Raw genomic sequence first — 69,604 nt, forward strand, 5'->3', positions numbered from 1 at the left:
GTCATTTCCATAGCAGCTGCCCGGGCCGCGCGCAGACATCAGGAGAGCGAGCTTTCCCACAGGTGGCCCAACAGACGGCTGGACTGCCATGGCCCCTTCTTAAGCGACACGAAGGCACGGAAGAGCCTCTTCCACCAGGTCCCACAGCCCGCGCCGGGACGGGCCAGCAAGCACCGAAAGCTGATGCGCGGGACTCGCAGGCACACAGCAGAGCAGCAGAAAAGGCCAAACCCCACTACCCCATTGTAAGTTCAAAACCGCTTGGAAATCACTACTCACCAGCTAGGGGTGGCACTTCTAAAGCTCAACAGGGCTCCCCGGCATTCCTTAGCAAATGGACCAAGGTGAAATTTAATTATTGTCCCTGTTAGAACTGGAAAATCCCCGTGCCGTTTTGAGGCAAAGGCGAATTCAAATGCCATGTGTCTGCAGTCTGGGCTCCTGCCTCCTATCCCGGCAGGCTGGGTCCCTGCAGAGGCTGAGCACCAAGGCAAAAAAAGACTATACCCACAAAGGGCGCCGCTCAGCTTTCAAAATGCTTCTGTTATTTAGATTTAATAGCAGCTTCCTAAAAAGCCACAGATCCTAGGGCATAGCAGAAATGTAAATGCCAACTGATTGTTATTCTTGCAGAAACTTAGAATTCAAAAGTTTAATCATCCTCATTAGCATAATTTGGGCAACCTCAGCCCATAACCTTACCCCCAGGGTTGATTATTTATGGCACCCTGAACAGAAGTTGAAAATTAACTTTGATTTCATGTTACCGGTTCCATCCTCAATATAATTCATAATGCAGATACATTCGTCAAAGATAAATCACTGCTCAGAATGGAAAAACCAAGAAGGAAATAGAAAGAGAATCTCTAATCTTTTGTTTCTGTAGCTGTTCTCACGCTCCCTCCTCCCTTCAAGTCTGTGCTTGCCTGAGGAATGGCTTGCAGGGGATGGAAAGAAACCCAGGAATCAGACCTGGGCCAAGAGGGGGCGGGCTACCCGGGGGTGTGGCTCCAATGAGAGGCGTGGCTCCCTGGGAGGAGGCGGGGCTCCTGGGAGAGGAGGGGCTACCTCAGTTTACAGTTGGTTTCTACCTGCATCACCTCATTCAATCCTGAAGGAATACATAGATCAGTGGGAAACTGAAGCCTAGGGAATCAGAACACGTTCCAAGTTCCATGCTTGTGAAAGGCAGTGACTCTGGGTTCTGGGGGCACCGGGTTCCATTCACAATGTGTGTGTGTGTGTGTGTGTGTGTGTGTGTGTAGCTTGAACTCAGAGTCTCATGCTTTTGCTTAGTGCTCAAGGCTTACACTCCACAAACCATGCCTTTATTCTGTTGTTTTGGTTTTTTTTGCTGGCTAATTGGAGCCAAGAGCCTCTTCAATTTGTCTGCCTGGGAGGCTGCCCTTGTTTCGAACTGAGTTCCTCAGATCTCAGCCTCCCAAGTAGCTAGGATTGCAGGTGTGAGGCACTGCTTCCCCACACACAGTGGTTTTAATTGGTGGCAGGTAGAAAACACATCCCATCTCACAGCCCAGGGCCGCAGGGATGAAAGCAGCAAACCAGACTCACACAGGGGAGGGGACGCCTCTTCCCTGCCTGTCGTCTGTCTGCACCGCTGGAGCCACCTGGACAGGAAAGTTGAGTCGCAACAGGTTTACCCTCCAGTAACTTCCCTCCCCATGAGCACCTTCAGGCTGGTAATGCCAGACGTCCTTTTTCCATGCCAGGCAGAGCTGATGCTTTTCACCATGAGCATCTGAGCGGTGTGCCAACTGCTAGAGCTTGCTCAGTGGCTGGCAGGAAAGTGACCACACTCCCGGTGCCATTTGGCTCTTTGGCTTCGGCACTGAATATTTAAAAAAAAAACAAAACACCAAAGTGGTTGAGAAGAGGTCAAAGCCGTTAGCAAATGAAGAAGTTTGGGTTCTCCTTGGTCTCTGTGGTGTGTCGTGTGTGTGCGTGTGCGCGAGTGGGTGCACGCACACACACACACACACGTCCTCACACTTCGTCACTTATTTTTCACAGTTCTGAAATTCAGATGGAATTGGGCCAGAAGGCTCATTGGGAAACAAGAAGCATCCTGAGCCTTGCCTAAAATCCCAGCCAATCCAAGACTGGGTCACCACGATACCAGAACAAAGAATTGATTCATTCAGTGAGAACAATCCATCGGTTCATCCAATGCAAACAACCACCTGATCCCACCAGTGGGGAGGGGGGCAGTCATTAGGGTCTTTGTTGACCAAACACTCAACAAGTTGGCCCAACGAAAGCTTGTGTGGCTACAGAGCTCACAGCTCGGGACTCAATTTCCCCCGGCCTGGCTCTGCTGAAAGAAGGGGTATAGCATTTCAACTCGCCCCGCTCCCATGTCTGGATAGGTGTTGGGAGTAAAAATGATAGATGTGATGGGGAGGGAGGGGGGTGACTACCGGCCATGAGCAACACTGTTAGGCATTTTCTTTAAAATGAACTTTAAAATTACTCTTGAGGTAGTGTGAGCCTGGGCATTTCTATACCTTGCCCTTGGTCACATAGCTCCTATATATGACCTTTCTAGATTGTTCCAGGCTCAGGCCCTAGTCTACTCAGATTCACTCCCTGACCAGTCCGGTTTCTCTTGCTCCTTCCTGGATTCTCGTGTTGAAAACAACCATCCCAGGAGCCCAGAGTCGATGTTCAATAAAGAACGATGGGAGGAATGAATCAGCCCCCGCTTGCTGGGTCCTGAAACTAAGCCACCCCCAGAGCCGAAGCCCCAGCACAGACACTAGCCAAGGATGGGTATCAGGGTGTGGTGCTCCCAGAGGACAAGGCTAAGGTGTGCCCACACTGGGCTCTTGGCACACGCAGAAGTGCAGGGACCTCCCCTTGCTCCAGCCAGGTCAGGCTTCCTACCAGCCATTGGCCACCATGGTGGCGTCTGCACTGGGAGCAGCCGGCCTCTGGCGTAAAGCATCCCTGCTTCCCATTGCCAAACAGCTGTTGGACTGGGCGGCTATGGCTTGGTGTCTTGCCGATCCAGCCAGACGAGTTCCTATCTGAACTTGGGCTCAGCTAGTGTCTGGGTGGAACCGAACAGAAGCAATGCTCACAGATGATGGCACCTTCTGGTTCCCAACTCTCAACCCTACGGGCCCGGAGAGAGGGACGGCCCGGTGGTGGGAGGGAACACAGAGAGGAAAGCCCACCCCCTGCATTCAGGAGCTCAGGTGTGTTCAGACACACCTGCACCCTGCACCCAACTCCCCCAGCCGGACTGTGGCTCTACCGCTAATGAACACGTGCCCACGTACCCAACAGCAAACCCTGCTGGGCAGTGCAGGAGACGGAGAGCCAGCAGGGCCAAAGCACAGCAAGCGTCCGCTCCCGGCCTGCAGAGCCTGTGCGCCGCAAGGCGCTGTCCCAGCGTGTGTGGCTCACATCAAGCGAGAAAGCGGCTCCACCTTCCCCCTGACCGTGGCCAGGAATTTACCAGAAACACGTGGGGCTGGACGGTTTGGGCTTTGGAAAACGCTTCCATTTGACCTTCTGACTGTGAGATAAGGAATATTGCTCTCAGTTCCTGTTACAGATAAAGAGATGGAGGGCTGGGCCAGAGGCCACGGGTCCTTGGAATCCATCTTCCCTCTCCTACTTACCCAAGTTCGGGGTCCCTAGAGAGCCGGAGAAGAAAAACGGGGACGCTGCTGGGCTCCAGGGGCTCATGCTTATCATGCTAGGTCCTCAGGAGACTGAGATCTGAGGATCACAGTTCAAAGCTAGCCTGGGCAAGAAAATCTGTAACATTTGAATCTCCAATTAACTACCAAAGAGCCAGATGTGAAGTTCACGAGGCAGAGAACTAACCTTGAGCTTGAAAAGCTAAGGGACGGCGTCCAGGTCCTGAGTTCAAGCCCCAGTCCTGGACAAAAAAATAATAATGTTGTTATCATACCTCATTGGCAGCAAAATTACTTGCTTTGTGAAAGATTATCCGTCACTCAGCCCGCTCTGGGAGGGCTGTGGGGTTCACTTCGCACATCAACCTGAAGGGACCATGAGGTACTCAGATATTTGGTCAAATCTGGGGGGTGGTGTGTGTGTGTGTGTGTGTGTGTGTGTGTGTGTCCCTCTGAGATTAGCTTTTGAATCTACAGACCCAGGGAAGTAGATGCCCCTCCCATGTGGTGGGCCTCATCTGAATAGTAGAAAGCTTGCACCGAAAGCGAAGGCTGGCCCTGAGAGTTCCTCTGACTGGCAGCCTTTGAGCTGACACCTCCTAATTTTCCTGACTTGCACAAAACCTTGGCTCTTCCCAGGTCTCCAGCCTGTCAGGCTTGAGCCAGGAACTGCACCATCAGCTCTGCTGGGTCCCCGGCTCGCTGACTGCGGATCTGGGAACTTGTCATCCTGTGGAAGCTAATGACTCTTTCTGTGCACATACATGTGCACGTGGTCTGTGGGATCATTTTCCTGCACAGCCCTAGCTCACACAGGCCCCGGGGGCAGGCTGCTCATGGCAGGCGGGCAGGAGGGCACGTGGGTCCCTGGCCCCCACTGCCATAGCGAAAGGAAGTCATTTCTGCTCTCCCACAAAGACTCCTCTTTGGGAACTGCCCCATCTTTCAACAAACGCTGCTTCAAAAACACGCGTTGACACCAGGCTTGTGCGGGCAAGAGCTTTAGAGCGCAGGTCTCTCTGTGACCAACACAGACAACCGCCCAGTCCTCACAGAGATCCAGGGGTCCTATAGCACAGGATCAGGAAAGTCCTCCATAAGGGGCCGAGATGGCGTCTAGATTTGAGCTGGGGAGGGAGGGAGTCCGGCAGGGATTGGGAGAAGGTCACTTCAGAGCGAGGAATCAGCCACGCCGCTGGCCTGGAGGTCTTGCGATGTTACCCAGAGGCCGCCTCAATGCTAGGATGGCAGGTGTGCCACCAGGCCCAGCTGGAAGAATTATTAAAGGCATCACACAAGTCTAGAGCCAAAGCTGAGGACAGAAAGGGAGAGGCTAATGGCCTCACCTGCGTGCACAATCAGAGGTGTGTGCTGGCAAGCAATTAACAACCAGTTCTCCGGGAAAATTGTGTGTGTGTGTGATTTTATTAATATAAAAGATATATGGCTATATTTTACAGGCAATAATAAAATATAGAATAGCTTTATTGGAAAGTCTATACAAATAATGGGTTCTCACAGAATGTTCTCCATACGTTTGGAGGAGCTCTCGTATTGGCAGGCAGCAGTGGTGACCCACTGACAAATGAGTGTGGTTCCCATGCAAACACTGGTTGATATTGTCATTTATATTCCTGGGGCAGGGGAGGGGACCAGAAAGTGAAATCATGAAAGCGTTCATTGGAATGTCTTTTCTTTCACCAGCACCAGATAAGAGCTTTCACTTGCTGTAAGCATTCTTCTTAGATGTGAGGGTACCATTGACAATGTCAAAGATGCAGGCCCAGCACATGTTTAAGGTTATTATTCAGCTTTTTCTTCTATCATTTGTGAAAGTCTAGACAGGTAACCATGAAGTCTTGCTTCTCAGCATTTATTAGTGTGGTGTGAATATCCCCAGCCTGGTCAATTTCCAGCCACCGTGCCTGCCATTGTCAGATGTAGAATGAGGTCCTGACATGTAATCGTTTCTCCTTACAGAGAATCTTCACCAGACACAAGGAGATGCAAATTACCCCATAAGCATAGACCTTAGTAAAAACAGCGTCAAATAATTAGGAAGTAATGAGTTTTGAGTATTTATTACCTTTGTGCTTAATATCGCTTGTTTAATTGTAGCTTATATAATTTGATTTTTAGTAATAGTTGTGTTTATCAGCCAGCTTGGAAAAATTATTACAAGTCTCTCTCTCTCTCTGCGTGTGCGCGCGCGTGTGTGTGTGTGTGTGTGTGTGCGTGTGTGTGCACTGAGACTTGAACTCAGGGCCTGAGTGCTATCCCTGAGCTTTTATGCTTAAAGGGTGGCCCTCTACCACTCGAGCCACAGCTCTGCTTCTGGCTTTTAGCTGGTTAACTGGAAGTAGAGTCTCAGGGGGCTGGCTTCAAACCAGTATTCTCAGATCTCAGATCTCCCAAGTAGCCAGGCTTACCCAGCATCAAGCTTGACTCTTGTGAACAGCCAGCTCCGAACACCTACCTGCTGGATCATAGTCCCAGAATTCCCTCTGCCTCCTCCTAGGGGTGGGATGAGCTGCCCCAGGCGATGCCGCGGGGCATCATTCCAGAGCAAAGGCCCGGGTGCTGGGGAGCTGGGGGAAGCCCGAGGGCACAGGGAGAGAGGAAGAGGCCCCACCCAGGCCCCCACCCAGGCCCCCAGCCCGCCCCACCTCTCCTTCCAGATCCTCACACATCCTCATGGAGAGACAGCCCTGCCCAAGTTGCATAGCTGTGGCTGATTAATGAATTAGCTGCAAATCACACGCCAATCAACGTAAATAACAAGTTTGTCCACAGCACAGGAAAGCTGCCAGGGCCGGCCCCGGTGCCAGCCCCGGTGCCAGCTGCCTCAGCCGGGCTCCTCACAGGAAGTCAGGGGACTCTCTGGGCCCTGCTGGCCTGTGAGCGAGGGCATCACGGGTCCAGAACTCACTGGCAGGCAGAGGGAAGGGTTGAGAGGCGGGGACCGCCCCCACAGACCACAGCTGCTCTACCTGTGGGGTCCCTGCTGTCCACGGGGCACCCCCTCCCCCCTCTAAGCCTCAGAGTCTGCAGCGGCTCCCTGCGTTCCTTCTCTACTCACCAGCTTTCCAAACCCACAGCCATGGTGGCTCCAGGCCCCCTGGGCCCCGCACTCAGGAAGAAGCAGTGCACAGCCTGGACGGCCAGGGCGGTGGTGGGTGAGAGGGGCGGTGGTGGGTGGGAGGGGCGGTCCCAGGAGCCCTCGGGGTCCTTCCTACCTCTCCTGAGCAGGCCCCCACCCCGCCTTGGCTAGGAGTGTTCAGATGCCGCCCTGTTCCCCTTGGCGGCTCCCGCCCCTTCCCCACCCCCCGCCGGCCCTGCCGCACCAGGGCGCCACCCGCCTCTCCGAAGCTAAGGTCAGCTCACAGTGCCGCCTCTGTGGCCCCCGCCACTGTCCCTGCGGGTCAGGTGACCCTTGGGGCTCCGGAGTCCCCCCCCCCCCCCCCCCGCTGGGTGCTGTCACTGAGCCCAGGTCCTGTGCTTTGCTTTAGACCATTTAGATTGATCCTGTGCGCTGGCGAGCTCAGGGCTGCCTGCCGGCCATCAAGAGCGCTTGTGCCATTCCCTCACACCCCGTCACCTTCCTGCCTCCTCGCCACCACAGCCCAGGCCCCGGTTTCCTCTAGAAGGTTCCATGAACAGCGGAGGAGCTGCTATGGAGCCAGCAGTGGCAGAACCCCAGGCTCTCCCCCTCCCTGGTTCTTGTGGATGCCAGGTTGAGGAAGGTAAGTGAAGAGCCGGACTAAAGCCATTTTGAAGTCAGGCCCCACGTTACCACGCGAACCCCACTTTACCACATGAACCCCACTTTACCACGCGAACCTAAGATAAGCAGGCCCTGTGAGCAGACCCAGGACAGGCTTATTAGGGCCCAGCCGGTCAAGAACTCTAACCGCCTGGGAATGCTTAACTCTAACCGCCCCCAGAATGCCTCGAGCCCTGAGCCAATCAGATTTGTACCCGTGTTCTAATCTTGCTTGCTTGAACACCCGATGGCTGTAACTTTGTTTTTTGTCTTGCTTGAACACCTGATGGCCATAACTTTGTTTTTTGCCTTTATAAGCTCTGCGCACTCGCAGCTCGGGGCTCCTCCTAACCACCGCTCGCTTGAATAAAGCCTTGCTTTTGCATTTCGGAACGTCTGAGTCTCGGTGGCCTTCTTGGTGGTCTTCTCGCAACTTGGCATAACATAAGGAGGGGGGGTAAGGCCCAGTCCTGGCCTGGACTTGTCACACCCCAGGTGAGGCCACCATTGTCTCCCCCAGAAGATGGCTCGGCAATGTCTGTCTTGCTTAGGGGCCGCGTCTACAGGGGCTCAGCCATGGCCGGCAGTGTCCGTGGAGGAATCCAGGCTTTCCGGGCCTCAGGGCGGGGAGGACGGCGTGGACGGCACCTGTGGAGCAGCGGCCCGCTCTCGTAGGCCGTGCATGTGCTCACAGTACCCCCAGGGCCCCTACAAATGGGGACACTCAGGCCTTCAGCTGACAAAGGATCCATTTGAATCCCACGGCCAACCAAGGTCAATTCTTGCCCATCAGTTCGCATTCTTTTTTGGAAACAAGTCCTGGGGCTTGAACTCAGGGCCTGGTCACTGACCTTGCACTTTTTGTGCTAAAGGCTAGTGCTCTACCACTTGAGCCACAGCTCTACTTTTGCCTTTTTGCTAGCTGATTGGAAATAAGAGTCTTACGGACTTTCTTGCTCAGGCTGGCTTTGAACCTGGATTCAGATCTCAACCTCCTGAGTAGTGAGGAATGGGGGCATTCTTGCTACCCGCGTGCTACCCAGTGAGCGCACGAGCTTGCCACCCTGGGGTGCCTGAGAGGAGATGAAGCCAGGGACTCCACGACTATCCTAGCAGACCCGGCCCGCGGCCTCCAGGCCCGCACCTGGGCACAAGCATTCCACCCTGGGGGACACTGACCGGCCATTTCTGTCCATCTGTGCAGGGCCTGTGATCGTCTCTGTGCAGAGGCGGCTGGAGAAGGCAGAGAACACTGCCCCTCCCCCGAGCTGCAGAGTCAGGGGCCCGCCCAGTGTGGAGACACCAGGCACCCCGCCCGCCCCGCCCGAGGCCCGCCCCTGCACAGTGGACTCTGGCTCAGCCTCTGCCCTGCCCTTTCTGGGGTGCACAGACAGCAGGAGGGAGGACACAGGAGGACCCCTCCCCCAGCAGGTCCCATCCATCCATCCTCCACCTGGAACGGCACCCTCAGGGGCCTCCACTCCAGACTCCAGACCCACGGCAATTCCCAGCCTCCGCCTCCACCTCCCCCCCTCCCCCCCTCAGGCGCAAGTGTCTGATGGCCTGGCCTCTTTCTCTTTTGAATAGCTTTATTGATTTACAACCCGCACACCGTGCAATTTGTCCACTTCGAGTGTACAATTCCATGGTTTTAGAATATTGCAAATAGGTGGAGCCACTGCCACCGTCAATTTAGGGGTAGATGTGTGCATCATCATAGCATTCCATAGATACTATGTGGAAAATGAACTGTGCAACGCGTGGGCAGGGACGGGAGGGGGAAACTAGGGGGAAGCGAAGGAAGAAGGGGTGGCATTGTCCGAAAGAGAGACGGCCGCGTTCCCTGAAGGGTAAAACCCTTCTGTACAACACCTTAATAATGACAATGGCTCCTGCCTCAATTAGCCAGCAGAAATTCAGAGGTGGATCAAGTGGTAGAGTTTTTAAGCAATGAAGGAAGGAAGGAAGGAAGGAAGGAAGGAAGGAAGGAAGGAAGGAAGGAAGGTAGGAAGGAAGGAAGGCAGGCAGACAAGTTGAGTGTTGGATTGGTCATCCATCTTTGCCTCTGTTTCCGGCCATTTGTGTGTCTTCCTTGGGGAAGTGTACATCCAGACCCTCTCCCCACTTATAGTTGGCCCCTCGTGTTTTTATTGTTGAGTTGTCACAGTTCTTTATATATGGTAGGCACAAGTCCCTCTGCCAGACTTGACTGCCTCGCTGAGCCCAGTGGCTGATTCAAGCCCTTCTTGGACACAGTTCGGGGACTTGGGGCTCCCCCATCCGTGGGGAGGAGGTCCTCACACCTGTGAACGGCACACACGGGCTGGTGTGCACCCTCCGAGGGGCGCGGGCCTTGGGGGTTACAACCTTGCCCCAAAGCAAGTGAGGAGCCTCGTTTTGCAGACGAGGGAACGGGCTCAGAGAACTTGCTGAGCTCATGACCAAGTTGGGAGCAGAGTTGGGACTTGAACCCGCGCGTCACGTTGCTTTGGGTGGCATCCTGCTCGCTGACCGAGATGCCGCCGCCACGCGGCTCTCCGGCTGGATTCTTCTAGTGACCACAAAGCGCTCTCTGCCACTGAGCAAAGCTTGCCCAGCCCCGCCGCACCCCTGCCATCGCCCCGGCTCTGCCTCCACGGAACCCCTGCAATCCCGGGAACTGCCCCCACCTCAAGCCCCGGGAGGATTCTGGAAGCAGAATCAGGCCGCAGCGGCCAGGCATGGAGGTCAGCACGGTGGCCCCGGTGACCCCTGGGGAAATAGTTCCATGGCGCCCGCAGCTGCCCCTCATGCTGAGGCGGGCTCGGGCCCCAGGGGAGAGCCGGAGTGGCGGGCAGGGGGGCAGGGGGGCCGAGCCCACGAGGGGCTCCCTCGCTCACGGCCGCCGTCCAGCAAATCCCACGCTCGGTTACCTCTGTGAGCGACATTGCTTCCCCACCGACCTGTTGTGGCCTTGAGGTTCACCTGACCCGCGGCCTGACGCTCCAGTGCACGGCTGTGACCAAATGAATGAATGAATGAATGAATGATCGCTGCAGTGAGAGATCTGTCACCTCTCAGGAAAGGAGGTAGGCTTTGTGCTAAAGGTGTCCGATGGACGGGGAGCGCGCCCCAGCCTAGGCTGGCCTGCCCGATGGGGCAGCCAGCTGAGCCCCCAGGACAGCGGAGTAACAAGCCTTAATTAGTACAAGAGTAAATTACATCAGACCACGAGAGCCCCGGCTTCTCCCATGCGCGGCACAGGGAAAGCGGAAGCCCAGCATTTTCAATTTAAGGTTTAGTTAGATAATGCCTATTGGTGCCAGTAGATTACAGGGTGGATATTAAATCCTGCAGGATTTGGAATGGGAGCGCACAAGTGGAATCCATAAGTAGGGGAAGCAGTGGAGGAGCTGGCCGGCTGTCCTCGGGGAAGGGGAGCCTTTGTGACCAGGCAGCTGGCTTTGAGAACGGGGTCCCGAAGTGCCCGCCGGCATCTGGAGAGAGCACAGTGAGCCAGGCGCCGGAGGCTCACGCCTTCATCCTAGCTACTTGGGAGGCTGAGATCTGAGGATCGCGGTTCAAAGCCAGGCTGGGCAGGATAACCCATGAGACACTTATCTCCATTTGAACAGCAAAAAGCCAGAAGTGGAGCTGTGGCTCAAGTGGTAGAACGCTAGCTTTGAGCAAAAAAAGCGCAGGGGGAGTGCATGGGCCCTGAGTTCAAGCCCTAGTACTGGCACAGTACAGGGGTGTGGGGGAGGGGTCGCTGTCAAGGGGCTGGAGTAGCGGTGCCCACCAACGCCCTGAGAAGTTCTTAAGATTCCATCTCGACCAATAAAAAGCGGCCTGCCATCCTAGCTGTGTGCAAAATGTGTGTCAGCTTGGGCAAAAAGTGAGACCCCACTCAAACACTAATGAAAGCAAAAAGCAGGACTGGAGGCATGGTTCAAATGCCGAAGCCCCTACCTAGCAGGCCCAAATTAGGGTTCACATTAACTTTCTGTTAGGAGCAGAAAGCCACAACGACGTAAGCCACTCACCTGTCCCTTGGCTACACTCGGTGGAGCCCGCAGAGAGCACGGCAGGAGGAGGAGGCCCCGGCCCTTCCCCAACGTCCTCTCAGCAGCCGGGGGGGGCCCTGCTCAGAGGGGAGCAGGGAGCTGCATGCAGCCCCCCCTCCAGATGAGTGCACAGTGGGCACCGAGGATCTCAGGGGCGCAGGTTCTGAGACCCCACAATTCCAAAACCGGCAGATGCTCGTGTCTCCTAGCTGTGATCGCCTCTCACCCACCCCCTTCGTGTCCAGAGGAATCAAAGCACCGAATGCAATGCCGACGCTACGGAAATACTTCCTATGCTGGACAGTTTAGGGGATCGTGATGAGAAAAATGAAGTCTGCACGTGTTCAGAACAGAGGTAAGGTTTCCTTCCAATCTGTTCCATCTACCGCTGGTTAGGTCTGTGGAGGCGTGGCCAAGGCTCACGGTTGTCTTGATTGGCATCTAAGATGACCTCTAGGATTCCTGGACCAGCAGGCTGGGGGCAGCCAACACCTCCAGTATCAGGAGGGGATTGGCAAAGGCCAGGCCCACAAGGAGCACGAGCCTTCCTTAGGAATCTTATCTGGGGCCCAGCGGACGTCGTGGGTGAGCCCAGCGTGAGGACCCGGCTCAGCACAGGCGGATGGAGAAGCTCATTAGTCGACGCAGGATGCAATGTGTAACGCAGGATGCAATGTGTAAATTAATTACCCCGGCCACCCGTGCATGTAGCGGCCCGCCCTGCGAAGAAGGAGAGGCTTGGCCTCCACCGCTGCGCATTGGATTGCCTGCCAGACGCAGCCCAGGGGACCTGTGGCGGCGCGCCCACCGGGAAGGGAGGGCCCGGGACCCCGGCCTCCAGGGGACCTGCACGCTCTCCCCTGCAGGACGGGCTGGGGTCGCCAGCCACCACCCAAAAAGCAGGAGTCGGGAAAGAAAAGAGGGGAGGGGATGGGAGGGGAGGGAGGGGAAAGAAGGCAGAGGGAGGGAAAGGCCAGCCCTGGTCTTAGTTCTTTGAGAAATTACAATGTGTCGATGTCTCCGCTTACTTCTATTCATTTAATCCCTACAGAAACCTCATGGGTCACATGATTGCCCCATTTGTCAGATGAGGAAATGGAGGATCCGGAAGAAACAGTTCTTGTTCTAGTGACTCAGCTTTCCCCGAATGGATGGACGTGGGGATTCAGGACGGCATGCAGGTGCAGGCAGTTGGGAGATCACTGCGATCCCGTCTCCAGCCCAGGTGGGCCCCACCCATCTCCTCAGCCCCCAGCGCCCTGCCCCCGCCCCTTCCTGCTCTTTGTCCCGCCTCCCTATCCTCCTTGGCTGTCCACATGCACAGGAGGGGCCTCCACGATGTGGGAACCTCCATCCTCCCTCTGATCCTGATCCCGGCCTCGTCTTGCTCAGGGAGGGTGGATTTGCTCCTTGCCCTTTTGCACAAGCAGCCCAAGCCCAGAGGCTTACACAGCTGGGATCCAATCCTGTGTCCAGCCACCTCCAGAGGCTGGTCTCTGCTAGCCCATGCATGGGACTGAGCCCCACGTCGGGCCCTCTGGTCCCCAAAGAGCTCACCCAGCCCTGGGCCGTGCACTCAGCTTAGCAGGCCCATAGCAGCCCTTCTTCCCTTCTCTCCTTGCTCTGCCTCCACTAGATGGATTTCCTGAAGGGAGGCAGCTGCACCTCCTACGTGGCTGCGGCCTAGGTCTGTGGCCTCCACAGGTGTTCAAGGAGGAGGCCACACCCCCTCCTGTCCTGGACAACAATACCAAACCCACGGATGCTCCATCGGCTTGTAGAGAATGCTATCCATGTGCATATAACCTACGCACATCCCCCTGCATGGTTTAAATTGCCTCTCCAATTACTTACGTCTGATACAATGTAAATGCTATGTAAATCAGTGTTACATTGTATTGTTTGGGGAATAATGACAAGAAAAAAAAGCTCTACGTGTTCTGTCTAGATGCATCTAGATGCATTTCTTTCTTTTTCTTTTTTCTTTTCTTTTTTTTTTTTTTTTTACTCTTCCTTTTCAATCTGCCTTTGGCCGAATCCAAAGATTCGGAAGCGTGGCTAAGGAGTGTGGGCAGGACTGACTTTCTTTGTGATGGATTGGACATCTCCTCCCAGGAGCTCCTCGTTTCTGCCCGGTCTCGCCTAGGCCTGAGCAAGGGACCCAAGTTGGATTTGGGGACATCTGGTCAACCTTAAAGCAGCAAAGACCCATCACTCCACCAGGGCCATCAGCATCCTGAGTACGGGCTCCCCAGGGCTCGGCCTTCTACTGCCTGGTCAGCCAATCGTCAGTGAGCTTTGCACCCATCAATCTGCTCCTGATCCAATGACTGGCTCGGCCTCGGACAGAACAAGGCAGAGGAGAGGACAAAGGCCAATCACAGGCCAGCAAGGGAACAAACTAGACTCTCCATTGGGTTGTTTGGTTGGTTGGTTGTTTTTGGCCGGTCCTGGGGCTTGAACTCAGAACCTGAGCACCGTCCTTGAGCTTTTGTGCTCAGGGCTAGTGGTCTACCACTTGAGCCCAGCTCCACTTCCAGCTTTTTTGACAATTAATTAGGGAGAAGCGTCTTCATGAACTTTCCTGCCCAAGCTGGCTTCTAATAGTGATCCTCAGATCTCAGCCTCCTGAATAGCTAGGATTACAGGCGTGAGGCACCCGGACCCAGAAGTTATTAACTTCTTAATAACGGTGAGCTCAGCCAAAGGCCTCCCCCTCCCCCCACATAACACACTGGTGAGCCTTGGGGACCCAGGAGCCATTCTCCTACCCTGCGAAGAGGCTCCCGGCCCACCCACCTCTGGAGGAACCGCCCCCCCCCCCCGCACCACTACCACTGCTGTCTTCTTCTCTCCCTTTGGCCCATCCTTGGCAAGGAGATGGATTCCGAAACAGAAGTTGGCACATCCTCTAAGCAATTAGCGTTTATCTCTCTCGTTTATGTGGCTGAACAACAGCTCATTTTCCAACTTAAAAGTCAATACTCAGGAAGACGGAAACTGCCTGGGTCACTCTGGGGAGGTGATTTGAGGGTCTGGTGGGAAAACAAGGATTGAGCTAGCTTGGGGCTTCAGAAACTTCATGTGCCCTTCTGGAAACCTCTTCAGTACCCAAGGGGACTGCCCTGTCCAACCTCTTGTCTCCAGCCCAGCTCCTCGGAGACTGCTAGAATGAGTAGGAAGCCCCCCCCCAACTCTTGTTTAGACTGGGGGTGGGTATGCTGGCCTGTGACTGTGCACTAGCTGATGTGGAAGGAGAAAACAGGGCTCACTTTAGTGGAGGGGCTGGAGAGGGAGGCTCAGTGCTCATTAACCACAGTGAGCTGCTGCCCCCTGCTGGTTTGCCTTAGAACTGTGTGCGCCATGGCGCCGATTCCCAGCTGGGTCACATGAGAAATTTCCCTGGCCCCTTGCACGCTCCCTGCCTTTGCCAGGTGCAGAAGGTTGGAAAGCACAGGACAATCAAGCCTCACCCCGGGTCCAGATGCCGTCATTATTACTGCTGTTGCTTTGTTGTTGGTATTTCAACGACGATCGTGATACAATCTCTCAATTACTCAGTGCTTTGTATGTAGGTATTTGCACCACACAAATACCTGCATAGCAAAGTATTTGTTTTTGTTGCGCACAATAATCCTTCTGGGTTTCCTCCAGCGGATGCTCAGGCAGGCTGGGAAGCGCGCCCAAGGTCTACGCAGCTGGCGAGCGGCGCAGCCAGGATCCCAACCCTGGCAGTCTGGCAGCAGGCGAGGTACCACCCCCGCTCTGAGGCCCCATCCCAGGTGAGGGGCCCTCCCGCTCCCCGCCCCTGGACATCCTCCAGCCCCCCTTCCGGCCCCTCCTTTGACATCACCTCTCCTCTCATCATTGCTTCCTGGCCTCCACGGCTTGCCCTTGTTTTAAGACAACAACATGAAGTTTCCCCCTTATGTCAGGGGTCCAGAAGGCCCAGAGCAGAGCCCCCAAAGCTTCTGGGGGCCCCAGCCTTTGTTCCTTCTGGGCAGGAAGGCTTTTCCTCCATTAGGGCTCCCCCATACATGTGCGTGCTCTTAGAAGACCGGCGGGCCGGTCCGGCAGGCAGGCCCCACCGCAGCCATGAGCGGCACTGTAGGGCTTTGGGTCACAGATTCCTGCACCCCTTGGCGGCTCTGGGGAAGGTTGGTCACCGGACCTACTCGCTCATGGAGGCCTTCAGAATAGTCAACATATTCCCCACCCTTCGTGTTCAGTGTTAACCAGGGCCTCCCTCAGAAAGTTCTAGTCTCTAGGCCTCAGAGACTCGGCCTGGCATGGGCAGGGGATGGAGACCCCAGGTACAATGAAAGATGGCTGGACACTGGCCTGAGGAAAGGTGTCTACATGTGTGCCAGCCCCAGGTTCTCAGGAGCACACACGCACATGCACGCGTGTGCACACGCACGCACACACACACACACACACACACACGAGAGTGAGGGATGAGAGGTTTATTCAGGAGGGGAAGCCCAAGCTGAAAGTCCCCATCCCCACCCCTGCTCAGCCCCGTCAGCCTCACCCCACTGTGCTGGCCCTGCTTGGGTCTCTCCAGGCCCAGGGTGCCTTCATAAGTGACATGGAGGGTGGGCAGAGGGCAGAGGGCAGAGGGCAGAATCCCCACCCAGGCAGCGCGTGATACCCCACCACCTGCCTCCTCGCTCTCCATCATCAGCGAAAACCAAGCTCCACAGTGAAGGGAACCCTGCAAGCCCGTGCTATCTCCTTCAGGATCTGGTAGCCATTTTTATGCGGATGTGGCTTAACCCTGGCAGGTGGACGAGAGAAATCCCTGGGCTGAGATGGTCCTGCCAGGCAGGAGTGCCCGCCCTCCAGGGACCATAGCCTCAATGTGGGTGGGCGAGCCCAGGGCAGGATGGGACCAAGCCACGGGGGTGAGGGGAGGCTTCCATCTGTGGAGGCGGCGGCTCTGTTCCTGCGAGGCTGGCTGCGGTACAGAGGCCCCGCCGAGCCCCACAGCACCAGGCTGCTGGGGAAAAGGTGGGCCTGTAGGGTTGGGGGCTAGGAAGCCGGCCTTGGCCAGATACCTACTGACTCCTCCAGACACAGGGCACTGGCAGTGAGGCAGGCTGGTGCCCTGTCAGCCAGTGGCCCAGCCCGAGGCGGAGGGGGGCGGTTAGCAGGGAGAAGCCACCTGTCCCTCACCCCTGTGGTAGGTGAACCTCTGAGCATAGGAATCACGGCGACCACTGTAAGTCACCAAGCAGGAAAGGGGCCTGGCTGGTGGGGCGGCAGGAAGAGTCCAGGATGCCCGGAGAGGGCTGGCAGAGGCTGCAGGGGGCAGGGCAGAGCTCGATGCTTCCCTGCTCCCCAGCTAGAATACAGTAGCTTAGCAGGCAGAAGCAGTAGGGAGGGCAGGGGTGACGGTGACGAGCTGCGTCTCTCCTGCCAAGTTCATGGGGCCTCGTTGGACCCGATCCCGCTGCCCTTGTTGACGTAGAATGGCCGGTAGTGAGACTGCGGAGAAAATAGGACAGGTTAGAGAGCCAGCAAGCCCACCTCCCCAGACATGGCCCTCAGCTCCCTCAGAAGCAGTGGGGGGGGGGGCTAGACCCACCCCCCACCCCCACCCAGGGCCCTTGTGGCTTGACTGGAAGGCTCTGTCCATCCACCCCGAGAGCAGAGTGGATCCCTCAGGTTCTCCCGTTTGGGTTCATCCTGCCCCTGGATTAATGCGCTCGAGCCTCCGCCTCCCGCAAGGCCCCGCCAGCACGCAGGCCGCCGCCACGTTTCCCTGCGCTGTCTGCTCTACGGAGCTCTACAGCCCTGCGCCCAGCGCCTCCTGTGGGCCGACGCACTTTGCTCTTACCACCACCCATCGAGCAAGTTGCTGTTGCTGCATCCTTCCTATCACCCAGCAAACGAAGGCCAGGCAGCCCGCCCCAGGGCCCCAGCGGTCAGCTCGAGAGTCCGGCCTCCCACCTCAATCTTGGCATCATTTCATGTGTCTCGAGGGCTTCACTGACTCAGGTTCTCCCAGACAGAGGGGCGCAGTGTGGCCCGACACGGGCCCAGGATCCCACAGCCCCCTCCATTCACTCATCCTGCCCCGCCACTGGCATTGGGGAGCACCTGCCTCTTGGGACACTGCCCTGGGTGCTTCTGGACGCTCAGGGGCCCCCTTTCCTCATATCTGGGCCCAGAGATGCCCCCCCAAGCCCTAGGATGAAATAGAAGAACAAAATGAAGCTGCTACTTTGCCCCCTGCAAACATCATGGGCCCCTAGAGGGTCCCAGACAGTGGCCCTGTAGGTGATCTGAGTCGGAGGCTCAGCCTGATCCCCAAGCAGAGATGTCACCTCCTCTCACACACACCCCAGAGCGGCCAAAGCCCTCCCCGGCCCTGTCCCAGCAGGGCTGTATCTCTGGGGCAGCCACGGCCGGCAGCTGGTTCACCGCAGGACTCCTGCCTGGGTGATGGGCTTAGCCTAGCCCTGGGCTAAACCAGTTACCACAGGAAGAAACTGAGACCCTGGGTGGAGAAAGACACAGAGCTCCCCAACCCTCACCGCCAGCCCGGATCCCAGTGGGGTCCCCAAAACCAAGAGCGGAGCTGGAAGAGGCCCGAGCCTTCCTGTCGGGAAGGCCGGGTGGACGGGGTAAAGGGACTTGGGACAGGCCTGGAATGGCGGGTGGGTGAGGCCACAGGCCCATGACCTCCAGGCAGCAGGCCCACCACCCTCAGGTCCTCTCCGGCTCAAGGTGGAAAGTCATAAAGACACCAGGTGTCAGCACTCACGCTCATAATCCTAGCTACCCAGGAGGCTGCAATCTGGAGAATCTCGGTTCAAAGACAGCCCAAGCTGCATCTCAAAAAATAACCACCACCACCAACAACAACAGCAACAACGAGCCAGGCTGGAGGCATGATAGAGTTCCAGACAAGCAAGAACGGGGCCCGAGTTCGAACCCCAGGACCTCAAGAAAAACAATGAAATAAAAGAAAGTTCCAAGGGCCATGCAATCACGTAAGCCATCTACTTCATTCTACAGGTAGGGAAAGTGAAGCACGGAGGACAAACACACAGCCCCTGCCAGCATCCTCCCCTGCAGCCCCCAGGGGGTTCAGAGCCTGCTCCGTGGGGACCCAGGCCTAGGGGCACACGGCAGGGCAGAGAAGGGCTGAGTCTGCAGTAAAAACCTCCCTTTCCCTCCCGCGGCCCCTCCTGCAGTCCTGCGGATACGGTGCCCCTGGGCCAGGCTCCAAATTACACACAGTCAGTTAGCTCTCCTTGCCCTCAAATTAAAGATTGTTTCCAATTAAACCAACCCCAGCCTCTTTGTGGCCCAGAGCAAACGACCTCGTGCTCTAACCTCCAAGTGCAAAGACTGTGGGAGACGAGGGCTGGGGCCTCTGCGGTACCTGGCAGGGCCCCTGGATGTGGCCTAGGCCTGCGGAGAGAAGCACTGCAGGTGGTAGCGGTCCAGCAGGTGACCGTCCCGATCACCGCCCTCTCAGGCAGAGGTTAGAGTCCTCAGGTCTAAAGGATCACGGGGATCGCTTCATCTAAGCACTCACTTTTATTTGGGGGGGAGGGGCGGGGGGATGGTATAGGAATTTGAACTCAGGGCCTTGCACTTGCTCAGCTGGTGCTCTGCCACTTGAGCCACATCTCCAGCCTAGCGTTTCGCTGGTTATGTTGGAGTCTAGTGAAACTTTTCTGCCTGTACTGGCCTCACACTGAGATCCTCTAGATCTCAGCCCCCGGAGTAGCTAGGATTACAGACACGAGCCACCCACACCCGGCTCAACACCACATCCTACAAATGAAGACGCAGAGTCCCAGAGACGGTGTGTGCCTCCTTCAGGATGCTACAGCCAGCAGCTGACCTGGGCCCCGTGGGACTCTATTTGATACGGATTTCTAATGTTCCGGCCTCCCGGCCCCCATACTATTCCGCAAGTCTTTGCTCTCAGAGCCAGAAAGCTGCCCTGGGGAGGGGGAGGGGGAGGGGGATCCATCTCCAGGATGTCCAACTCCTGGACTGCGAATCCCATGATCCCGGAGGACGTGAAGATCAAGCCACCAACCACAGGCACCAACAGCCACGTGCACAGTGATTGCACAAGCTGCTCACGAGTGTGGGCCCACCCAGCTTCCCTGCCCGCGAGCCCTGGCTCTCTCCTGCCTTCGCCGCACGGAGCTGTTCCAGCCCCGGCTGTCTACCCTTCTCCCTCCCACCGGCCCCAGCACAGGAGGAAGGGCGGGGTGCTCTCTCCCCGCCGCCCTCCTGGAGCGGGGTCACTCACCAACAGGGTCTGCTTGCCAGATTTCCAAGTCTGGGGCTGGGCCTTGGGGGTCTGGCTCCGCATGAGGGAGGGGTAGCCTGGGGAGACAAAGGCTGGTCAGAGGGAGCCGGGGCTGGTGGTCAGGGACCCCCCCCCCGAGTCCAGAGCAGCACAGCTGCCTACCCCAAAGACCCCCCCCCCAAGCGCCATCTAGCCCCGAACCAAGTGCAGCCACCTGAAGAGGCATGCGAGCATCCGGGGCCACAACTGGCAGCTGGAAGCCAAGGGGGGAAGCAGCGAGGCAGGCCAGAGGAGGGGGAGCGCCCCACCACTGTGATGTGCGCATAGCCACACTTGCCCCGTGGACTCCCCCCCACACCCCGTGGACTCCCCCTCTCTTCCAGAACCCAAAAGGGTGACTTGCACGCACTTCCTGGCAGGATTCCTCCCAGCAGGAGGTATCCTGAGTCTGCTCCTCACTTCGGAGCCCAGCTTTGTGCCCACTGTGCCCGGCCGGGGTGGGTTGCACCCCGCCTGGCTCGGCCTCCGGTTGCTCAGCAGTTTGCCTCAGCTGCACAGCAGGTAAGGGGCTGGCAGAATTTGCCAGATGCCAAAGCTCCTACTCTTGCCTGGCACCCTGGCCCATGCCTGTAACCCTAGCTACTCAGGAAGCTAAGATCTGAAGACTGACCGAGGTTCCAAGCCAAGCCAGGCAGCCAAGTCCAAGTTCTTATCTCTGATCAATCACCAAAAAGCCAGAAATGGAGCTGTGGCTCAAGTGGTAGAACACTAGCCTTGAGAGAAAAGGCTAAGGGACAGCGCCCTGGCCCTGAGTTCAAGCCCTAGTACCAGCACACTCACAGGCGTGCAAGTGTGTGCATGCATGCACATACACACAGGAATACTCTTGTCCCCCTTCCTCACTAAAGAAATGGGGGCCCAGAGAGGAGCAGCGATGAGCAAGCCGGAGCCCTGAGCAGGGGGCCCGGCTGGGCTTGGAAAGCACCAGGTCCCCAGCCCTCCTTCAGCACACAAGGATCTATCTGTAGGGAGCCGTGGTTCACAGACCAGCAAAAGCCACACCGCGCCAGCCGTCCGCCCTCAGACACGGGCGGTGGAGGCTGGGACCCACGAGCCACGGCCTGGGGGCCGAGAAGCCCGAGAAGTAACCAGGGTCCGTCCTTGGCTGCTGTCCCGTCCAGCAAGGCTGCGGCCTAGCCGGGCACGCCCTGTCCTTCCCTGCTCTACACAAGGACGAGGGGCGCCCGGGCCACCTGCAGCACTTCCCACGGGGGCCGAGCAAGGCGGCAGGTGGGGAGACAGACCCAGGGCTCTTCCCTGCATCCGGGGGTGCGGAGCAGCCTGGGGGAAGGGTCCCACAAGCCCTGGCTGGACAGGGAGCAACCTCCACAGGTTTTCCAGAAAGAAAATCCCAGGCCAGCCGTGAGAGGCGGGGACGGGGACGGAGTGGTGGAGAAGCCCGGCCGCGGGCAGCAGGCAGAAGTCCAGAGAGAGTGCGTCGGGGTGGCAGGGCAGGGGGCTCTGGGAAGGAGGGGCCGGGGCACCCTGGAAGTGGCAGAGAGCCCCCACACGGGGTGTCTGCCCTGCTGTGGGAGACGAGAGGGGAGGAGCGGGGGATGGGAGGTACCGGGATTATTTTTAAACAGCCCACTGCGGTCCAGTGGCTTGGAAAACTCAGCAGTGGCCTGTCCCAAGGTGGTGAACTGATAGGGGGTTTGCCCAGTGCCTGCCGGGAGAGAGAGAGGCATTAGCAGCCCACACCGTCCAGGGGGCCCTGCGCTCTGGCTTCCGTGCTCTGGGACCCGCTCAGCCTCTGGAGCTGCCCAGGAAGCCCAGCATGCTCCCCGCCTGGGGGAACACGGGAGGGGTGGGGGGGGCTCAGCCCTGCAGAGCAGCCTCGGCCAGAGCCCTGCCCAAAGCCACCTGCGTGCTGCCACCGCGTTCCGGGCTCTTCCTCCAGGCACCGTGTTTGAGCAGCGCCCCCTCCTCCCCCCACCCCCAGTCTAGGCAGGCCACTGAGGAGCGGTGCCAGAATTGACTAGGGACCAGGGATGGAATCTTCTGGAAGCCAGATAGGCCAAGACACGTCCTGGAGATTCCCACTCTTGACCCGGGGAGCAGAGCTTTCCCCGATATTCTGCAGGACAAAACCCCCTCCCTCCCTCTAGCTCCCCTTCCTTCCCTGGCCAGCCACGCAGGAGTCCTGCGCCAGGGACGGGGCAGGATGACCCAGGAAGGCCCGCTCGGTGTAAGGCCACTCCAAGGTCAGTGCTGGGGTCCATCTGCACCCCCCCCCGCAGCCTCTCCTCCCTGAGCACCCGCCTCCCATCCCTCCTTTCAGATCAGATATTCTGGAGGCCAGAGGGAGACAGGGTCCCCCTACCCCGGTTCACCCAAGCTGCTTCTAGAATCTCCTGGGAGCCATATGAGGGCCAGGTCCCCTCAGGGTGGCTCCAACCCCAGGGGACAGCAGGCACCGACCACCTGGCCTCATTCTGAGTTCTGGGAACCCCAGTGGGTCGAGGGGGGCAGGTGTAGGAAAAGGACGCTCAGCTTGTCTGGTCCTAGCTCCCCAAAGGGGCTTCCACAACGTGACTCCGAGGGGTACGAATGGCCTCCACTGAAGGAAGTTGTCAGGAGAGCAAAGTTAAACCAATCGGACGATGTAAAAGCCTGGTGGGTGGGGTTGGGGGGGTGCCTTTGAGCCCTGTTTTTAGAGCACATGTTAAGGGACCAGTAGGTGGTCCCAGGGGCTCTGAGAAATGCCACGGCCCAGGCCCCCACCCCTGCCTTTGGCCAGCCCAAGCTCTCATCTCCCGGAAGGGAGGCACAGAGACCAAAGCAGGGGCCCGTGGGAGAGCTCACCTTTCAGGGAGAAGGAGGAGCTGCCTTGAACAGTGGGGTGGTCATCGGAGCTCTGGATGCTAGACGAGTACTCCCAGACTCGGGAGGTGTAGTTACCTGGCAGAGCAACGGGAGGGCATCAGACCTCCAGGGGGAGATGGGAGAGGAGAAGAGAGGAAAGGAGAGGAGGGGAAAGAGGGGGGGGGAGGAGAGGGGAGGGGAGGGGAGGGGAGGGGAAGGGAGGGGAGGGGAAGGAAGGGGAGGGGAGGGGAGGGGAGGCAGACTGCAGGACCATCACACAGCCCATCCTGAAGCTCTCTCTGACCTCCTGTGATCTCTCTAGCCAAGAACATGCTTCTCTTTAGTCCATGGCTCACGCCTATCATCCTAGATTCAGGAGGCTGCGATGCAGAGAATCACAACGCGGAACCAGGCCAGGCAGAAAAGCCCACAGGACTCCATCTCCAAAATGACCAGCAAAAAGCCAAGCTGGAGGAGTGTGGCTCAAATGGTAAAAAAATCCAAGCCAGGCCAACACGCAGCCCTGAATGAGTTCAAACCCCAGCACTGACCAAACCAACCCATCAACCAAAGGTACAAGCACAGTCGTGCACCTGTGCCGCCTGCAGATCCCTGTCCCCGGAGTCGAGAGCCAAACCCTCAGTGCGGCCCACAGTCTCGCAGGAGGGTCCCCCGCCTTCCCACCCGCTCCCCTGCATTCCACCTCACTTCTCTCTCCTCTGGGGCTTTGGACCCAGAGTAACCTACGCCTGGGACCCCCTCCCCTCCCCCCACTTCCATTGGCAATTGGGTGGGGAGTCTGCTTGTCAGCGTCCAGGGCCCCTCCCCTAGGCAGTGTGTGCCCAGCCCCCGCACCCCTGTACCCCGAGGCCTGTGTTACAATCGCATATGCATATTCGGTTCTGGCTCCCTTTGTGTGGGTGAGGGATGCTCCCACGTGCAAGGTGGAGGAGCTGGTGGAGGGAGGAGGGTGGGGAGGGGCGCAGGACATGGGGAGGACCTCGAAGCCAGAGTCTCAGAGCCCCCACCCCCTGCCTGGGAATGGGACACCCCCCCCCCAAGCCCTTCCTGGCAGCCTGGAGCTGCAAGGGCCGCCCAACTCAATATCCACCCAGAGTAGCCAGGGATTGCCCCGGGAAGGTGGGAAGAGGGGGGCTCGGTGGCTAGGAAGAGCTGGGGTTGGCCATCAACCCCCAGTACAGGCTCCATCCCAGAGGATCTCGAGGAGGACGGTGAGCGTCTCTCCCTAGGCCCCATGCCCTCCTTCCTCCACCAATGGAGTCCTTCACTGCTGGGCCTGGGCAGGATGCGCCTGCTCCGGCCTTCCTTTCCTTTCCTAGCTAAGCTAGGACACCAGGAAGCACCTATGGCTTTTCGGCAGAGAGGCACGCAGGTCGGTAGTTGCTGGGAGGAATCCCCCAGAGCTAACCCCAGACACCATGAGCTAAGTGGCCCCCTTCCTGCCCCCGAGCCCCACACTGATCTCCTGCTGGGGTGTCCAGTGTCCCCTCCAACTGTGCCAGCCCACCCCCACCCCCCTCCTGCCCCCCCCCCCGACATGGAGCCCCTCCCCACCTTTGGTGCCGTACAGGTTGTTGAAATTCTTCTGGTTGGTCTCCTTGGAGAGGCGGCCGGGAGAGGACGGCTGGTAGGATGAGCGGGCCCCACCTATGGGGAGAGCAGGAGAGGCATCATGCACAAGCGGACCCCACGGCGGGGACCCACGGCCTCCGACTCCGAGGAGCTGAGGACCCAAGAGCCCCCAGGGCGACTGAGCTGTAGTGCTGATCAGGTCGAAGGTGGTCTGGGGTGGAAAGTGCTCCGTTGTCCTCTGTTCCCAGAGCACCGGGCCTCACCTCGCCTGACAGTCCTGGATGACTAAGATGGACGATTGCTCTACTTAGGATGTTCCGGGGGTCCCCAGGAGGCTGACAAGCCAACACTTTCCTCCTCAGCCACCCCCCATGGGAATGACTTGAGACTAGAAACGGGGTGCTTAGGAAGAAGAGAGAGAGGCCATGGTGGGGGCAGAGGCATTGCATTGGACGGCAGCACATGGCTGCCGAGAGCCTCCGGTTCTCCCTCCACCGGACCCCGCGCGGCCCGCGAGGAAGGGCGTGAGATGGACAGCCCGCCTCATGCGCTCAGAAGCAAGCTCCCAGGCTCAGGGCCCGGCGGCCTCTCGTGGGTGGCTCAGTTTCCCTGACCTCGACGCTTCTCACCAGCCCCTCCCTGCCTCTCCCCTACCCCGAGCCTGGGAGGAGAAGAGGACCTGTGCCCCCTCCCCCCACCGCATGGCTCTCAGAGACACTGGGGGAACCTGTTTCTTCCACCTACAAATGTCACTGGATGACTCACAGGCAGAGCTAGAGGCTGTGGTGGGGGGGGGGCACTGAAGCTAAAGGGGTGAGGACCACCCCACAGGGCCCGCAGACCCTAGGGCTCCCAGGCAGTCTCCCTCCCCCCCACCTCCCGGCAGCCGACAGTGGGGCCACGCTGGCTCTCCATCTCTCCCACGGAAGCCACTTGCAACTGCCAGCCCAGCCTCTCTTGGGGGTTAAGGAAGCCAAAGGAACCCAGCTGGGGTACACACTGACTAGAAGGTTCTGGAAAGAGAAGACTGATGAGTCTAGTTGTAACAACACCCAGGGCAAGGAGCCACCAAGGAGGGGCTGTCTGATGAAGGGAACTGGCGGCACCAGGAATGTCAGAGAAATGGGGGGGTGGGGGTGGCTGGGATCCCCGCCTTAGACTGCCTGGTAGGGTGCAGGGGTTCCTCTCAAGTGAACTCACCCTCCAGATTCCCAGCCCTCCCACTGTGGGTGCATCCGGCTCTTGTGGTGACAGCTGGGGGCCTCTGCCCCGGCCCTAACTCTGGCCCTGCCCTTCCTGGTCCCCCCCACCCCCCACCCCCCCACTCTGCACCACAGGCACACGCACACTCCCTCTACCCTTGGCCCATGGCTCGCCTTTGCACTGTGGTTCGTGGCTGGCCCTCGGAATTCGCAGTAGCACGACCAGAGCAGGGCAGCCCCGGCCTAGACCCCAGCCCAGGCACAGCTATGGTGACACCCAAGTCCCCCGAGGCATGGGTGGCATTCTAGGCCACTTCTCCAGGGGACTGCAGAGCCACCAGCTTGGCGACGGGCCCGTACGAGCAGGCTCAGCACACAGCGGCTGAACTACAAGTCCAACGGGGCCCAAGGGGCCGTGCCAGCCACAGGCCAGCCTGTCCCAGGCCGCAGGAGCTGACTCAGGAGAGGACGGGGGGGGGGGGGGGGGGGAGGGGAGTGGCTCAAGGGGCAGAGCGCTTTCCCAAGAAGCATGAGGCCCCGAATTCACCCCAGTATGCTGGGACCTGAGAAGGAGAACTGAGGAGCTGGGTAGCAAGTCAGAAAACCCAGAGGCGGCATAGAGGGGCCCTGGAGGTGGCGGCCTAAGCATCAGGACTCCTCAGGACCCAAGTGAGGGCTCCACACAGCCCTGCACCGGCAGAGAGGAGGCCCTGAGACCTCCTGAAGGATGGGGGGGCTAGAGGAGGGGCTCCCATGCCTGAGAAGAGAGGGCTCAGAGGATCGGAGACATGCTGGGTACACCAGCACACCTGTCACCCGGACAGTGAGCGGAGACACACTGGTAACCATGCGGGGACCGAGGGACATGCCCAGATGCTCCCGGGCACGGCAGAGGCGGGCCGGCCGCCCCACCCAGGAGGAAGGAGCCGGGCTGAGTCAGCGCGTGGGGCCGGGGCTGCCCTCACCCTTGGGCGTGAGGTACATGGAGTATCTCTTCATGGTGTCTGGCGGGCTCCACTCGCTCCCGTAGCTGCTGTAATTGTTCATGTAGCGGTGGTCGCCACCTGGGAAGGACAGGGGCCAGGTCAGCGGAGGGGACGGCGGGGAGGACGAGCTGGCCCACTGCGGCCCGGCCCTGGGCCCCACCTAGGGAGAGCCAGCGGTCCAGGCGATCCGGGGTCTGAATGATGGGCCACGGCCACCCACCCTCTCCCGTGAGCCACACCGCCAGCCACCGGGCAGCACCGCCAGACACGGGACAGGGCATCAGCAAAGGAGGCTCTCCCCCCAGGGCTCCCCACAGGACAGGGCAGGGCCCAGCCCTCCCCCGGCTGCCGCCTCGGCACCGCCTGGCACCGGCCACAGCTGCGTGGAGGCTGTGACCTAGAACCGGGGCTGTGGGCAGCCCAGAGACTGCGTGGAGCCTCCCTCCCCAGCTGGGCATCCCGCGATAGCGCCCTCACGAGACAGGCAGCTGGTCCCTGACGGGGCTCCTCTACCCCCTCGGCCCCCGTGGGGACGGGAGAGGGACGCTGCCTTTGGGCATTGGTGGCTGCATGGGAAAGACATTTTGCTGAGCCTGGGCCGTGGGTGGAGCTTTGGAGAAAGTGCTCGGCCTTCAGGCCCTCAAAGGACTTGATGGGCAAGGACTTAATGGGGCCGTTTCTCAGGTTCCGAGGCTTTCTGGAAGATGACTCAGGTGACCCCGGCAGGGGCAGCCTGGCTCAGAGGAGGGGCTGGTTTCAGCAGAGCTGGTGAGTCAGAGACATTCTGCCTCTCATCATCGCCAGCCCAGTCCAGCAGGCCACGCCCAGCTCAGTCCCCCGAGGTACGGGCGGCATTCTAGGTCACGGCTGGAGACTGGCCCACACAAGCAGGCTCAGCACACAGCTGTGGAGCTAGGAGTCCAACGGGGCCACAGTCCCCGATTCCCAGTCCGGGCACCCTCAAGGAGAGGGTCCGTGCCTGCCACAGGCCAGCCTGTCCCCAGCAGCAGTTGACTCGGGAGAGGACTGGGGGGTGGCTCAAGGGGCAGAGCGCTCGCCCAAGAAGCGTGAGGCCCCAGATTCAATCCCCAGCACCACCGAGAGACAGAGACAGAGAGAGACTCAGCCCGGGAGAGAAGTGCTGGTGACCTGCCCACACGAGGGCACCTACCGTTCTCCATGTGGTTCCTCTCAATGAAGTTCCGGCTCAAGTCAGCCTTGCACATCTTCTCAACATGGCGCATGCACACATTGAGCAGGTCATCCTTGAAGTTGCCAAGCGACTGCCCCAGGCCCTCCCCCTCCAGCAGGACATGATAGGTGGGCAGGGGTGGGGGAAGAGAGTAATTGCTCATCAATGCACCAAACTCCTACCAAGGAAGAAAAGAAGCCGTTAACCTCCTGAGTCTCTAGGAGCCGTGGGGCCATTTGTGTGGAAGTGGGTGCCCACAGTCCACCGGGAAGACTGTGCTGTGAGCCAGGAGAGCTGGGTTCTAGGCTTGCTCTTCCTTACTGCGTGAAAGGCCCAATTAAAGCCCAGTGCATGTTACTATCTGATCTGTGGCTCCATGGTTCCCAGCCTCTGAAGTGGGAAGGTTTGTGCAAATGACACAGGCTAGGAAGAATCTGGGATGAAGCTATAAAGAGACGCAGGACTTCCTGGGGCATCTAGGTACTCCCACCTTTGCACGTCTCAATCAGTCCAGACTCTGCACTTCTGTGCCCTTCGACTCCCTTCCACCTCACAGAAGATGCCTCCTCCTCCTCCTCCTCCTCCTCCTCCTCGTGGCCTGGAAGACCCCACAGAAATTCCCTCTCCTCCATAACGCCGTCCTTCACTTGTTCTAGCCCGCTTGCCCTTCTCCGAGTTTCCGCAGGCATTTATCTCCTGAGCCACATGCTTTATCATTTAATTACACACTTTTCTATACTGTTCTTTAATTGTACACGTCTTATCTTCCTAGCTGGATTGCAGCTGCTTGGGGGCAGAAACCATGTCTTAGACTTCTCTATTTACCACAGCACCTAATAGAGTACTGGGCACCCAGGAGTACCCAAAACATTCTACTGGACAGAAAGATGGATGGTTGAGTAGACAAACAGACGAGATCAAAGATAATAAACAAGCAGCACTCAGTCATTACCCAGGAGCAGACAATACTAAATCAATCACCGAGCTCTTTCCAACCGGAGCCTGGGGCCCTACTGGTATATAGCAATCAAAGTTAGTGCAAGGTGGTATTCGTGTGCCTCCATCTTCAGTGGGGGAGTAGATTGGGTGGAAGAATTAAATGGTTGGATGGATGGATGGATGGACGGACGGACAGATGGACGGATGGGGGGTCTGAGAGAGTGGATGGGCAGGGAGGACTAATGGTGGTATGCCGTTACCTGCAGAAAGAGCACAGAGTCACTGATGCTGTGCAGTTGCTCTCGGGTCTGCTTGTCCTCATGCAGCACCTTGGCCCTCTCGTCCAGGGCATCCACGATCACCTTCACCTGGTCCACAGCATCCTGCTCCCGCTGCTCCAGAGCAGCCCTCACTTCTTCCTTTTGCTTCTCTAAGTCTCGCACCAGGTCCCGGAAGTTCTGCTCCAAGATGGCCTTCTCATTGGTGGTGAAGCTCTAGGGGAGGGACAAAGAAGGGCTTCACTAAGGAGTGGAGGGGGCCCTCCCTCGCGAAGCCCATCTCTGGGTTCCTCACACAGGACGAGGGCCTTTCCGCTGTCCTTGCTTGGCCACCCCGCTTGGCCATGAAACTCATTCAAGGGCTTCACGGCAGGCTGCCCCCTGCTGATAGGTGGACAGTGGAACTTGCAGCCACCCTTCCTCGGCCACTGTGGACCCACCATTCCACGCCTGAGCCACTCCCTGTGGGCCCAGACAATCTCTCATGAGCCAGGCCAGGTTCGCCAAAGCCCTAGCCAGAACCACGCATCATTCAGAAAGGGAACTGGCTGGCATTCACGTGACCGGGGCCAGCAGCCAGTAACTTCAGCATGCGGTTTGCAATTACCCAAACCACAGCAGACAGACATCTAGCCACCCTGGCACAAGCAGGGGCGAAATGGCAAGTGTCTGCTGGTTTGGTAGTCGAAGAGCCGGCATTTCTTGATCTTTATTTTGTTACCAAGTGAGCTGTGGGTGACAGGAAAGAGCCCACCGATATGTCTGGTCAGGATGGAGAAGGGGAGAAGGTAAGAACCTCAAAGGAGGTGAGAAGAGTGGGGTCAGCAGGGGCCCAGGCCCGCCTCCTGCCAGCAGGAGCCCCGGGCTCACCTTGATGCGGTCTTTCTCCTTCTGCCACTTCTCTGCTTCATCCTCGACCTCGATGATCTTGAGCTGCAGCTGCTCCTTCTGCAGTGACAGCTCCGTCTGCAGGAGTGGGGAGAGGGAGACGTCAGGGAGGGAGGACGGGGACCAGAACCAGACCCCCAGGCCTCCAGGCCATGGGTCCATGGAAGACGCAGATTCGTGGTAGGCTCAGTACTCATCCATCTGCTAACAGTGATCTCTACGCTGGTCACGAGGTCAAACCCCGCCCCCTGCACTGCCCAGCCATGAGGGCGTCCTGGCGACATCTTTGTAGGAGCTGGACCTCCCTAGGCAGGAGGGGAGGCTTGCCGGTGGGATTCCTGCTCCTCTCAATGGCCATGAGGCCATGGGGGGGGGAGGCCTCAGCCCAGCCCAGCCCAGGGAGTGTCCCATAGCAGCCACAGGAAGCAGCGTTTCTGCGGCATGACGTGGGGCTTGTGTTGAAAGCCGGGGCCAAGATTGCCGCTGGCACGGGCTCCGTCTGGACAGGCACAGCTATAAACCTGTTTATGGGAAAGGAAACAGCACCCGCAGCTTCGGCAAGGCAGGGGCTCTCACCCGGGGTGTCTGGGAGGGAGAGGACCGGAGGGTAAGGGCCCTACGCTCCTGTTCAGGGGCCACGCATGCTGGAGGGGTCTGGGTTGGGCTCTTTCTGGATTGTGCCAGAACACTGGGTCCCGGCACCCAAACCTTCTGTGAGGGGAGAGGCCCCTCTTGGGAACGCTTCCGTCACCCAGGCCAAGGCAAGGGAGCGGCATTGTATGTTTCCTCTCATAGGTGGAAGCTAGATCTAAACTATCCTCAGACATAGTAAGCGACACGGGTCTCTAGGCCTCCACACGCAGTGAGCCGAAGGGGGCTGCTCTTCCGAGAGGAACACCAAGGCAGAATGCCTGTTCCTCTGAGCACACCAAATGAAATGTATCAGAATGAACTCCAAGAAATGGAAACCAAAGGTGGTTGTTGTTTTTCTTTCAGCGGTTTTTTGTTTTTGTTTTACTTTTATCTTGTTTGTTCATTTATATATCTCCTTGGGAGGGCAAGTGGAGGCGCAGAAATGGAGAGACAGGGTGAACAAATGCAGACACTATATTGAAAATGAACTATGCAAGATGTCAGTGGGAGATGGGAGGGGAAAACTGGGAGAGATTGAGGGAAGGGGTAACACTGTCCAGAAAGAAATGTACTCTTTACCTGCTTATGTAACTATGCCCCTTCTGTATATCACCTTTATAATAACAATAATTTTTTTTAAAGAGAGAGAGGTATAAAGCTAAGGTCAACGCCATTCAGTCAAGTCAAGGGCACGCCTTCAGTTTAGCCGGGCTCCTCTCTAGAACACCCAGGGCCCTCCCAGCTTAGAAGGCGAGCACCTGGCAAGTAGTAACAGCACTGCGTCCGAGAAAGTCTTGGTTTGCTCAGAGACACCCCCCAAACGCTGGGTTTGGAATGCAGATCCCAGCCCTTCTTCTAGCTGTCTCCTTGAGGCATCCACAAGTAGAGTTGGAGGACACACAAGCCTCCAGAACCGTGGGCTCCATCGCCCAGGAGTCCTGAGCTGCCCTGCCTGTCACCGCTCCGCACTCCCCTAAGCACCCCACGAAGGTGCAGAGGGGTGCCTGGCGTTTCCAGGGCCATGGAGCTGACAGTGGCTAGAGCAGCTGGGTGGCTTTGGAGTTGCTGTCCAGAGGATGGGGGAGGAAGGCACAGAGTTCCCCATGCAGGGAGCACGCTCCTGGGACCCGCCCCTAGGCAAAGCAGGAGGGCTAAGGGTGGGCTTAAACCCCTGTGAGTGGGAGGTTTGACTAGAGAAGGAGAAGTCCAAAGGGGTGGCCTGCATTATCCCAAGGGTCACCTGTCGGGAGGTGTATGGTCAGCTACAGTTAAGAGAAGGCCTCGCCCAGGGAGCATAGATTCCCTGGGTCAAGAGGGAAGGGGAAGGGCTGGGGATATAGCCTAGTGGCAAGAGTGCCTGCCTCAGATACAAGAGGTCCTAGGTTTGATTCCACAGCACCACATATGCAGAAAACGGCCAGAAGCGGCGCTGTGGCTCAAGTGGCAGAGTGCTAGCCTTGAGCGGGAAGAAGCCAGGGACAGTGCTCAGGCCCTGAGTCCAAGCCCCAGGACTGGCCAAAAAAAAAAAAAAAAAAGAGGGAAGGGGAAGGTACTGAGTACTTGGTCGGAATCCACTGGTGCTTAGACCGAGAAGCACCTAGGCCCAGGGGAGAGTCGTCCCCCTGCAGTCCATCCTGCGTGTGAGTGATTGGGGGGGTGGGGGGGCGGCCTGAGTCTGCAGACGTGTGAGCCAGCAGCCTGGCGGAAGTGGGGCAGAGGCGGCCGGCCGGTCCGCGCAGGGCAGGGGCCGGAGTGGAGACGGGCTGTCTGCGGCAGTGGGCGGGAGAGTGGGGCAGGGAGGCACAGAACTGGCCCTCCTTTTCTCTGGGGCATGAAAGAAGTTGGACCTGGTCTGGGAGGGACCTGCTACCCACAGTGGGCAGGATCAGACTCGCAGGACGTCGTGGGCTCCCTGCGACACGGCTAGCATGGCCCCTTGTCCCCAGGAGGAGTCTTCCCCATGGGAAGGAGGGCTGGGCTCAGGCCTTTAGGGAGGCGCCTTGAGCCAGTTTAGTTCTGGGTGGACTTTCCTGGGCCGGAAATAACAGAACCTGGGAAGATTCTAAAGACACCGAGTCCTCAGTGGGAGGACTCAGGAAGAGGGAAGTTGCAGAGTGTCTACCACAGGCCAGAGATCTTCAGGCAGCAAATGCTCCTGGGAAGGAAGGCCTGGGTGCTAGTCCCGCCTTCCGGGTGCAGAGAACCTCGGCAGAAAGATCCTGAGACTTCCTGAGACCTCATGATTAGAAAGAAAGCAGCAAGGCCCAATACAACCACAAGACTCCCTCTTCTGGAGAGAACTAGCTCTCTTCAGAGCAGCTCCAGGGGCAATGGCTCCAGGCACTCCTGTAGCACACTGACCTTTCCCTTCACCCCTAATCTAACCTAGGCTCCTTCCTTTCAGATGAGCAATCTGCAGATTCTCTCCCTTCTACTGCTCCCTGGAGGCCCCAGCTTTCTCTTTCTCTCTCCTCCCTTGGAATGTGGTTGGAGCCCTTTATGTCTAACAGGCCTCAGCTTCCCACTGCCCCACCCCTTTCCATCCCTCCCTCCTGGTTCCCTTCGCCTTGCCCCGGCCTGCCTCTAAATGCTCCCTTTGTTCCTTCTCCCACACTGTCTGGTCGTCTCCTCTCTGATGCCTGGGACAGCCCTCAGTGGGCCATGCAGCTGTGAAATCCTTCCTCCAGTCGGTGAGCACAGGTCCCTGGGAGCTGGGGGATGGCACAGCCCTGTAGTCTCAGCCTGGACAGGGATTTCCAGGGTAGCCCTGCCTGTGGACTCACCTAGGCACATGGACCTGGTGCGTCCCCCCATCCCTAGGGAAAGGTGTGTCAGCTGACCGCCATCATCCCCTGGCCTGAATTAATTGCATGGGCCTTGGGCTGTGACATTTGCCAAATGAGCCAGTTAATTGCCAAATTTGTACTCCTAGACACATGGTAATTATCTGGATAAGAATCTGAAATGTTGGATAGATTTCCCTGTTTCCACTCAGATGTCAAGCAGCCCCGAATCAGTTCATCTACTTGATCAGCGTCTCGGCTCCCTCCTAGCCTCGAGACGAGGGAAAGGCCTGCTGGGACAGGACAGACATCATCCTGACACAGAGGGAGCCCTACCTCCCTAGGCCTCGGTTTCCTTGTAGTAAATTAGACTAGATCTCTGAGTCTCACCCTGGCACACATGAGAACCCTGGAGGGAGACTTTAAAATAGAGACCCCCAGGCCCAGACCCATTGAGCCAGAATCTTCCCAAGGAAAGGCTTTGGAATCTGAAGTGAATCCACCTGAGGCCCCCACTTGGAGCCCCTGGACTCGGGGAGCACAAGAATTCTCTTCTGGTCCTCCAGGAAGGCAGTGTGTCTGGTATGGGTCTCCTGGCATCCCCGAGCCTGTCTCCTTATCCACGAATCAAGTACAATACCTTCCCCCACAGGTCAACTGCATTTGTGGCCATGCAAATGCCAACCCCAGCACCTGGCACACAGACACACTCCGGGGAGACCCAGCCGCCACCTGCCTGCCTCCCAGTCACTCTCTTTCTTGCTTTTCATCTGTAAACCTCTTTTATTTGGCTGTTTCCAGACTCTCAGCAGGTCACCTACGCCCCATCTCACACCCTATCCCAGAGCAAATGGGAATTCTCCCTGTAAAATCTGAGAAAGGCAGGAGGGGGCTCCTGGGTACCTCGGCCCTGGCCCCTAGTTTGTGTCCTCTTCCCAAATCTCAGCCCCCACTGTCCGCCCAAAGAGCTTTCCTGCCTAGCTACACCAATGTGGCCAGAAACCCAAGGATCAACGGCTGCTTATGACCAGCAGCCTCCCTGGAAGAAGTGGCCAATCAGATGAGAGTCAAAGCCACGGGTCAGGGTGGAGGAGATGATCTGTGCCAGATGGTGGAGCTGGGAGACACCAAGGCTGAGCCCCCCCTAGGGAGCACCAGGCCTGAGTGCTATCAGAACATCCTTGACTACGTCGCCCAGGCTGGCGCCCCAGCAGCCAGGCCAGAGCAGTTAGCGGCCCATCTGAGTAAGGTCCTAAGGGCCGTCAGACACAGGAAGGGATACCCAGATCCTTTGTGACTTGCCACCTAGCCTAGGAAATACACAAAGGCAGAGGGGGGACCAGGGCGCATCTCTGATATTTTGGAGAAGGAGACACGTGGCGACCTGAGGTTTTACCAAAGGAAAGGACACTGTCGTGTCCCCATGCCAAGTTACCTTTCTCCTAGCTCGGCCTCTGCTCACCGTCTACTCCCAGTCTACTCAGAGTCTGTAGGTAGAGCAAAGGGCCGGGAAATCAACACCCACAGCACGCTGTCATCATCAGCTTTGTGCAACTAACCCAGACAGGGCTGGGCTTCCAGCCTCCAGCCCTCACAGCGGCCTGTAGAGCAGGTTCTGCCCAGGCTCCTGGCAGAAAGCTGTGTGGGGGCTGATGTTTGGGTCTGCAGGGGATGCCTCCACACGATGCCAGGATTGACCTTCCTCCTCCTACCCCTGCTGTATGCCAACGTCCCCACGTCTGACATTCCAGCAGAGCGGGGCTCAACAGACGGTTGCAGCTCAGCCCCGCTTCTCAGCCCCACTTCTCCCTACCTCTCCTCACAATGCACACGTGTGCACGGGGGTGGGGCTCTCCTCACACGTGTGCACAGGGGCAGGGGGAGGGGGCTGCCCTGAGTCCTGCTATTGCAGTCACTCTAGTTGAACTAGCACTTTCTCCTAACGCACACATCTCCTGAGGACGTAGGAGCTTTGTCTCCCAACATGCATCTTGGCTGAATCCCTTCCTTCCTCCCTCCAGGCCAGGGCGCAGAAAGAGACTAATGTTCCACTAGGCCTGGCATGGTCGTGTCTGCGCCGACTCACTGGGCTCCTGCAGTCCCGGGAGGGTGCGTCCGTCTTGTCTGTGTGTCTGAGCTCTGCCTCCTGACCTATATTTTGAACCCTCAAGTCCAAGGATTATCTGAGTCTTACAGAAACCCTCAAACTAAAACATGAACTTTGGAGTTCTTGGTGCCTCGTGTGGGGCTGCCCACCAGGACTGCCTCTTTCCCGGGACTAAGAACGTTCAGTGGTAGCACCCTATCTATAGTCCGATGGCGTTTGGGACCAAAGCCTGTACTGAAAGTAGATCAATGTGTGTGCCCGGCTTGTCAGGGAGGTGGGAACCCGGAGCCCCTGCCCCCTGGGCACCTTTTTGCCCCCTCCTTACCTCCAGAACTCCAAGGCTTTTCCAAGAATCTAGGACTCCATGGGGGAACTTGACCACCAACCATAGCCCAACCCCTCCATGTCACATGGAGGGAAACTGAGTAAGGGAACGAAAGGGACTTGTCCACTGTCTAACGGCTAATTGGAGGCAAAAGCAGGACGGGGGAGCACGATCCTGCCTGAATCCCAGGCTGAGGCCGCACAGCTTCAGTCTCTGTGGCTAAGGATGCCTGCCCTGTGTTCTGTTCCGACTTCCCAGGTGAGGTCCGCAGGGATGGGCCCTCGGCCCCTGCCCCGGCTCTGTCCCCCAGTATGAAACTTGAAGCTCAGAGAGGTCCAGGGTGAACATGAAACTTCTGGAAAGCATCTTTGTCTGGTCTCATCTTTAACTCATCCCTCCTTGCCCAAGGGTAGTGGGGAGGTACAAATAGAGAGAGAGAGAGAGAGAGAGAGAGAGAGAGAGAGAGAGAGAGAGAGAGAGAGAGATGGCGAGGGCTAGGCGAGGAGGGACCCAATGCCGCCCTGCTCTGTGGTTACAAAAGCCTGCAGAAAACTAGAGTCCTATGCACTCGGCCGCAGGAAGCTTTGTCCCGGGAAGGCCACCTACAGCAGGGAGCTGAGGGAGCGTAGGCCCAGCTCCTGTGGGGTGAGGGGTGAGGGACCGCAGCCACAGCGACCCCCCCCACGGGGCCTTCCCCAGCACGTCCTGCCAACTCGCCTCCACTTGCCTCCGCACCGCCCCTCAGCCATGCCACCTAATCCACACACAGGACTCATGCAAACACCTGTGCCAACACCCACACGCATTCAGAGCACACATCCATGCCCACCCCGCCCCGGCGGTGTCCAGCTGCGGCCACACCCCGCGGGCCCTTCCTGAAGGAGGCCAGGAGAGGTGGAGCAGGCCGGGCATCAGATGCAGCAAGCGGTGACTGCACTGCAGACACAAAGCCCGCAACGAGGACGCCTCAGCGGCCCCCAGCTCTCTCCTTCTAGCACCTTCCCTTAGCCCCCAGCCCCTTCCCAGGGGCCAGCCCCGCTCAGGTAGGAGACATTCTCTCTCTCCCTTAAGACAACCAAGCCAGGAGCCGCACCCAGACGTGCAGGCCCACCAGTTGCGTCTTGCGGACGGAGTCAAGCCCCCAGCCTTTTCTGAGCCTCCATTTGATAATCTATGAAATAGATCTTAGAAGATTGCGGGTGGGGGTTCACCTTGAGCCCCTCATCCTGAGTGCAGAAAAAGAGGAAAGAAAAAAATGTAAGCCAGTCATGCTGGGGGCTGGGGGCTTGTGTCTGCCATTTTAACTACTAAAAAGGCTGGGATCTGAGGATGATGGTGCAAAGCCATCCGAGGCAGGAAAGTCCGTGAGGTTCTTACCTCCAATTAACCACCAAAAAAAAAAAAAGCCCGAAGTGGAGCTGTGGCTCAACTGGTAGAACACTAACCGGCCTTATGAGAAAACAAAGAAGCAGTGCCTAAGCCCTGAGTTCAAGCAAAGTAAGAATAGACTAACAGAAGCACATAGAACAAGAGCCAAACACGGCAAAGACAGAAGCTAGGGAGCCCCGGGCACAGGCGGGGTGAGCAGGACAGGGGCAGGGGAGGAGGGGGGCCCAGCGAATCACCTCCTTCTCGGCCTTGGCCTCCTCCACCGTCACGGTGCTGTGGTTCTTGTGCTCCTGGAACATGCACAGGTAGCAGATGCAGGTCTGGTCGGTCTGGCAGAAGAGCTCCATGGTCTTGCCGTGGAAGGGGCACTTGCGGGCCTCGAAGTCCCGGATGGGCTCCAGCAGCGGGTGGTCGCGGAAGGCGGCGCCCTCCAGGTGGGGCTTGAGGTGCAGCTCGCAGAAGGAGGCCTGGCACACCAGGCACGACTTGACGGCCCTCTGCTTGTTGCCGATGCAGGAGTCGCACAGCACCTCCTCGGAGCCCGAGCCGGAGCCCAGCTTGCCCCGCCGGGGGGCCCCCAGGTCGGCCCGCGGGAAGCTGTTCCTCCGGGCCTCCCCGGGCTCCACGATGGTCACGGAGGGCTTGCGGGGCTCCGAGAAGATGGACTTGCGCAGCTCGCCCTTGTCGGCGAAGGTGACCGGGGGCTTCTTGGCGGCGCCCAGCTGGAGCCCGGCGTAGGGGGACCTCCTGCCCTCGGCGGAGTCCATGCTGAAGTAGTTGGGGCCCTTGTCCTCCCCCGAATCCACAAACTGGATGATGGGCCTCCGCCACTCGGAGCCCGAGAAGAGCGCGCCCTTGCCCTCGCCCGCCCGCAGGGCGCTGCCCAGGCCCTTGGCCTCGGCCGGCTCCCCGCCCTGCCCGCTGCCCGGCTTGGCCTCCTGGCCCTCGGCCTTGGTGCCGTTCTCCAGGGTGCCGTTGGGGCCCGCGGGGCTGCGGGCGTCCCTGGCGTCGGGGCTTGAGCTGTTGCTCCTGGAGGCGTCCGCACCTTCCATGGCGAAGTGGCTGCGGCTTCTGGGTGCCGACTGGGGCTGCGGGTGGGTGAGGCGGCGAGTGTCCGGGCAGGGAGTGGGGCAGGCGGCCACGGGCCCCCGAGACACACCTGAGACACACCTGCAAGGAGGCGGAGCCGCCGGGCGGAGAGCCCGCCCGCCCCCTGCCCACCCCCTGCCCGCCCGCCCGCAGAGCAGCTCGCTAGAGCCAGCCACGCCTGCTGCGCATTCCCCCCAACCTGGGGTTTGCTTTTGAGAAGCCATTTCCCCCCTCCCTCCGTTTAATCACTTCCCACCACGCCACAACCAGCCCGGCAGCTTGCCTCTGACGCATTTGAAGCGGGATCTCTGTCCTCACAGGCAAACAGACTTCGCTGAGCCCCAAGGCCCTGGGGCAGAAAAGGAGGTGTCTGAAGAGAGGCTCAGAGGACAGAGGGCCCTGAACTGGGTCACACAAGCTAAATAGCCTTGTAATTAGCGGCTCTGATTTCAGAGGAGTCTCGGCCCTGACACCAAGGGGTTGTTTCTCCCCAGAAGGGGAACCGTGATCTCCCATGAATGGAGATCTTAGGAGGCTGGGTGACCAGGGTGTTGGTCACGTCCAACTGCAGACACCGTCCCGCGTGCTTTCACACCATCTTCAATCGTGTCCTTTAATAGATGAGGCAGCCAAAGCCCCAAGAAGACAGCTCATTCATTGGCTTCCTTCCAGCGCCAAGATCAGGATTTGAACCCAAGGCCCTGGGGAGTCTAACATCCCTTCTTCAGCTTAGGAGTCATGAAGCCATCTGAATATCTCACCAGAAGATGGCTGCCCAGGTCTCTGGGTCCCATGGCCCCCGTGAGGTACAGCCAGGCCTTGGGTGTCTCCCAGAGCAGGTCCCAACCTGCTTCTATTCCAAGGCCAGAGACTCAGCACACGGGGGGGGGGGGGGGGGGGGGCGGGGAATCTGTGCCATGCCAGCCAGGAAGATGGAGCCACGGGCCCAAATTCTCAATACTCCCCCATTTCAGGGTTTGTCATGTGACTAAAAAAAAAAATCTGCCCACGTTCTCCAGATCAAACCACAGATAATCAATCTCCTCCAAAAACCAGACGCCAGTCCAGTCCAGAGCTCAGATAAGCCTTGACATTCTGGGAGAAAACTAAGAGCCGTTCCCTTTCCCTGTCTTCCTAAACCCCGCGGGAACCCAGGGACCCTCAGCTCTTGCATAACAGGCACACACACACACACACCCCCGGGGATGGGACAGGCTGGACAGGGCAGGGTAGGCAGACAGTGGCAGCGGCAGGCCCTGGGCCATGTGGAGGGGACTGGGCGTCCGACCTGGGCCTGCAATGCTGGTCAGGCTCCAGGAGCCCACGCCCTCCGCTCAGCCTGGCTGAGCAGCTAATCCTCTGCCATCACAGCCCTGGGAAAAAGAGGAGAGAGCAGCTTAGCTCACAAAGTAGCTGGGTTTTAAGAGGAGGTGTGTGTTTGGGGCGTGGGGAGCCCTGGCTGCACCACCGGTGTTCCCCTCCTTCCTGAAGGCTCCATGCTCAGACCCCGCCCAGGCCCCCTCTTGTTTGGACTTGCTGGGGACTTGCACGCAAGCTCCGGAGGATTTCAAGGATGGGGGGGCCCCTTCTCAGAAAGCCAGGCTCAGCTCCAGGGGGCTCTTGCCTGAGGGGAGAAAGAGAGACAGAGAGAGAGAGAGAGAGAGAGAGAGAGAGCTGTTCTGATGTTCCGGTATGCAGGCTGCTGGGGACATTTCCCTCCCTCTTCCCCTCTGGGAGATCAGACTGGGAGAGAAATAACAGAGGAAACAAGAAGGGACCAAAGGAAGGCCAGCGATCAGATTCAGACTCAATATCAGTACGCAGTGAGTCTAGCAGACCTCTTCCAGTCCTTAGAGTTTATGCATCTGCCTTCCAGCAATCTGAGGAACTACTCTGAGCCTCGGGAATAGGCTGACACAGAGAAGATACCCAGAAAGCTTTTGTGGGTGAGTGTTTGGATAGAAGGAAGAAATAAAAGACAGACAGATGTGAATGGAAATGGATAAAGGGATAGCAGTTATATAGCTGATAGATTCATGGATAAATGGAAACCGAACAATGGATGGATGGATGGATGGATGGATGGATGGATGGATGGATGGATGGGTGGATGGGTGGATGGGTGGGTGGGTGGGTGGGTGGGTGGGTGGGTGGATGGATGGGTGGATGGGTGGATGGGTGGATGGGTGGATGGATGGATGGATGGATGGATGGGTGGATGGGTGGATGGATGGATGGATGGGTGGATGGATGGGCAGGTGGAGATTGGCTAACATAATTGGGGAAAGGGAGAGGTTGAGGGAAAGAGAGAAGGAGGAGGAAGGAAGTATACAAATCGTAGCTAGGTAAGCAAGTGGCTTACAAAGGTGTGCTCGTGGATCTGAGCAGCTGGGTCTTCCCGGGTGGGAAAGCGCTGGTCTGCAGTGATTGCTGGCCTCTTCCTCTGTACTGGGCTAGGAGAGCTGGGAGGAGAAGCAGTGGGTCCTTGCGCACTTGGAGCTAGTGTACAACTGCTCCAACACCTCCAGGAGGGGCAGACTGGCGGTGACCAGGGGTCAGCAGGGGTCATGGTGAGGTGCTGGAGAGTGTCACACCCAGTTGTCCTGATGGACAGAACCAGGCCCCAGTGGTTTAAAGTGCAAGGGAGGGGCTGGGGATATGGCCTAGTGGCAAGAGCACTCGCCTCGAAGCCCTGGGTTTGATTCCCCAGTACCACCTATATAGAAAATGGCCGGAAGTGGCGCTGTGGCTCAAGTGGCAGAGTGCTAGCCTTGAGCAAAAAGAAGCCAGGGACAGTGCTCAGACCCTGAGTCCAAGCCCAGGACTGGCAAAAAAATAATAATAAGTGCAGGGGAAGAAGCTCCTGTGGAGCCGCTGTAGGGGTCACCCCCACCTCTCAGCTCTACAAGCTCCCTGGGGGCCTACTGAGAAGGCATCGGCTGAGACCACCGTGCTCACGGCTCATTCCTGCACGCAGATTGAGCTTCCCGCTGTGTGACCCGTCCAGGCAGGGGCTGGCCACCATGGCGTGAGCTAGTTCTTACACGCCTTGGGGAACTTGTCTAATGGGAAGAAGATGATACAGAAAGGGCTTGAATGTGGGGTAAACGGTGAAGAGGAGAAATCTATGCCGAAGGCTTGGGCTGCCCAGAGCAGATGGGATCTATGACATGAGAGAGAGAGAGAGAGAGAGAGAGAGAGAGAGAGAGAGAGAGAGGTCTGAATGGGTTGAGCAGGGCTCTGTCTCCATGCTCAGAAGTGTGCTCCCCACAGAGGGGAGCTTTGATTGTACAAGTACTCATCCAGCTGAACTCTCAGCGGGGCTGATAGATTGGTTTCCCCCAGGACCCAGGCTCTCTTCCCTTGGAGGCAAAGGTGAATCTCCTGGAATGCTTAGGACGGGAGGGCTGGAAAGACCCAGTGAAGAAATCACAGAGCAGCTGCCCTGTGGGGGAGGCCTGGTCTGGCCCACCTATACCCCCAGCTCCCCAGCCCTGAGTTGAGCCAGAGCGGGCCCAGGTGTCCACCCCTCCGGTTCCCAGGTCTGGACTGGGCCCTGAGGATGGTCCAGGGGAGCGTGGCAGCTCCGCGAGGCCTCTCGACCCCTGGCTCCCATCGGCCCTCTCTTCTGCCCCTCCCAGGCGCAGTGGCAAGGCTTCAGAAGGGGGCGTTCCCGGTCGACCCACCACTCTGGGCCACAGAGGGGCCTCGCGCATCGTCAAAGACTTGAAGCAAAGAAAAGGATCCCGTGCCCTTTCCAGCCATGCATCTCCCATCCCGTCCCTCCTTGGATCTAGCTTGAAACTTCCTAGCTACGGCCTGCAGAATGAGGCTGCCCGCCCCAATCTCATCTCTGGTGAGCATTAGGAGGAAAGAAGAGGCGGCAGACGTGGCTTCCTGAGAAGAACCCCCCCTCCCCCATGGAGTGCAGGTGACCCCAGCTCTGCCCCTTGGTGCGCTCCGGCCAGGAGGGACCCCCACCAAATGCTCACCCACTGACTGCCACCGGGACCTCCTCCACCCCCCCAGCTTCCTTTAGGAGACAGTTGAAGCCATTCTCCTCCCTCCCTGCAGCCAGCAAAAAGAGAGACTGAGAAACAGGTTTCTTTTATTTTTTCAGTTTCTTAATTGTTGTAACAAAGGTGATATATAGAGGGGGTTACATTTATATACGTCAGGTAAAGAGTACATTTCACATTTCTTTTTGAACAATGTCACCCCTTCCCTCCTTCTCTCTCAGTTCTTCCCTCCCATCTCCTACCCACAGTTGTACAGTTCATTTTCAACATAGTATCCAGTGAATACTACATTTGTTCACCCCTTGTCCCTCCATTTCTGCCTCCTCCTAACCCTGCCAAAGACATATAAACGAACATACAGAACAAAAACAGCAAGAAAGACGCAAACCTCCGGCTTCCATTTCCTAGAGTTCATTTTGTATGATCAGGTGCACGAGGGCATTTTGCCTTTCTGAGAAACAAGTTTCTTGAAGAAGCAATGCTGCCTCCCATCTGCAGCAGCTCCTGCCCACATTTCCAACTCTCCTCTGGATTTCAGACGTGGCTCCTGCAGTTTCCAGTCTGAGGAGACAAACCTCATTGTGTGTAACTACACAGGAGGATGGGATGTTTAGTTCTCTGCGGCCCCTGCCTGCTTCCCGCCCCGCCGCAGCCCGGCTCTGGCTCCCCGGGCCCGCGGTTTTCCAGGCGGAGCGCAGCTCGGCCAGGCGTCTGCGGGGCTGGCTGGGAGCTGGGTGACAGCAGCAGGTGCGGCAGCCAGCGTGGAGGAGGCCAGGGCTTTCTGGATGTGTGAATTTGGGCAAGTTACCTGATCTCTCTGAGCCAGTTCCCTTGCCTACAAAGCCAGGCTGACTCTGGCTCCCCAAGAGGCCAGCTGCGGGATTTAAGGAGGGCCTAGCCCGGGCAGGGGTGTAAGAACTGCTCCGTGGGTTTTTGTTCCGGTGCCCCCTCCCCCACGCCCCATGAAGGGGAACCGCAGGGTTTCCTCCTGGCTCTCCTCCTCACCCTGTAGCTTCCACCTGTGAAGTCCCAGGACGAGACGGCAGCATCGTGGATCTGAGGCTGGATTCTTTAGCCTGGGCAGGGGTGGCTTGATCACGCCTTCCTTAGCCTCACGGGGGTTGTTCAATGAAGGAAGGCTCCCTTCATCCATCTAGACGGACACAAGAGGAACCAGCTACCAGGCAGCTACAGGGATGGAAACTGGACAGCAGGATGGGCTAGAGGACTGATTGGGGGGTGAACTCTGGTGGGGAAATGGATACAACAACCTCTGAGTTTTCTCTCCAGTGTTTGGATTCTAGAAACAACTTTCACAGAATTTGGGGAGATGGGGGGCAGGAGAGGGGACAGCACCTGGCCAAGTGTGGTCAGGAACACCTGTAATCCTAGCTACCCCGGGGGCAGATATAATGGATTTTGCTGATTAGAGGTAAGAGTCTCTGATTTGTCTCCCTTGGCTGATGTCTAACTTCCATCCGCAGATCTCATCCTCCTTAGCGGTGCCCGGCCTTCCCCATTTTAAATAGGAGGAAGCAGACACCGAGAGGTTAAAGAATGTGCCCAAGGTCACAAGGTTAATAACTAGCAGAACTGGGTTTTGAACACCATGTATTCTGGCTCTGGGACTTTCCCTCTAATCCCTTAAACTATGCGGTTGTTTCTTCCTCCTGGCTGGGCTCTCTAGCAGATACCCAGGGGTGTGACTGCTCCCCCATTTCCTCCCGGGTCCTCCTTCCTGCCTCCATCCTGGGGAGGGGTCCTGGGAGCTCTCTCCCTCCACCTCAGGGCCCCTTGGGAATGGGAAGGACCCCTCCCTGGGGAAACGACAAGGTCAGAATCAGCCCATCTGTCCCCAGAAAGGCCTGGCTCCCTGCATGTGGCTTTATGTGGGGACACAATTAGAGTCCAAGCAGCACCAGAGAGTGGACCGAGGGGGCGGGAGGGGCGGCCCGAGCCCACAGAGGGGAGCCTGGCCTGGCCTCACTGCCCAGCCAGCCGCATTGGGGGGGGGGGGGGATAGGGGAGGCTTCAGGCTCTCCAGGCCTCATCTCGGGCTGGATCCTCCCCTCGTTCCCAGGAAGCGCGGCCGCTGCCCAGGAGCGAGCGAGCAGCCAGGGCTGCGTGCCAGCCTCCCGGCCCACTCTGGATCTCAGCTTGGTCAGCATTGCTTCCCCAATGGCTCTTCGGTTCCCCCCACCCCGCCGCCCCACTCCAGGCAGGTGCGCCCTGCGGCCCCCTCTCAAGTGCCAAGCTGACCCGGTTCCAGAGCTCCGGAGTCCTCTTCCTCCCCCGCAGCCAGCACCCCGCAAGCCTGAACCGTCCTCGCCACGCAGGCCCCACCACCGTGCCCGGCAAACAGCAGGGGCTCACGGGGTGTCTGCTGAGTTCATGGTGGGTAAAGGGGAGCTAGTGTGAGCACAGAGGTGCAGGTGCCGGACGCCCAGCCCCCCGGGGGTTCCGCGATGAGCCACGGGGCCAGGTCGGGGAGGCTGGGAGGGGGCCCCGGGGGCTCTGGGAGGCTGGGGAGCTGGTTCTCGAGCCTGTAAGGACCAGGTGGAAGGGCAAGGCCAGGCGTGGCGGGGCGCCTGGCTCAGGGAGGCCGGCCAGGACATGGGGCTGGGCACCTGGATCCATGTTCCCCGTCATCAGAGGGTTTTCTGGGAAGGCGGGTGGACATGACCAGACAGGGCCACGCAGCCGCCCTGTCCCACTGCAGACGCTCCGAGAGGGGGCACGAGCGAGACGGGAGCCAGGGAGAAAGGGCCCAGGTGCAGCACCTGGGGGCGTCCCCAGCCCCTCCTCCATTGTCTCCCCTAAAGCCCTGTCACTGAGCCCCCAGGACATTAGTCAGGAGAGGGGATGAGCAGGGAGTGGCAGGAAAGGCGACAGGAATTCAGCGGAGCGGGAGAGCCCGGGTCCAGTGAAGCACAGGGAAGCGCCCTGCCCAGCCCTCGCTCCAACGCCCCAGGAGGTACAGTTTATTTATTTTGTTTTTGCCAGTCCTGTGGCTTGGACTCAGGGCCTGAGCACTGTCCCTGGCTTCTTTTTGCTCAAGGCTAGCACTCTGCCACCTGAGCCACAGCGCCGCTTCTGGCTTTTTTCTATATACGTGGTGCTGGGGAATCGAACCCAGGGCTTCATGTATACGAGGCAAGCACTCTTGCCACTAGGCCATATCCCCAGCCCCCAGGAGATACGGTTATCCTTTCTTTACACACACACACCCCGTTCTGTCCCACTTTGTATTGTGCAATACTTCAACTACTCACAAAAAGGCCTTGGGGTCCAGCCCAGCCTACCTATCACCAGGCTTCCTCGCCGGTGGGTCGCACCAGGCCATGCTCATGTCGAGCTACTTTCCCTCCGCTCATTTTTATTACTTTTTTGGCTGTTAGTATTTCCTTTGAAATTTTACACGAATTAAAATGTACACCCACTCACTTTGCAATGTAGATAAATGCTTTTATCTAAGTACCTCACAACCCCATCGTAGGAAGTGATAGGATTTAGCTCCGCGGGAGAGCACTTGCCTGGCAAGTAAAAGGCCCTGAGTTTGGGCCTCCGCTCTGGAAAAACAAAGAAGTGAATCATATTCAAAACATCAAAATTCTCTCCCTTCCTAGCCAGCCTAGCCTCCCCAACTCCACTCCTGACTAATCTCTTTTTTCTTTCTTTCTTTTTTCTTTCTTTCTTTCTTTCGTGTGTGTGTGTGTGTGTGCGTGTGTGTGTGTGTGCGTGTGTGTGTGTATGTACGTCAGTACTGAGGCTTGAATGGCCGGGCCTGGTACCACTTGAACCACACCTCTGCCTGCAGCCCTCTGCTCACTATTTGGAGGTAAGAGTCTCATGAAGTTTTCTGCCTGGGCTGGCTTTGAGCTGAGATCTCCTGAGTAGCTGGGATTACAGGCGTGAGTCACTGGCACCTGACTGATGACTAATCTGGTTTCCAACTGTGATTTGCTTTGCCGGCTGTAGAACTTCTCGTAATGGCATATACAGCATGCATTGCTTAGCGCCTCTTTCTCCGTGTTATGTCTTTGAGACGCACCCACCTGAGGCAGGAATCACCCTCTCGTGTCTTTGTATTCCCCCATGTGAGTGAATATAACCAGCACTGGTCTGTTGGATAGCATCTGGAATGTTCCTGCATGCGATGCGATCGTTGGGAACAAGGCCTCTGGGAGCATTTGTTCTTGTGAGCTTGTTTTCCTTTCTCCTAGGAGAGCACGTAGGAGTGGAATTTCCACGTCAACGTAGGTGTGTGTTTAACCTTGTGAGAAACAATCGAGCCTTTTTCCCAGGTGCCTGCATCACGACCGCGTTGTAAGAACATTCCAGTTGCACTGCAGTCTCACCAGCGTGTGGTTGTGATCGGACTACTTTAATGTAGTCACCTTAGTGGAGTGGCTGGCATATCGCACCTGCCCAGTGGCTAGTGACGTCAGTGTTCCTGTGTGTATAAACACTCGTGCTTTCTCTTTTGTGACGTTTCTGTCTCTTGACTGTTTTTGGGTTTTTTGTTTTGTTTTGTTTTTTGTGGCCAGTCCTGGGCCTTGAACTCAGGGCCTGAGCACTGTCTCTGGCTTCCTTTTGCTCAAGGCTAGCACTCTGCCACTTGAGCCACAGCACCACTTCTGGCCATTTTCTATATATGTGGTACTGGGGAATCGAACCCAGGGCTTCAAGTATACGAGGCAAGCGCTCTTGCCACTAGGCCACATTCCCAGCCCTCTCTTGACTGTTTTTTAACAGGGTTGTATGATGGTGATGTTGATGGTTCTGTAAAGCATGATATGCAGAAAACCAATTTTAACTGTAAAAATCAACTACTCAAGACTTTGGTTTTGAGGGTGGTGAGGCTTGAACTCAAGGCCTTGGGCACTTGAGCCCCACCCCGGCCCTTACTTCCCAAATGCCAGACGTCCTCCTGCTGACACTTACTGTGTGGCTGACCGCACCTGGATCTCTTTAGTTGAGATGAGAGCTCACTAACCGTTCCGCCTGGGCTGCCCTAAAAGAGTGATTCTCGCGCTCCAGCCCCCGGGTTGCTGGGATTAGAGGCGTGAGTCACTGTTTCTGTGGGGGACTTCTTTCCTTGTTTTGAACCAGGGTATCCCCTAGCCTAGGCTCGTCTCAAACTTGGAGTTCTCCTGCCTCTGACCCCTCAGGGCTGGGATTACAGACACATGCCACCACACCTAGCTCTGCCAATGAGCGTTTAGCAGCTGTGCGCAGTCGTGAGATCATCGCGAGACACACGTAGAGGGTTCCGTGTTCCATCGCTCCGGAAAGTCCACTCGTGCTCCCTGGCAAAACCTGACTGAGCCGCCTTCCATCGCTTTTCTAGAACCTCCTTGGCGGAAGGAAACCTGCGGCAGGCGATCCTTCTGGCCTGGCGCCTCCCGCTTCCCGCAGCGTTTCCGAGTCCCCCGGGGGCCGCGTGCGAGCAGCTCCCTCGGCGGCGTGTGCACTGGGAAGACGGCTGCTACTCACTTGTCACTCGCCCGGCTTGGTCTCGGGGGGGCCGCAGGTGATGGGGAATCGGCACACCCGTGCTGTTGCGATCAGATGCTTATCTTCCGGGCCAGTACTTGAAAGTGGCTTGTGGGGTCACTGGGTAAAAAGACGTTTAACTAACTGATAGGCAGGTGTCCAATTCGTTTCCGAAGATCAGCTTTGCTGATCTGTGTTCCCACCAACAAATGATGAGGGAGACGTCTGGCCAGGAGGGCCCCACCCTGCCAGCACGCGGTCCACCGAGTCCTCGAGGGCGTGGCTGGCCTAACGGTGGCCTGCTGGTAACGCGCCTGGCTGGGATTTGTGTTATTGGGTGATTAATGACACCACGCTCCCCGATGGGATGGTTTGTCATTCGTGGGCCATTATTGATGGAAGGTCTCTCCCTATCTTCTGCCCAGTTCTTTTTTCTTTTCTTTTCTTTTTGGCCAGTCCTGGGGCTTGGACTCAGGGCCTGAGCGCTGTCCCTGGCTTCTTTTTGCTCAAGGCTAGCACTCTGCCATTTGAGCCACAACACCACTTCTGGCCATTTTCTATATAGGTGGTGCTGGGGAATTGAACCCAGGGCCTCATGTATACGAGGCAAGCACTCTTGCCGCTAGGCCATATCCCCAGCCCTTCTGCCCAGTTCTTAATCAAGTTGAGTGGGAAGGGTTTTGTTGGGTTTTTCTTTTGGTGGTAGTAGTTGTGGGTTGTTTGGGTTTGTTTTTTTTAATTTAAATAAATTGCTAGTCCCATGCTTTGCAAGTGTTTTTATCCCATTTTGGATTACCTTTCCCTCTCATAGCCAAGGTGGGGATGGAAGGGAAAAACTGGGAGAGAGCAAGGGAAGGGGTAACAAAGAAATGTACTCGACCTGTCTTATGTCACTGTAACTCCTCCATATATCACCTTTATAATAACAAGTTTACATTTTTAATTGAAAAATGAAATAAATAAAAAGTAAACAGCTTCCATTTTGATAAAGCCCTATATATCAACTTCTTTTTTTCTTATAGAGGTTGTCCTTTCTTTTGCCTTACCTAAAAAAATGTTGGCTAACCTTAGGTATCCAAGACTTCAGGCCTTTGACCAAAACCCACTTGTCCTTATGTATGGGCATCCAATTGTTCTAGAACCATTTTTCAATAGATTACCATTTTCCCCATTGAATTCCTTGGCTTTTTCTTTTTTTTTTGCAAAAAAATGAATTAACTATATACAGAGAAAATATATTATATAATTGATTTATATGTGCAATATATATGTATATGTTTCCAGACTGCATTCTCTGTATTCAGTGATCTAAATATCTATTCTATGCCATCCTACATTGTCTTGATTGTTGTCACTTTATAATAAGTGCCCTAATTGTGTTCTCTTTTTTTGTTCTTCAAAAATTTGTAGTTGTTAGGGTCTTAGACATTTCTATATGACTTTTAGAATCCACTTGTCAACCTCTCAAAAAACATTACCATGGGCTGGGAATATGGCCTAGTGGCAAGAGTGCTTGCCTCATGTACGTGAAGCCCTGGGTTCGATTCCCCAGCACCACATAAACAGAAAACAGCCAGAAGTGGCGCTGTGGCTCAAGTGGCAGAGTTCTAGCCTTGAGCAAAGCGAAGCCAGGGACAGTGCTCAGGCCCTGAGTCCAAGGCCCAGGACTAGCCAAAAAAAAAAAAAAAATTACCATGATTTTGAGTGAGGATACATTAAATCTGCAGAGAGTTTGGGGAGGGTTGACACCATAGCCATGTTCGGCCCTCTTGTCCATGAATGTGGCATGGCTCTCTATTTGTTGAAATTTTCTTTCTTTAATTTCCCCCCGAAGCATTTTCTGATTTCAGGACTATATAAATTGTATGCCTTGTCCTCATCAGCGTGTCATATCTTATGCTATCATAAGTGTTATTTTGAATTTAAATCCCCAGTTGTTAGTGGTAGAAATACAACCAACTTCTATATACAAAACTTGTAGCCCGCCTCTCAGCTCCAGGCACCTGCTTGGTTCCATGAGACCACGGGGTCTCTTCAACTCTTCTCCCAACTCTGCAAGGGACTGGTGGCTCACGTCTGTAATCCTAGCTACGCCAAAGGCTGGGATTTGGAGAATCATGGCTCAAAGCCAGCCCAACAAGAGCCAATCTCCAAAATAACCAGAAAAAAGTCAGGTTGGCGGGGGGGGGGCATGGTTCAAATGGTAGAAGCACCCTTGAGCAAGCATGAGCCCTGAGTTCAAACTCAAGTACTGCAACAACAATCAAAAAAAGTATTTCAGGACTACTACAAAACTGTAACGATTTGGGTTGCTCTAGTTAGATTTATAATCCAATTGCAATGAGTTATATGGTAACCGCAGGGTTCAGGGACCCAATTATTTCTGCACTACCTGCTGAAAGATTTTCCTTTCTCTATGGAATTGTTTTTGGCACCTCTGCCCCAAATCAATGAACTGTGTGAGAGCAGGTCTGTTTCTACAGTCTCTCCTGTGCTTCATTGATCGGTTGTTCAATCCATATGCCAATATTAACACTGCCTTTGTTGATGTAGCTTTGTGGCAAAATCTTAAAATAATCTGTTACAAATTCTCCAACTTTTTCTTTGTTCGTGTTATTTTGTTCCTTATTCTTCAATAAATCTCCAGAACAAACCTATCAATTCTACCCCAAAAGCCTTCTTAGATTACATTAACTCTGGAATTACGTTAACTCTAGTAGATTAATTGGGTAAAACAGGCATGTTATCACGATGAGTCATCTCATTCATGAAATATGGTACATTTCTCCATATACTTACGTCTCCTGTAATTTCACTCATGAATATTTTATAATTTCCAGCATACAGTTCTTGGCATCATTCCTTAAATACATTCCCAAGCATTTTGTTGTTTGTAGTTTTATTGTAATTGACATTTTTTTCTTTCCCAAATGGCTTTTCCAATTGCTAGTATGTCCAAGCAAAATTTATTTATAAGCATTGGCCATGTTTCCTGCAACCTTGGAAAGTTCATTTATTTGTTCTACTAAGAATTTTAGCCACAAAAAAAAGGTTTTTAGACAGATAAATTATCATATTATCTGTGCATACATACTATTTTACTTTTTATGTATTTCTTTTTCCTTTTTCTTTTCTCTTCCCTTTCATTTTTAAATTATTTTAATATCATACATTAATTGTACAAATGGGTTTTGTTATTATATTTACAACTGATGAAGAAAGGGCTTCTTTGTTATTATTTTCAATCTTGGGGTTTAAACTCAAGGCCTGATGCTTGCTAGACAGATTCTCTACTGCTTAATTTGTACGCTTAGCCTTTTCTTATTTAGTTACTTGGTTTTGGATTTTTTTTTCTTGCCGTATTGCTGTGGCCACGATCTTCTGTTCAGTCTTGAATAGCAGTAGTGAATTCAGACATCCCGGCATTGTCCTGAGCAGTAGGGAAAGAGTTTAGACTTTCAATAGTAAGGATGGTTTTTAACTGTAGAGTTTTGTTTGTTGTTGTTGTTGTTTAAATAAATGCTTCATATCAGCTAGAGGAAGTCTTACTTAGACTTTCCTGGCTTTCTGAAGGTTTTCTTTGCCATGATTGGCCAGGAATTTTCCAAATGTTTTCGTGCCTTTATTGATAGAGTGCCAGCTTGACACAACATCAGGTGATCCTGGCTCGCTCTCAGAACCGGGAAGGGCAAGGAGAGTCACTGGGCCAGCCAAGTGCTTCGTGGCATGGACACCTTTATAGTTTTTTGTTTGTGTGTTTGAGTTTTTTTTTTATATTGTGTTTGGGGTTTTGTTTTGTTTTGTTGCCAGGCTTGAACTCAGGGCCTGGTCACTGTCCCAGGGCTGCTTTTGCTCAAGGCTAGCACCCTACCACTTGAGCCACAGCGCCACTTCTGGCTTTCTCTGAGTGGTTTATTGGAGATATGATATCATGGATTTTCCTGCCCAGGCTGGCTTCGAACCATGATCCTCAGATCTCAACTTCTGGATTACGGGCGCGAGCCACAGCACCTGGCAAGTTTGTAGTTTTTAAGAAAGCCCAGTATACTGCAGTGGGCTGAGACTCAAGTTTCTGTAGCGTAGCATATAAAGCCTTCCTCCCCTGCGGGGGGAACAGGGGTCCCTCTGTTTTACTGCCCCCAGGATATAGCCTATTGGGTGTCCACAAGCCTCTAGTCCCTGAGTGCATTGCGCTTTGTACAATCCCTGACTTTTCCACCCCTTTCTTCAGTCTTGGTGCATTCCATTTTCGTGTCTGGTTCTCATATACTGGGTGTTTCTGAAACAAATACTCTGTATCTTTTGTTATTATTATTCTGCAAGACAGGCAGGTCGCAATAAGTAATTTAGAAATATAATATGGGTAAACTCCATCTAGTCAGCTCATTTCTGTAGGTGTGATTCCCCAACTTACAAAGGTTCGACTTGCATGTTATTCATTCATTCATTCATTCATTTATGTTTGCTTTTGGTGGGAATGTTTCTATGCAGTAGAAACATACTTTGTATTTTCAGTGGGGGCTTTTCCTGGGTTAACACTACACAGTGTGGGGCTCTCTCGGGATAGTGGGCAGGATGAGCTGAGACCTCCAGGCAGCCACAGGACCGCAGCTGCACGAAGTAACGCGTTCCCTAAGGGGCTCCGTCATGCTAAGCTGTGATGGTCACTCCGTTGGCGTATCAACTTGGTTTCTGTTTTTGTAGTACTGGTGTTTGAACCGAGGGCCTTGTGCTTGCTAGGCAGCCACTGTACCACTTGAGACACATGCCCCCTGCCCTCCAGTATATTTTTTATTTTTAATATTTAAATTTGTATTATAAAGGTGATATACAAAGGAGTTACATTAGTCAGGCAAAGATAAATTTCCTCAAGTGTATTTTTAGGACATTTTCAGCCTGTGATGGGTTTGATGGGACATAAAAACATGAGCTGTGGCTCAACTGGTAGGGTACTAGCCTGGAGCAAAAGAAGCTCAGGGACAGCGACCAGGCCCTGAGTTCAACCCAAGGCAAAAACAACCAAAAACATGTCTGTAATCCTAGCTATTCGGGAAGCTGGGACCTGAGGATCACAGGTTGAAGCCAGACCAGGCAAACAAGTCCATTAGATTTATATCTCCAACTAACTACCAAAAAGAAAAGCTGGAAGTGGAGGTGTAACCCAAATGGCAGACTCCTATCCTGGAACTGAAAAGCTCAGAGACAGAGCCCAGACCCTGAGTTCTGGAACAAAACAGCAACAACAACAAAGCATCCAGAACTACATAATAATGGTCATACGACATCAAATTTTATTGTCAGCATCTGAGTATTTTGTAAATCTTATTGATTTCTATTTAATTCCATTCTGGTCTGAAAATGTATTGTATAGATCTTCTATCTTTTGAAATGGACTGGACTGTGACTTCATATTTTATCCAACACTTTACTCATTATGGTGCACAGGAGCAGGACTGTAGAAATGTCAGTGGATTCATTTCAGAAAGTCAGCATTGTCATCCATATCTTTCAAATTCAATGTTTGTCCAGTTCCCCGGCCAATTACTGAGAGGAGAGGCCAAACCTGCAGCTGTGATGGAATTTCCCCGCTTTTCTCTTTTATTCTGTCAGCTTTTGCTTCAAGTATTTTGAAGCCATTATTAGATTGAGTACAGATGACAGTAATTAGTATCACTAGATTGTGGACTATATTCATAATCATTAGCCTTTCTTACCGTATTGGCTCTTTTATCATTACAAAATATCTCTTTCACTTCTTATAATCCTCTTTGTCTTCAAGTCTATTTTGTGAGGGATGAGCAGAGTTAGCTGTAGTTTTCTTAATGAGTTGGGTTTGAATGGTTATAATCTAAATCTATAATGGAAACAAACCCTCCACTAATTCTGCTTTAAATAGTCATGTGTCCTTTATTGTGTGTGTGCTGGTACTGGGGCTTAAATTCCCCGCCTCATGTACTCACTCTGCTTTTTTTTGCTCAAGGCTAACACTGTACCACTTGGGCCATGTCTCCACTTCCAGCCTTCTGCTGGTTATCTGGAGATGATAAGAGGTTCTCAGAATGGTCACTAGTCTGCCCAGGATGACTTCAAACCACAATCCTCAGATCTCAGGCCTCCTGGATTATAGGCTAGGATTACGAGCATGAGCCACCAGTGCCCAGCGCATGTCACTTTTAAAGAATGCCTAAGAGAAGCCAAACTATGTAGTCTTTTATTTATATTTGCTCACATAGTTAGCATGTCTGGTGACTTGTTTTTCCTGTCACTCTGAGTTATCAGTTGTTCCATTTCCCTTGCGCCTACAAGATTTCCTTCAAGCATGTCTTAAGGGTAACTGTGCTGCTGATGAAGTCTCTTTGTTTTTAATCTTCAAAATGGTTTGGTTGAATATGGACTTTTTTATTCTCCAATATCTTTAAATAATCACTTAAAAAACTGTTTTAGGACTAGGGTCATAGCTTACATAGTAAGTGCCTATGTAGCAAGGCCCTGAGCTCAAACCTAGTACCACAGGCACGCATGTGTGTGTGCTACTGTGTGTGTACGTGTGTGTTACTGTAGATAGCGTCGTCTATGTACACTATAGAGAGAGTTCATTTTATCATGGCCATCTTCCACTGCGGGACGCCAAGACTTTATTATCTGTTTTGCAATCGTAGGGAACTGAGGCCTAGCCCAAGCCTCAGTGGTCCTCCCCGAAGTGGGGCGCCTGGAGGCGGCAAGCTTTCCAGGGCAGAGGGGGGCGGGGCGGAGGGGCGGGGCGGGGGGGCGGGGCGGAGGGGCGGGGCGGAGGGGCGGGGCGGAAGGGGCGGGGCGGAAGGGGGCGGGGCGGAGGGGCGGGGCGGAAGGGGCGGCGCGCGCCCCCGGGCGGCGAGCCGCGGGACTGCAGGGGGCCGGGCCGGGCCCCGCCGTGGGAAGCCCCGGGGCGCGCGGCTCCCGGCCCGGGCCTGCCGGGGCTCGCCCGCGGGGCCCTTCACAGCCAGCTTTACGAACGCGCTGCGGATCGGCGGAGAGGGAGAGCTGCTCTCGCGTGCGCCGGCCCGCCGGGCCCCGGGTCGCCCCGGCCCTGGCCCGGCGTCCGCCCCAGTTCACTGGCGCCCGGGCGAGCTCCGGGGCCGAGCCCGCCGACAGCCCCGGGTGCCGGCCCACGGCTCCGGAGCGACCCCCGGAGCCCCGGGCTAGCGGCTCGAGTGGACGCGGCGGCCCGAGCGATGCCCGAGCGGCCCCCCGCGGGCGCCCGCGTCGCTCCGGGCGGGGCGGCCCCGGGCGGAGGGCGGCCGGCGGGGGGGGGAGGGCGGCCGGCGGTGGGGAGGGGGGCCGGCGCGGCGGAGGGCGGCCGGCGGGGGGGGGGAGGGCGGCCGGCGGGGGGGAGGGCGGCGGGGCGGAGGGCGGCCGGCGGGGGGGGGAGGGCGGCCGGCGGTGGGGGGTACCCCCGGGCCCGGGCCCGGCCTCCGCCCGGCTTCCAGCTCCTCCGAGCGAGCGGCCCCCTCCACGGGCGCTCCGATCCCCCGTAGCCCGCGAGCCCCGGCCCGGGGCCGCGCACACCTCCTCGGGTCTCCGTTGGTTAGTCCGTGGCAGGGGCCGGGAACCAAACTGTGATTCCTGCTCCTACCACGGGGTGTCTCCAGGCCCCTGCTCAACAGCACAGGGTGGGGGGGTGCCCCCTCTCCCGCCCCCCTCTCGGCCCTGGGTCTGGCTGATGGCCCGGGTAGTCAGGGGTAGCCTCGGGGCTGTCACCCCACATGTACCCCTGCCACGTGGGGCCCAGAGGGGCCCGGGACAGAGGTGAGCCCCCCCCAAGGGACCCCGGGGAAGTCTCCTTTCTAACCTCTTCCAGGTCCCCCGCCTCCTTGTTGGGGATCCCAGGGGGTCATGGGGAAAGACTTCCTAAGGAGCCAGGACCAGTGGCTCCCGCCTGTAATCCTGGCTACCGGGGAGGCTGAGATCTCAGGAGGATCCCAGCTTGAAGCCCACTGGGTCAGGAAAAGTCCATCAGCGTTTTGTCTTGCGTTAACTAGCAAAAAAGGCACATGAGGAGGTATGGCTCAAGTGGAGAGCATCACAGTTGTGTGACAAGCTAAGCATGAGCATGGGGCTCTAATTAGGTTCAAGCCCAGTACCAACAAATGCATGCGTGCGTGCATACATACACACACATGCATACACATGCATACACTCATACGCACACGCATACACATACATACTCATACACACACAAGCATGCATGCACATGCACACACATGCATGCGCACATGTTCATACATACACATGTGCGCATATACATACGTTCCTGAGGAGCCCTTGGCCTCTGCACGCTGGCCACACGTGAGGCTGTGACCCACTGCCCTTCCCCAGCCTGATGTGCTAATTGCAGGTCCCTCCATTGCTCCTGGCCACAACCCCAGTCTCCAGAACTTCCCCCTAGGTCAGTCACGAAAAAAAGTACAAGGAGCTCCTAACTGTGTGGGCGAAAACGTTTTGTAAGCTCTTTATTGTAATACACATGCTCATTGTCACCGACAGGGACATGGAGACCTGGCTAGGCGATGTGGCTTTCCAGAGCCACAAGGCAAGGGAGTGGCCGCCCTAGGGGGAGCCCGACCCCCTGACCCCAGCCCCGTACTGCTCCCGAGAGCTCACATTTGGCTCTGGGCCTGCGTCATGCGTGAGCCCCTAGGGGAGGGAGAGAGGCCGGGAGTGCAAGAGCCCCGCAGGCCCAAGGGTCCTCGCAGAACACAGTGCAGGAGGAAGCCAGGGACAGGCCTGCGTTCCATTAGGCCCCAAGGCTTTCTGGAGAGTCAGGCTCTGGAGACTGGTTCCATGGTGGACAGATGGCCTGAATTACTGGGGCGGAGGGGTGCTTCCCACTGCGCCTCCGAAAAGGGCTCTTCCCCAGCAGCCTGCACCAGTCCTATCTGCTGTAGCCCCTGTACGTCTCCCTGCCTGTCACACACACACACACACACACACGCACACACACACACACACACACCTCACTCCAGGGGACCTGTGAGGATGAGCCATTACCCAAAGGAGGACACCCTCGGCCAAGGCCCCAGGACGGTGGGACAAGCCAGCCCCCGGCCAGCGAGTCCCGCGCGAGCGGCCAGCCGGTGGGGCGTGGCTGTGCTCACCGGCTCCCACGCTCACCGCCGCATCTTGGACAGTCACCCAGTCATGCCCTGGGTGGTGAGGGACTTCCGGGGGAGGTCGAGACCTCCAGGGCTAGACGCGAGGCTCAGCCCCCTCACTCGTGATGGGCACCTCCTCAAGACCACAGCCCAGCGGCACCCAGCCTCTGCGCACGGTGTCCCTCCTCCCACCGGCTGGTGGCAGAGGCCTGCAGATGGCCACGGCTGGGGAGTCCCTAGAGCTCGCGGGGAGCGGCACGGTGCGTCCGCGCGTGGCAGCGTGCACGGCCCAAGCAAGCGTCGAAACGGCGCTGAGCGACACCTATGCATCCGGGAGGGGAGGTTATTTTGCACACAAGTCCTCTCCTTCAGCATCCCAAAGCCAACAGCCAGGGGATCGCTCCCGTCCCTGCCCCACAGGGGAGGGGGAGAGGCCAGGAGCAGAATGCCAGGCAGGAAGCAGTCTCTTTCCGTCTTAAGACCTTCATCTCCCGGCGTCAATCCCAGCGCTGGGAAGCACTGCAGGAGGAGTGGATGCTGACCACTGCAGCCCCATTGGTCTGAAGAAGATCCAGATGGCCACTGTTATGGGGGGGTGAAGTAAAGAAATAATGATATGCGCTGAATGTGACACAGTAAAATGAAGTAGGTTTATACGTGTACGTAAGTGAAGCCCATTTATAGGATATATATTGTTCAGCATAAGGCCTATATAGAATGCTACGTATAATGTGCTCTTGTTTGTGGTCCAAAGAAAAAGATGAGATGCATATAAAGCACTGAATCAGGGCTGGTAGCTCACACTTGTAAGTCTAGCTACTGAGGACGGTGAGATCTGAGGATTGGCGGTTCAACATCAACCCCAGGCAGAAAAGTCCCCAGTGAAGCAGCAAAACGCTGGGACTGACAGTGTTGTGGCTCAAGTGGTAGAGGGCAAGGCTTGAGCAAAAACAAGCCAAATGAAAGCACAGACCCTGAGTTCAAGCTCCAGTCCCTGCAATACATGACTAAGTAAATAAGTAAGCATCATCGTTTCATGTATCCAGAGGTGCCGTCCACGGAGTGCCCCTTACAGGAGTGACACGGGGAGGATGTCACGGTGATGTTTCCATTCTGTATACCATGTGTCCAATGACCTTCTGTCCTTCACCCTCACCCCCCTGCCTGAAACAGTTTCAACAGTTTCCCTTGTTCTATTTTCTACCTGCAAACAATCTGCTATTGACACTCTCCCATCCTCTTTTACCCCTTGTTAGCCGAACCCCTATTGATAAACTGCCCATCTCCCCCGCCAGAAAGAGCCTCTTTCCTTGTTCCCCAACGCCCATGGAGCAATGGCTTTCCTTGAGATTCTTCAAAGCATTCCACGTTTAAAAAAATAATTTTTTTTATTTTTTGCAGCACCAGGGATGGATTTTATACATCCTAGGTAAGCAAATACTTTACCACTGAGCTATCCACCACCCCCCCACCCCCAACTCCGCCAGAAAAAGTGTAACCACATCACAAGTGCTGTTAGTCATGGCCTGCAGGTTGGGAGAGAGACCTGCCAGCAAGGGCGGGAGTTACTTCATTTTGCTTCTTCTCCTGGCTTAGGCTATGTGTATCGTTACCTTTGTAGCCAAGTGAAAGACGTAGGAGGGGTAAGGAGGAAGTAGAAGAAGAGGAGGAAGAAGAGGGAAGAGGAGATAAGGAGGAAGAGGAGGAGGAGCTAGAGGAAGAGGAGGATGGCGATGAGGAGGAGGAAGGGGAAGGGAGGAGGAGGGGGAAGAGGAGAAGGAGGAGAAGGAGGAGCGCATCTAGGAAAAGGACACATTTTGTTTTCAGTTCCGTCTACCTTCCATCTTCCACATCCCCTAGCCCACTCCCCGGGCTGTGACCCACCCACCGGGGGGCCTGGAAGCTTCCGTTCCTGACGCTGCTCCAAGCCGCCAGGGGCACAGCTCCCTTTGGCAGCCCAGGCCCGGCTTTCATGCCCAGCCAGGAGGAGCTCAGGGTCCCCGGTGGCACCTCCACTGCGGGGGGGGGGGGGGGGGAGGGAAGGGGGTGCGCCCAGGGCGGAGCCCCGCGAGCCAGCCAGGGGCCTTGCTTTCCTATTAAGTTCCACCGGAGGAAGGGCTGTTAAAGTTGGAGCTTCAAAGAGTGTAGGATTTTCCAAAATCGCTTTTGGGGGATCTGCAGCTTTTATTGGAGGTGTCAGACATTAACGAGGGTGCTGCATCTTGCCCAGAGTGCTGCGAGCAGACGCCCCTGCCCGGCCCTCCTCCGCGCCCACTCCCGGCCTTCCAGAAACCTTTGATGAATCAAGAGAGGCTGGGAGTTCAAGGGGCCTTGCGGGGCCCACCCTCTCCTCCCCTGCTTCCAGAAGCCGAGAGGACCCGCGGGAAGGGTGCGGAGGGGAGGGGGCGGGTTCAGGCAGAGGCGAGGCCGGGCGCGCTTGCTTCTCCAGCGAAGGTTTCAAGGCAAAGAATCCGGCATCCAGGGCCTGGATGAAACGCCGGGCACACAGCTGCTCCTGTCTGTTAGTCCTGCCTGCTTTCCTGCCCCAGCCTCCACAGCTAGAAGGGGCATTCAGGATTCCCGGTTTAGGACGCCCAGACTGTGAGCACGGCCACGACAGGCTCCTCACGTGGCCACCGCCGCTCATCTGCGAGCAGCCACGCAGCCGCTCACGCGGGTGGGTGGTCAGCTCTGCCTTGGCTGACCCCTTGGTGGCGGTGCAGGGGACTCCGCACGGCCATCCTCTCCCCCCCGCCCCACTCCCCGGCAGCAACGCGGCCTGGAGGGAGCGGGAAGGAACTGCGGGCCCTTCTGAACGCCTTCTTTGGGAGAAGGTGTGCCATGAATGCAGAGACAGCCACGGCCTCTGGATCTGACAGCGGTGCAAGTCCATTCCCACAAAGACGGCCCTTCAGGCCCCAGCTTGAGAAGAGCCCTGTCCAGTGCACGCGCGCGCACACACACACACACACACACACACACACACACACACACAAGAAGGCCCCTTTTGTCTCGTTCTTGAGTTTCCAGTACTTTGCTTAAAGACTTTTCTTCCCAATTGCCAACGTGCCACAGCTCCACTTCCCAGCTTTGGGTATTTAATAAGAGTCTCAGAGGCTTGCTTGCTCAGGCTGGCTTCAAACTTCGATCCTCAGATCTCTGAGTAACTAGGATTACAGGCATGAGCCAGCAGCACCTGGCTACCAGATCTTTCTAAGCTTCCTTTGTTTTATCTGCAAAATGAAAGGGATTGATGCCACTCGAAAAGCCTCAATCGCTCAGGCAAAATGTTGAGCCAGAGCTAAGGGAGAGAAAGAACAGAGGAGGACGAGCAGAGAGAGACAGCCGAAGCCCAAACAGGAGGCGCTTCGGGAATCTCAGATCTCGATCTAAGAAGACAGACCGAAAAGAAGGCATTCTCTAGAATCCACGAGCCCCAGAACACAGTGGAGAGTCTTTCCTCCTTAGAGGAGCAGCGCAGTTAGTCCCTGCCTTCTTAGGACATCTCCTCCATCCCCTCCCCCAGGCTTAGTGAGAGGATTCCCAGCTGACCCATCCATCCCCTTTGCCGTCTCCCGGGCTTCCGTCTCCCGACCCCGGGCCCCCGTGTCAAACCAAGCAGCCACTTGCACACCAGGGCCTGCTTGCCCGGTTGGCTCTTACAATGGTGCATGGCAGGAATGGCAGCTGGGAGACAGAAGGTTCCAGTAGCAGAGGCCGATGGGGGCATGGGGAGGAGGCCACCCTGGAAAAGATTTCCAAAGCTCCAGGATGAGCAAAGGGCCATAGGCCTCGTTGACCTATCTGAAGGCCAAGGACAAAATTGCGCATCGCATAGGGAGTTTGTGGAGCCCCGGGTGGAGTCAGAGGTGGAGGTGGAGTGGGCACGAGGGAGGGGGGGAGGGGGAGCCAGCGAGGGCGGGGCGGGGGGGAAGGAGCCTGGCATTCATGAGGTGGCCAGGCTGCACCCCAGCTGCCCCTGGCCGTCCACGCCGCACCCTGAGTCAGCACCCCAAGCTGGAGGCGTAGGAAGCCCAGCGAGGCTGGAAGCAGCTTCTTCTGAAACACGCGGGGGTGGTGAGCAGGGCCTAGGGGAAACCGAGGCAGCAACATCAAGCAGGCCACTGGGAGAAGCTCAGGTTAGTGGGCCCAGCATGGCTACGCTGTTCCCAGGGAAGGAAGCACGGGGTGGCTTTGATCCACCAGAGCTTCGTCATGGGGAAGGAGGCTTCCAGCTTCCAGCCTCTTTGGTTGAGTCCTCATTAAAGCGAATCTCTCTCTCTCTTTTCTTGTGCAACATCCTGGATTTTCTGAACCCCGGGCTTTCCCCGTGACATCCCATTTGTACTCTCTCTCTCTCTCTCTCTCTCTCGCCCAGCATGTGAGACCGATACCTGCATCCCTCCACCTCCATCCTCCCTGACTCATTTGCCTGGTGGCTGTGTGGCCTGGCCCAGCCCGGCCATCGCCCTGCGCCCTGCGTCCCGCGGGAACCGAGGGAGGCCCTGGCCAGCCCCGGGGCCTGCCGTGCTCTTCTCCCAGAGCAGTCTCAGAAGGAGCCAGGGCTCGCGCATGCTCAACACTTAGCGCCGGAGCCTCTGTGTCAGCTGGAGTGCAGAGAGTTAAACATAAGTTACCCAAGACTGCCCAGCCCGGCGGCCCCTGAGCCAGGGTTTGGGCCTGCACGGCCCCGGGCAGCAGGCGCCCCTGGCGGATGGCTGCGGATGAGTCCTAATTACCACATACGATGCCATGGGATCCGCTGGCCGGCACCGCCCAGCACCCCCAAAGCCTGGGCCTCCCCCAGGGTGGGAGCGCCTCTGGGCTCTACTCCTAAGCCATCCACTCGTCCACCGGCCAGTCTCCCACTCGCGAATCAGGTCTGCCCCCTGGAAGTGACGACTAGAACAGGCCCGGAGGTGCCATCGCAGGGCCCCCTGGGAGACGGCAGCCCTGGAGCACACCTCCCAGGCTTTGCGCAGGCCCCTGCCCCGAGTGGCAGGCGAGGCTCCTTCCCTCCCTCCCTCCCTCCCTCCATGGTGGGCCTGGCAGCCCAGAGCCTGGGACACACGCAGGCCGGGGACTGGGAAGTTCTGGTTTCCCTGGAATTCGGAGGAAAGTTGCCCCCGTGGCCTGGGCCCCAGCTTTCTCCTCTTAATTGAGATAATGACCCGCTCCCCTCCCTGGGCTGCTTCCAGCTTGAAAGGGGCTTTGAGAGGCTTGGATGAAAGGAGCCAGGCTGAGTACAAAGCCAAAGCGCAGAGCAAGCGAGCTGTCCGCGGAGGGGGAGGCTGGCCGCGGCCCTCCCCAGCCCCGGCTGAGTCACTTCCTCCCTCCGGGCTGGGTTTCACCTCCGCAGGCCACACACCCCAATTCTCCCTTCAGGACAGTTGTTGGGGTGGGGGGCAGTCCCCAAAGATTGCAGGACATAGGACAGACCGCAACTTCAGTCACCAGCAAGGTGTCTGCCCTTGATGTCAGTGGGAGCGGCCTCATGACTCTCCTCCGGCCATGTTTGAAGGCAGAGAGTGAGGCAGACAGCTCAGCGCTGAGCCAAAGGCGAAGAACAAAGAGGCGAGGAGACTGGCCAAGGTCGTGGATCCATCTGAGGAGCAGATCAGAGCCTTCGGGCTCCTTCCCCAAGGGCATGGCAGCCCTAGGTTGCTCCCTCATTTAAATGTGGCTCCATGCATCACAGCCCTGTGATTTGTGAGCCAGGAGGAGGCGGGCGGAAGCACAGACACAGATGTGGCCTTCAAGGAATTTCTTCTACAGCTAGACTACGTGCGTGTCTCAGAGGCTCACTAGATATTTCGGGATTAAATAAAGAAACTGGAGTGTAAGCCTGAGTCCTTCTGGAAGGTCAGGGCTTAGGGAGGTTGGCAGGTACTAAGGAGAGGAGTGTACCCAGGCTGGCTCCACCAGGGAACTAGAACCTTCCAGGGAAGTGGATCTTCAGCGGACATCGCAAGGCTGGCCTTCCTGCCCCAGGCCCTTGGGGGTCTCTTGACCCAGGAGCCCTCAACGCTTCCATTGGGTCTTGGTGGCTCACGCCTAGCATCCTAGCTACTCAGGAGGCTCAGGTATGAGGATTGAGGTTGAAAGCCAGCCAGGGCAAAAAAAAAAATCTCCAGACTCTTATCACAAATTACCCAGCAAAAAGCTGCAAGTAGAGGTATGGCTCAAATGGTAGGGTGCCAGCCTTAAGCAAAAAAAGCCAAGCAAGACAGAAAGACCCTGAGTTCAAGCCCCAGTCCTGGCAGTACTGGCATACACACACACAGCAAACACCATCTACCCCGAGAGAGGTCCTTTGCCACGGTCAAAAAGTCACAGTTTCTGCTCTTGGGATAGAGGAAAATCATGTGTGGCCCAGGGACTCCGGCCAGCGGCCAGAGGTGAGGGTGGGGACTGGCTGAGCCACAGCGCTTCAGGCTGCCCACCGTCCTCCTCCTGCTCTCCGCAACGCGGACCCTTCCCTTGCTGGCTTTCAGGTGTCCGTCCTCAGTTCAAGCCTAACCTAGCCAGGCCTAGCAGGTCCTTCCCTGGGACACCAGCAGGTTTCCAGGCCACGCCTGGCTCTGAATTAACCACTCGGGGAAACTTCCTTGGCCCGTAGGAGAGAGCAGTGGGGATCATAGGACCCATAAGGTCATGGGGGACCCTGTGAGCATAAGGCCTTCCCCACACACAGGTGATTGAGCCCCAGGCATCGGCCGAAGGAAATTGGACAACACCTGTAAAACAGAGGTGATGCCAGGCTCCAGTGGCTCACGCCTGCAATCCCAGCTACTCAAGGGACTGAGATCTGAAGCTTGCAGTTCAAAGCCAGCTTGGGCAGAAAAGCCTGTGAGACCCTTATCTACAATGCACCAGCCCAAAGCCTGAAGTGGAGCTGTGGCTCAGATGGGAGAGTGACAGCTTTGAGCAGAAACAGCTAAGGAACAGCCCCCAGGCCCTGGGTTCATACATTTCTAAAACACAATAAAACAGAGGTGACGCTGGCTCTGAGGTGGCTGGGGGCTGCCTTTCCTATTTTTCTGGGCAGGGGCATGGGGGCTCCTTTCCCCCTGGCTCAGGTCCTTGCTGGAACAGCCAGGGCCCCAGTTTGTTAGTTTTAACTGAAGCAATTTCCTTTGAACTCAGCTTGAATTAGCATCACCATGGCAATGGATGGGGGTTTCCACAAGTCGACCTGGTCTTCAACTCTGAAGCAATTAGTTCCAAGGAGAAAGGGAAGAGGGGGAGGGAGGAAAAGGAAGAAGGAAGATCAAAGACGGGGGGGGGGGGGAGGAAGGAAGAGAAGAGGAGGAGGAGGGAGAAAGAAGGAAGAAAAGGAAAAGAACAGAGAGGAGGGGCCGTGAAAAAGAAGAGAAAAGGGGGGGAAAGAGGAGGAGGGCAGTGAAAGAGGAAAGAGGGGAGCTGGGATGTGGGGGGGGGGGTGGAGGGAGAGTGTCCAGGGAGGAGGGAGGAGAAGCAGAAGTGAAGGAGGAGCATTCTGTCCCACTCAGCTCTGTCCCTGACATCCAGGCTGCTCCAGGCTTTTACCTCCCCATCTTCCCATGGCACTGAAGGAATGAGAGGAAACAGGAGGAAAAAACCAAAAGGACATTGGAATTGGTTTATTTTGCTTTTTGTCTCACTATTTAGCCCTGTCTCAGCCTCCTCAATGCTGGGATTTCAGGCGTGAGCCTCCTTGCCCGGCCAACAGTGGCATTTTGACAAGCATGGCGCTGATCTGTCGATTGCCGAGGGTCATACAGACATGTCTGCGATACTAATTTTTCCACTCCGTGAGCATGGGTAATCTCTCCACGTACTTGTGTCTTTCTTCAATTTCTTTCATTCTTGTTTTACAGATTTTAGTGTTCAGGCCCTTCCTGCTCTTGGTTAAAACTTTATTCGTAAGTAATTTTTCCTTTTGGTAACAATCATAAATGGTATTTGTAATATGGAGGTCAGATCTGGCCAGAGAAAGAGGGCAGAAGCTGACTCCATCTTCACTATCTCCCCAGCCCCATCTGCTCAGAGGTCTGGAAGATTCCCTCTCCTTGTAAACAATAGTACCCCCCCCCCAATCTGCATTCCTCCCGGAAGGGAAGCCCCATCCCCAGGTAATGGGAGTTCCTGAATCCCAAGAGACAGGGCCCGCACACGGCCCGAACCTATCAAGTGCTTGGCACTGGGAGCTTCCTGTGACCCCGCCCCCTGACCTGACCCTATTTAGGGGCAGGCCAGCTCAGGTGCCATGACGCCATGCCACATGTTCGAGTCTTGTGTCTGTTGTCCCACGGCGTCCCAATTCAGCTCTCGATTGGAGCCGAATTGGTTTGTTGGAACTTGGAAATCCTCCAGAAATAAGTCTCTGTGCCACTGTCCTGCTCTGTGTTATATGTTTTTCTGAAACCTGGGACCGGTCCATCCGGAACTTCCCCAATAAATTCATCTTTTTACTTGAGACTGTCTCTGAGTGGTGGACTCTTGGAGGGATGGGGAAATCCCCCTGCCTCCCTCAGACGCCATTACAGTATTATTCGCTTAATGTCTCTGCATTTCCTTTTCACATCATTTGTTGTGAGCATATAGATGTGCTAGTGGTTTTATGTAGCTGTTTGTATTTGGTTTGGTGTGTGTGTGAGTGTCTGTGTCTGTGCGTGCGTGTGTGTGTGTGTGAACTAGGGCTTGAAGTCAGGACCTTGTGCTCTTGGCTTGACTTTTCACGCAGGGCTGGTGCTCTACCACTTCGGCCATGCCACTTCCAACTTTTTTGGTGGTTATTGGACATAAGAGTCACATGGACTTTCCTGCCTGGGCTGGCTTCAGACCTCAATCCTCAGCTCTAAGACGTGTGAATAGCTAGGATTACAGGTGTGAGCCACCAGCACCCGGTCCTGTTTGATGCTTTTGCAATTAGCCTTCATCTTCCCTAAGCTGCACCAAATCCCGCCTTAGCATTGTGATGAGTGAAGACCACAGCACTAGGGACTCAACTCCTGGCGTCTTCCTTCGTGGTCCCCGCCGCCCTCCTCCCCCCGCCCACTGTTCCTCAGTGGCTGGCGTCCTGGGAAGCATTTGCAGGTTGCACACCCCCCCCCCCCAGGAGAAGGAGGGATAATGATGGTCCCAGCGCCTCCTGGTTGTCGTGAGGATGGAGTGAGGTAATGCCCACAACGCATGCAAGCACGCAGCAAGTCCCAGCATTACCAGCCCCTGCCCTGCAGCCCTGGGCACGTGAGAATGTGGCTACAGCCAGGAGCCGGTGCCTCACGCCCCCTACGTCCTCCAGAGGCCCAGTTCTGATGACTGAGCTCGGAAGCCAGCCTGGGCAGACCAGTCCCAGAGGGGCTCTGATCTCCAACAAACCAGCAAAAACCTGGTAGGAGAGGTGTGGCTCAAGCGGTAGAGCCCCCGAGTGGAAAAAGCCAAGCGGAGCCCAAGGCCCTAAGTGCAAGAACCAGCAATAAATAAACAATTAAATGAAGAAAAGCAGCAAAGTGGAAGTAGAGTCCTTTTAGATGCCTCCGTTTTCATTTCATCTCTACTTAAAACATAGGGGACCGGCTTTTCTCTCTGGAACATTCTTCGTGATTAGCCACACAATTATCCCAAGAATCCTCTGCCTTTCCTTCCCTCCCTGTCACCCCTGCTTTCGCTCTTGGCTCTGGCCAGCCCTCCCCCCATCCCACCCCTTTCCCCCAGGCTTGCCTTTGGCCTCCCTGGCTCTCCCCCCCCCCCCACCTTCCCTTTCCTCCTCTGCTACTCCACATAAAAAAAGAAATCCTTTTAAACGCGCCAAAAAGTACTCAGCCCCAAGGACCCCGGTCCCTGTCCCCGCACAAAGGCTGGTTCTTTCTGGCCGGTCCATGCATCCTCCTTCTTGCCCACTGCCTTTGAATCGTGGCCTCATTCGCATGACTGGAGGGACTAACGGGGCATTTTCCCATGTGGCCGGGCAGGCAGCGGGCTGGGGGCCAGGGGAGTTAGATGAAGGAGGCGCCACACGCCGCCAGGATCTTACCCGCATGGGAGGAAGCACAGGCTGCTTCCTTGGTCTCATGAATAGCTCCTTGGAGCAAAAGGAACCTATCGGATTTATGGGGGAAAAAATCAGACTCGAAATCAGGAAGACAGAGCCAGGTGCCCACGGCTCCCGTCTGAAACCGCAGTTATCCAGGAGGCTAAAGACAGGAGGCTTGAGATTAGAAACCAGCTGGAGAAGGAAAAGTCCTCGAGACTTTTACCTCTCAATAGCCAGCAAAAAGCTAGAAGTGGAGCTGTGGCCCAAGTGGTAAAACCTTGAGCAAAAAAGCTAAGCAACAGCATCCAGGCCCAGAGTTCAAACCCTAGTACCAACACAGAAGGAAGGAAGAGAGGGAGGGAGGGAGGGAGGGAGGGATGGAGGGAGGGACGGAGGGAGGGAGGGAGGGAGGGAGGGAGGGAGGGAGAAGAGAAGGAAAGAAAGAGAAAGGCAGGAAGGCAGGAAGGAAGGAAGGCAGGAAGGAAGGAAGGAAGGAAGGAAGGAAGGAAGGAAGGAAGGAAGGAAGGAAGGAAGGAAGGAAGGAAGGAAGGAAGGAAGGAAGGAAGCAAGGAAGGAAGCAAGGAAGGAAGCAAGGAAGGAAGCAAGGAAGGACGGAGCGGAGGCCAGGAAGACTATCACGTGCAAGGGTCGATCTCAAGGTTGCAGAAAGCTTGCCTCTTTCTCAGGGAGGGTTCTCTGGGACCCTGGAACACTCTTGAGTGGGAGCAGGCATGGGTGGGATGGCCAGGGAGTCACAAATGCCCCGCCCTCCACCTCCACAGCCCCGCCCTGTGCTCTCTGGCCCGGTCCACGGGAGCAATGGCCTGAATGGAGCCGCTCCTCCCCTCAAGTGCCCAGGCTGACCTTGCTCTGGCTGATGGAAGCAAACACCCCGTGCCTCGTCCAGGGATGGGGAGGGAGATGGGGCCAGGGAGGGGGCCGCCATGGCCTTGCTTTGTGGCAGCAGTGGGCGGGCACCTGGTCTTCTAGAGGGTGAAGGACAGGTGCAGAGCCAGCCCAGGGCTTGGCATGGCCCAGCCACTGCCATCAGGCTGGTCAGGGGCACCTGGGCCTCAGCATTCCCCTGCCCTCCAGCCCTGACAATCCCTCCCCTGCAATTCCCACCACCTCCCCTCCTCCCTTCCCACTCACGCTGCAGCTGGGCAGCTGGACGTCCCTGGTGTTTCTGAGTTAATCAAAAACTCCTGTACTTTGCTCTTCTGTGGAGGCCACCTCCTTTGTCCCTGGGCGATGGGCCGGGCTTGTTCTTCCCCAGCTCCAGCACTTGGGGAGGGGTGGGGGAAGGAAAGGGGAATTACCACCAAGCCAGGCCTGGGCTGGAGGCTGGGCACATCCTCGCCGCCTCCACACCACCGCACCAGATGCCTGCAGGCCTTGACTCAGGCCTCCCACCCCACATCCAGAGCTAGGGATGGGGACGCTGTACCGCTCCATCCTTGCGTGGCATGTGAGGGTGTAGCTAACACACGATCGACGGTCCCCAGGATAGCGGAGTGGAACCCATGGCCCAGAAGCAGGGCTGAAGGCGGCCCAGGCGCTCAGCCAGAGGGAGTGCCCCAGCAGAGTCAGACGCCTGGGAGATTAGAAAGGCAGTGGCCTAGAGGCCACCATCACGAAGGGCCTGTGCTGGGAGGCGCGGAGCTCAGAGCTGCCCCGGCCCCCGAAGAGTCCTGGAAGGCACTGAGATGATACGTGTGAGACCGGACAGGCCAAAGATAACGACTCCCCCACCCCCGTGGACCACGCAGGGCCTTACAATGGGTACCAGCTAAGCACAGGGGGTGGGGGGACACAGCCTTGCCCCATGTCCAACACCTGTGCCCTGGGCCCACCCCCACCGGGCATGGACAGCAGCGATCCAAGCTCCTCCGGCTTCCTCCCTCTCGGTCTCCCTCTTCCTCCTCCAGGGCCGGCCTGCCCCTCCCCTGCCTGCCGTAAACAGTGAATTCCTACCCTGTCCTAGAAGCTTGGCTGGAATCTGGGAGGCCTGGAGCTAAAAAAGGGGCCTGGGGAACGAAAGAGGAAGGAAGGGGTCACCATCTGGACCTGGGGCAGGGCGGGGGGGGGGGGGGGGAGGGGAGGTACTGATGGGCTGAGTGGCCCAGAACTTTCCAGAGATGTGGGGTAGGGGAATAGGAAGAAAGGAAGAGGCAGGGGACGGAGAGTCCTCCAGTCCCTGAGAGACACAGGGCAGCCTTGGGGATCAATCATCTGTGTCTGGGGAAGGGCATGATGGGAAAAAGAAGAAGAAGAAGAAGAAGAAGAAGAAGAAGAAGAAGAAGAAGAAGAAGAAGAAGAAGAAGAAGAAGAAGAAGAAGAAGGAAAAAGCCCAGGGACCATTGCAGGCTGGGAAATACCCAGGTCTCCCAGAGGAGGGCAGGCCTCAGCTGCCTGGCCGGGGTGGGTTTGGAGGGGTGGCTGCAAGTGAGTCACGCCTCGTTGGGTGCTGCGTGTGTCTGTGTGGGTGTGCGCGTCAGCGTGCGCCGTCCTGCGTGTCTGGGGCCGGGCCTGTGACGGAGGGGTGACTGGTCTGAGAAAGCTCCCCCGGCGCCCTGGGGGCCCCCGGAAAGCTGGAGGAGCCCTGCTCCCCTGTGCCAGTTGGAACGTGTCCTTCTCGGGGTGTGCTGCAGACACCAGGGGTCCTCAGGTGTGCCAGCCCAGCAGGCGGGAGCCCCCCCACCCCCGGGGACTGTGACAGGTGCCCGAAGCATCAGGGTGGGCTGGGCTGCGACCCCCTGCACCGTCGGGGCAGGGAGGGGGCGCCACCTGGCTGCTCTGAATTCTAGCAAACTCCAGTTCTGAGTTTCCAGCCAGCCCGGCCAAACTCCGCACCGCTGCGGGCTGCCGGGCTACCGCCATCCACAGACCTCCCAGGATTTTTCCAGAGGAAAT

General features: G+C 56.6%; 1 protein-coding gene across 1 annotated transcript; it reads right to left on the reverse strand.

Annotated features, from left to right (window-relative positions):
* Window positions 1-16,794: 16,794 nt before the first annotated feature.
* Window positions 16,795-38,042, reverse strand: Trim29 (tripartite motif containing 29). Its single transcript, XM_048340993.1, has 9 exons — window positions 37,175-38,042; window positions 29,684-29,779; window positions 28,796-29,029; window positions 27,576-27,774; window positions 26,384-26,482; window positions 24,199-24,291; window positions 22,624-22,719; window positions 19,759-19,835; window positions 16,795-16,964 (listed from the first exon to the last, which is right to left on the reverse strand). The coding sequence occupies exons 1-9, from the start codon at window positions 37,988-37,990 to the stop codon at window positions 16,902-16,904; spliced, it is 1,773 nt and encodes a 590-aa protein (XP_048196950.1). The 5' UTR covers window positions 37,991-38,042; the 3' UTR covers window positions 16,795-16,901.
* Window positions 38,043-69,604: the final 31,562 nt, after the last annotated feature.

Source organism: Perognathus longimembris, chromosome 3, assembly GCF_023159225.1.
Source record: "Perognathus longimembris pacificus isolate PPM17 chromosome 3, ASM2315922v1, whole genome shotgun sequence".
NCBI classification, from domain to species: Eukaryota; Metazoa; Chordata; class Mammalia; order Rodentia; family Heteromyidae; genus Perognathus; species Perognathus longimembris.

Coding starts and splice junctions, on each gene's coding strand:
- Trim29 (XM_048340993.1), bottom strand. CDS start 37,990: ATGGAAGGTGCGGACGCCTCCAGGAGCAACAGCTCAAGCCCCGACGCC. Junction 24,292..26,383: donor CATGTACCTCACGCCCAAGG/GTGAGGGCAGCC, acceptor CTCTCCCCATAG/GTGGGGCCCGCTCATCCTAC. Junction 22,720..24,198: donor CAACCTGTACGGCACCAAAG/GTGGGGAGGGGC, acceptor TTGCTCTGCCAG/GTAACTACACCTCCCGAGTC.